This window comes from Cupressus sempervirens, chromosome 3, assembly GCF_028749045.1.
Source record: "Cupressus sempervirens isolate cs-2001-9-10 chromosome 3, ASM2874904v1, whole genome shotgun sequence".
In the NCBI taxonomy this organism is placed as follows: Eukaryota; Viridiplantae; Streptophyta; class Pinopsida; order Cupressales; family Cupressaceae; genus Cupressus; species Cupressus sempervirens.
Window position 1 is genome coordinate 674,055,196 of NC_143120.1, and position 72,089 is coordinate 674,127,284.

Sequence of the window (72,089 nt, forward strand, 5' to 3'; positions counted from 1 at the left end):
AATAATTTTTAAATCGATAAATATTAGTATTATGTAAAATTAAAATTGAATAAATAAAATTTAAGAAAACAAATAAATATTATATTTAATATTAAATGTGTAAAACTTTGTAAGATTCAAATCTATTTATAAATATAATTAATCTGCACAAATAATAATAAATCTAAACTTCAACCTTTTTTATATAAAAAAAAGTTTTTGAAACTCCAATAAAATGTACCATCAACTTGCTAAGTGGACAATGCCAAAAGGGACACATCAGTTAGAAACGATTGCATTTCAAGGTTTTAGTCGTGTCGGTAACCGTAAGGTATCATGTCGCGGTCATGTCCCACAACACAAGAAAGTCGAGGGAATTTTATACAGGTGCTCCTAGAGGCTAAGGAGCAAGAAAGTTACCGCAATATACAGGTGCTAATTGCAGCAAATAAAACTCTTGCAGATGATAACAACACTTTAAAAGCTCAAATCTCAATGCTGCAAGAAACACTTCTAGCCGGGAAGCTTGAATGGCAGAATATGAAGGATGAATGGAAAAACCTGAATGTGACATTGGAAACAAACAAGGTCACAGCAAATACCGAGTCATCTCATAATAAGGAGAAAACGATTCTTCACACTAGTTTGCCAGGAAAGGCAGATGGTGAAGAGAAGAGAAGGAGTTTTGCAGAAGTCACCAAAACTTGGGACAAAAACAGCAAACACCCTGATATGGCAAGAGAAGAGGCAAAGATTTGTGTGAACACGCAAGACAAAGAGGTCAAGGAAAGGCAGCTTAGGGCATCCAATATAATTATCAAGGGGATAAAAGACTATGGGGAAGGCGAACATACTCTTGACCTAACGAGGGATTTCCTACAAGATGTGTTGTTGTGGCAAGGACAAATCTGCCAAGCTTGGAGGGTTGGCAAACCACACGCTGAGAGAAATAGGCCAATCAAGGTAGTCATGCTCAACATTAGCGACAAACAAAATCTACTTAACAAAAAACAGCTCTTGTGGGGTTCTCGCTTCGTTTTAGAGGAGGATTTAACTATGAGACAGCAAGTAGAAAGAAGGATGGAAATGGAAAAAATCAGAATAGCTAGAAATGAAGGCAAAAGAGCTTGGATGTTCAAGGAAAAAGCAGTTATTGCTCATTTTGGCCACCGCTACAATGAAGGGTAGCAAGAAGGCAACAAAGGTGCAACAACAAACACCTTAACAGGCAGCGATACAACAATATCCATAATCACACCTAGCGATAATAACTCAACTTTGAGTCTTTCGCATCAAAATAAATAGCAATCAAGCTTAACCTAGGCGTCCTTAAGTTTAGTTTGTTGGAATTGCAGAGGTTATCCGTGGAGACATGGGCCTGGGTTAGGGCCTATTGCGGAAGGCAAAGACATTATTTGTCTCATAGAGACACATGAGCATGAGGGATGTAAGACCCCATTGTTTGAAGGCTACTGGAAGATGGCAGTGTGGAATGAGGCAGCGGGAAATGGTAAAGGTTATGGAGGTATAATGGTTCTAGTAAAAGAAAAAGAAGGTCGTGTCATTCAGCTGGAAAAGACTGATTCTAATAAACAATTTATATGGCTCAAAATCGTGGAAAATAACACTCTTCTCAGGATTGCAGCTTGTTACTTTGCTCCACAAGTATCTAAAATTTATAAAAAGTGTGGTTTAGATCACAATGACCCTTATGCTACGTTAAAGAAAGATGTTGCTATTTTTTCACAACGTGGGGATGTCCTTCTCGTTGGAGATCTCAATGCTAGGACAGAAAATTGGCAAGCAAGTATTTTCAGCTCCGAAGTAAATGATAACCCTATTTGGCTCACAGAAGAGAGAAATCATCCATGGGATAGAATATCCGAAGATGCTAAAGGCTGCAATCATTTTGGGGAAGAATTGATCACTTTATGTGGCACATTTGATCTAATAATCTGTAATGGTTTGGCTAGATGGGCTAAGTCGGGCAATTTCACTTGCAACACATACAACGGGGCAAGTGTGGTAGATTATGTAATTTGTTCCCAGCATTTGTATAACAATATTGAAGAAGTTGAAATTGGAGAGCACATTTGGGATCTCAAATCAGATCATAGACCACTGTAGGTAAATTTGTATTGGGCAAAGGATAGACGGATTGGGGCAAAAATTCAAGGCCTTCAACACCCACCTTCTCAGGGCAGAATTTTGTTAACTTCAGAAAATAGTAACACTTTCAGGGCTACTCTTGAGGAACTTTGTATGGGACACCCTATGTATAAACATGGTGTTAATAGTCATGATTTATCAAATCTGATTCACAAGGCTCTTTCAAAATGCAAGAGAGCAAAAAATAGAAAATTCGAAACTAATTGTTTTCCAGCCAATGCATGGTTTGATAAGGAATGCAAGAGGGCTAGGAGAAATCTAAGGGAGTCAAATAAAACTAACCTTGACATTAAGACCTACAAACAGATCCTAAAGAAGAAAAAAATCGATTTTATGTCCACAAGGAGAGAGGAGCTAATTTTCTTGGGCAGAAATAACCCCAAACGTTTTTGGAAAGAACTCCAACCAAGGAGGAAGCAAACTGAAAATAATATTACTGCCACCCAATGGTTTGATTATGCTAAGAAACTTTATGAACAAGAGGGTGGAGTGGGACAGCCACCTTTGGTCAATGATACCACAAATATTTTTACTGTGCAAGAGATAGAGACAGGGATTAAGAAGTTGGGTGGAGGCAAAGCAAAAGACCTTGTTGCGCTTCAAGCTGAATATTTGAAGTGGGGTATGAAAACTCTTGCAACACACATCACTGAAATCTTCAACAAAATCTGCCAGGAAGGGTTTCCGAAAGATTGGACAATCAACCTTGCAATACCACTTTTTAAGAGTGGTGATGTTAACAATCCCTCCAACTACAGGACTATAATGATCAATCCCCTCTTTGCTAAACTTTTTGGCAGTATGATAGAAACTAGGATCAGCAAATGGGCAGAGGAAAATCATAAACGTGCTAAAGGGCAAGCTGGTTTTAGGCCAAAGCACTCGACAGTGGATCACTGTGTCACTCTGAGACACATTATTGAAAAAGAGTGGGAGAAAAAGGAAGAGGTTTTTTGTTGCTTTGTTGACTTCAAAAAGGCTTTTGATACCGTTCCGAGAGACAAGCTTTGGTTGAGGATGGAAGAATTGGGGATTCCTAGGCATCTCAGAGCTGCTGCTCATAGGATGTACGAAGAGGTGAAAGTCAAAATCAAAACTTCAGATGGCATTTCAGAATGTTTTAGGAGCGATATCGGGGTCAAACAGGGCTGCCCTTTATCCCCTACTTTATTTGGTTTATATATTGACAAACTGGAAGAGTGGTTAAACACGCAAGAGCGTGAAGGCATTCAGCTAGGGAAATTTTTTATAAAGCTACTCCTATATGCGGACGACCTCATTTTAATTGCCAAATCTGCTTGTGGTTTGCAAGACCATCTATCTTCTCTTGAGCGCTTTTGTAGAATGGTGGGGATGCAGGTCAATATCAGCAAAACCAAGGTTATGATTTTCTCTAATAATAAAAAACAGCATCAACATGAATTTTATTACAATGGAAGTGTTCTCGAAGAAGTTGCGGAATATAAATACCTTGGCATCGATTTCAACAAAAAACTAAGCTGGTCTAGCTACAGGTATAAAAGGACATTAGGTGGATGGAAGGCTTTCTACACTCTTCAGAATAGGTGCCGTGAAGCGGAGTTGTGGGATTGGAAAACTATTCAAACCTTGTTCGGTCTTCTTGTGCTGCCAGTTGTTCTTTATGGGTGTGAATTATGGGCCAGCAACACTACTATAGCACAATGGAAACAAATCGAAGGAATCCAAAAGCGCTTGATTACAAGCAAGTTTAAAATTAAAAGCACTGTTCCATATGACATCATGCTAAGTGAAATGGGGGTTGTGCCTATTGAGGCACTTGCTATGGTTTGCCTTTTAAGCTATCTAAAAAGAATCGAAAAAATGGAAGAGGATAGATGGCCGAAAGTTGTATTTAGTGACACACTATGTAAGCGAAAAAGGACATGGATGCAACAAAACATCAAGTGGATGAGTAAATGGAATATTCATTTCAATATGTGCCCCACAAGTAATAAAGAAATAAAGGTCTTTGTTATGGAGAAATTCTACAAGAGAAATTGGGGAAGCGAGATTGGGAGGAAGAAACTATATTATATAAATGAGTTCAACCCCACTTGTGATCAACTCGAAAAAGTGTACATAGGAGCCAACATTTCTTGGAGAGCTAAAATTCTTATTGCTCAGCTAAGAACCAACTCTCACCAACTTCGTTGTGAGACCGGGCGTTGGAAGAGGCCAAAGGAGGCTTGGGAAGAGAGAATTTGTAGATTTTGCAATTCTGGGAAAGTGGAAACTGAACAGCACTTTATTCTAGAATGTGAGGCCTACAAGGATAGCAGGGATAAGTTTGCGGATACTATATGTGACAGTTCTTGGCATAACCTGTTCAACGAAGAGTACATTGAGCAATTGGGGGGGCTCATCATTAGTCTACACAAGAGGCGAACAACGCTACTTAAGTCTGCTTGAGTTGTCTTGCTGTCCTATAGGCTATTTTTGGCCTCGTGGACGTTAAAATTTTATCTATCTATCTATCAGGGTGCTTTTTGGTAAAAAATAAAATATCGGGCGTCAAGCTGCCTATTCAACAATTTCATGTCCTAGGGTGGCTTAAAAAAGGAAACATCGTTTTGTCATTACGAAGAAGAATTTGGAAAGACCACTTTCGTTGGTACTGAGAAGTGGAAGCACATTTCAGTGGGTAATGCGAACCAAAAATTTGAGGAAAGGTTATTTTTCCCGAATTCTGTGAAGAGGCTTGTCTCACGAGTTTGCACAGATGAGCAGAAGTAGAAGAATTAACAAGAACCGTGGTGAAAGCACATTTTATTCTGTAAGGAAACCCATTTGAAGAGGGGTTTTCTTTTTTCAGAGCTCTGTGAATGGGGTGGTCACATGAGTATGCAGAGACTGTAGAAGAATTAGCAAGAGCAGTTTTGGAAGCACATTTTAATGGGTACTGAGAACCAACCATTAGAGGAAGGGTTTTCTGTTTTCAGAATTCTGTGAAGAGGGTGGTCACATGAGCATGTACAGAGGAGCAGAAGTAGAGGAAGTAAAAGAGGAGCTGCGTTGTAGACGGTCAGATGGTAAACGATGGAGGTGCAGCGCCCCTGTCAGGAGTGGCCACACTCTCTGTGAGCACCACATTAAAATGATCGATGGTCGCCAAAAGAAGAAAAAAGATGAAAAGCTTACCGAAAAGATGGAGAGAGTAAAGGCCGTGTCTGGTTTGGCCCATGGCAAACGGCATTTCAAGGATGGAAATGCTGCTTTCCGATATGAACAAGAGGCTTGGGGAGCTGATGTGGATGAATATGTGGAAGCCAAAGCAGAAGAAGTGGACAGTTTCTCCCGGATTAAGTCCCTTACTCGAATGGTACTTTGGGTTCCTTGTTTTGATGTTTTCTTTTCTTGGGAAAGACTTAAAATATCTCTCTGACTCTGGCTTATGAGTCAAGTTTGCATAGTTCACAAGAGGAAAATAATAACTTTTTGATATTGATTACAAAGTTCGAGGAAAATATATTTTAGGGTAATAGTTAAATTTTTGTTATTAGTTTTTAAATCTGTGCCATTTTATAAAAAATATAATATATACACGCCTTGTTACTGGGCAGTGCTGGTAAATCCTGGTATACGTACATTTTGGGTATGGTACACTGGAAATGTCTAAATCCTAAACTAAAACGTAAATCTTATCAAGATGGACACTTAGTGTTTTTTTTTTTTCAAAATTCACTTTTCCCTTGCGATGATTTACATTTTAGATTTTAGTTTAGGATTTAGCCAATTCCGAATAGATGAATGTTAAATGTTGCTTGTAATTTGATTTTCCATTGTGTAATGTCATTTGTGTTGGTTGTTTCTAATTGTGGCCTTAATAGCTTACACGGTTTCCTGTAGATCTCTTGACACTATTTAGTAAGATTGAAGTAAAATGTATTGTAGAGTGATTCCATGCAGCTATTTAATTTTATTTTTTAATTATTTTTTAAAATAAGTGAGTTTATATTTATATATATTTTTAACTAAATAAAAAGGATAGTTTTAATTTATAATCTTATCTTATAATGCTGGTTTCTGTAATTGTGGACCTAATGGCATGTCTGATTCCATGTAAATTTTTTATTGGTACAAAAAACAAGTTTAGATTTTCTCATATATACTGGAGTTGTTACGTTTTGGAGTTTGAAATTTCAGTAAAAAAAATAAACAAGGGACCTGAAATACTGCAGCTTTGCATAATGAAAAATATGCTGTATGATTGTACATATTTCCTTTTCTTCTCCTTTATTTCTCCATTAATATTTTACTTTCAATCACGTGTCCCAGACCCTAAAACCCTTGTCTCTAATGGTGTTTGAGGTATTGCAGTATGTGGTAGATGTCCACTCGCACCCACCCCCCCCTCTTGCCTACCAAAATATTCAAATCTTTGAAATATATTTGAAATGTGTTTCAAAAATTAAAAAAACACCATAGGATGTATAATATCTGGGACAACTAGATGCTCCTCAGGGCAAGGCAAATTGCCATCATTGAAATTCATTCCTTTCCATCTTATAATCCTCATCCTAGATAAGTTGTGGAACACAGATTATTTGGTCTTTTACCAACTCTAAAAAAATGCTCCTTGAAAATTCAAGTATTGATTGCTAAAGAAAAAATAACTATAATAGTTTGGGGTGTTACCTTAAGGCCCAACAAGCATGATGATTCAGAAACTGAACTTTGAATGTAGAAATTATTTTTCGTTTTACCAAGCCTTTGAGAGCATGGGCACAATTCTTTAAAAAGCATAAATATATTACATAGAGGTGCTTTTTTGATGAAGAATAAAAAACTATAAGGTAGATTTAGAGGTTCAAGGAGGAAAGGTCCAAGAGGTTCTCCTTGCTTCTCCTTTAGGGCTCCTAGATATCATCTATTTTGAGTTTGTGGAGTGTTGTACGAGAAAAGTGTGAGTCTTGATTGTCAATGTTGTACTTGCAGATTGCTTTCCCATTCTTTGACATCTCCTTGGGAAGACATGAGATGCATGATGACCTCTATATTGTTATACTGGGGAAGAATTCCATGGTTTTGGATATACAAAGGCTTTATTCCCATTCAGAAATCACCCTAAGCTATTAAACTTGGAGCTGAAACTCAAATTGGAAGGAGAAGAGGTGGTGCTTCACAACATCAAGGATGGGGATCCAAGAGTTGTCATGGCCGCAAGCTGAAATATCAATTGATGACGAGCACTTCATCCATAGGTGAGAATTTTTTTTGTGGTGACATTGAATTTATTTGAGATTACCGTGGTAGGGAGTTTGATGTTGTGCTTCTAGGGTGCCGACAAAGTAGACAAATTCATCAGGATATAGAGAGATTACCGTGGTAGGGAGTTTGATGTTGTGCTTCTAGGGTGCCCACAAAGTAGAGAAATTAATCAGGATATAGAGAGAGAACATGTTGGAGAGATGTTTCTCATTTAGGAAGTAATGGTCACCATCAAGGGATATCAAGGGATGCTCATAACTTTGGGGAAGGGCTTCAAGTGAATTTTTTTTTTTATGACTCTTTATAAACCTACACATGTACTTCTATTTTTTGAAAGAAATTGTTTTACAACAACAAATGTTGGACTTATTATTCCCAAAAACATAAATAAGTCATGCAGATTTAGACAATAACTATTGAAATCTCTATGGAATCCAACAAAATAGTTATAGTTTGTGTTTGCAAATAGTCGATGCTAAATTAGAACTTACCAGTTACATTGATTTTTTATTGCTATCATAGTATCAAGAATGGACTCTCAGACTTATGGCAGACCTCAAATGGCTGCATTTTGGTGTACAAACCCTAATTCAAGTTGCAATGAAGAATTATTAGACTGTGATCTTTGATTTGTTTGGAAGAGAAATGGACTCTACTAGATCAACTATGTTCCCTCGGTTTGCTGCTATAGTTCTGTGACTTTATTTGCTAATAAAAATCACTAATAACCTGTGTCAGGGTTGTGTCCAGAACAGTTGCTGCTACAAGGGTTTTGTCCAGTACTATTCACGCAAAGTATAGAGTGAAAAAATAACAAAGTCATAAACTTGGAATGAATTATTTTCTCCCATCATCATCTCTGTCAAAAGCTTTGATCCCTCACAAAATCCTTCATTTTTTGGCAGTTAAAAATTAACATCACTCACCATGAAGATTTCACCTAGTAATAAAAACATGGGTAACTTAAAGTGGTTCCCACTTTAGTCCATAACGAATAATTAAATAAATTACTAATCACTTTTAGCGTTTTGGGCTATTAATTAATTTATTCATGTATTCCCTTACTATTCAGTTAGTTTTCTAGTCTTAAAGAAATAGGTGTCCAAACTTATAATTTAAGCTTTTCCCTTGTACTGAATTTTTCATTTTATGCCCTTATTAATCCTTTTAGCTCCATGTTGGGGACATCACAAGTCCTCTCACCCTGAGATTGCTTGCCCTAAGCAATCATCCTAATCAAATTTGATTAGGATCAAGTACACCATTTAATTCCTAGATCTCAAAGAAGTCTTACTTCATCTTCTTCAGATCTAAATTTGATTAGGATCAAGTACACCATTTAATTCCTAGATCTCAAAGAAGTCTTACTTCATCTTCTTCAGATCTTCATTCCTCTAGACTGATGTAAACATGATAAGACCTAGTACTATGAAGGACACGGGTATAATCCCAATGTAGATGTTCCTCAAACCAAACTACGCACCATAGTGACCTGTAAGTACCCTTGTGGGGGAAGAATTGAGTCAGCAAAAGTGTGAAACCACTAGTATGAGTTGGAACAATGTTTGTATATAACCCAACCCAACATGAGTATCTAGATCAGATGAATCTAGATCAGCAATGCTATCAAGTCTGATGACTACACCAAGGTCTGGTTCAAGGGCTGAATCCACTAAAGTTGTAAAATAGCAATGTAATTCTTTGGCTATCAATGAATTTTCTGAGTGTATACCTTTCCTAAGTCCCATTGCAAAGCATGAATTACCATAAGATATTTTATCGCTGCCAACGCCATGTATCAAGACATCCATGTCAAGAGGATAAGGAAATATGTTGCTGCTATCATTAATTGAATAATCTGATTTATCGCCTTGCACCCAATTGGTGTTTCATCATCAAGGTAAGTTTGCATACACTTGGCTTCCTTTACTTGTGGGTTAACATTTTTTGTAGCTCTCAACACATTATGTTTATCTTCATGAGTAAAGTGAAGCTCCACATTGTTGAAGTCTTGAGTGTGTCTTCCAAGAGACTAAACCATGGTACTCCCACAACTATTTTGGTATCCCCAATAACAACGACTTAGGACTCATCACTAAATGTATAATCATCTACTTGTATGCTCAACTTGGTTATTCTTCTTGTGCCACTGATTTTGCATCTATCTGCCAACATGAGCCGAGTCCAAAGAAGTTCTCATAGTACTGCTGTCCACCATACACACAATTCCCTGTCCTTTGACAATCCCGTTAAGTATGAATAAATGATTGTTGGAACTGTTGGATAGGGACATAAGGGTACATTTTACCTTGTCATCGGGCTAACTATCCTCATTGCTGTCCACATAAGACTTCACCTCAATAAGATATGCCTTATTCTTACCAAGGCACCTTTGACTGGGTTTCCAAGGTTATTTGCAATAAAAACAAAGATTTCTTCTTAACACATTACTTGACTCTTTTTCTCTCTTAAGAGGCATGGCTTTGTGAAGATTAGGAACCTTCAAATGTGATTCATCATCTGAATTTTGATTCCTAAAGCTCTTGTGGGGTTGAGGATAGGATGTGACTTCAAGATCAAGAGCTAACCCAATAGCATCATCCGATGTATTAAGCCTATGTGCCTTGATGAATCCCTTCAATTTTTCACCCAATCCTTCTACAAAGAATATTGTGACTCTTTTCTGTGGCATATCAAGAACCATTACAAAATATATGGCCATCTCGACAATGATAACAACAAAAGAAAAAACCAGAAAAAGGGCGTTAATTCTATTTTGCCATTGTCAGGTAGCATCGAGTGTCCTTCATCGTGACTTGCAAGTCCCTATACAGGTCTTGTGCGAGTTCCTCACAAAAGCTCATGAGTCTTTGTTTTGGAATCGCTAGGACTCAACTTGTGAGTCTACGGTGAGTCAACTCGGCAAGCCATGAGACTTGCAAGGTGTGACAAGTCCCATGAGTCCTCAAATTATGATTTTTATAATTAAAATAGAAGGCATGTTTATACAATAGTATTAAAATAAAAGTATTTTTTATTAGTAAAAATAAATAAATAAAATTAAAAATAAAAGCATATTTAAATACTTCAAGGGAATTAGGAACCATGAGGCCAATTTGAAAGGGTATATCAAGGAGATGTCTATCTTCATTTGGCATTCATCCTAGTTAATGCTTTGCATCTAATTTTCAGATTTGGACACTTGTATAATCCAGCCATGTCTAAAACCCTTGGCTTGTTTGAGGTTTGAGAGGATGCAAACCCTCCTGGATTCCTCAGTTTGGATGTAGGACATAACCCTTTTTTTTCATTTTGGGTGATTCCATACAAGGATCACAATTGTGCTGATTTATTGAGGATTTGAAGACATTTTTCAGTTTCCTTAAATTGTATATTCTGATCTTTGAATATTTGAAGAAAATTTCCAATGAGAAATTATTGGTTTGCAAGAATACTTTGCAATTGGCACTTGTATGGTTTTATTGTTTTTTTTTCAAAATTTCTTGCTTCTGCTGATCATTTTCAGCTAGATCTTAGGTGCAACATGAGGAGATTAATTTTCAACATCTATTTCTCTTTGAAACCCTAGTCACTAGATTACAAGTAATTTATGCATTTTTTTTTTCGGTGGTTGATTATTAACATTTTATTCTGGGTTTGAGTACTATATCTAGGAAGAGACTTTAATCATCATCTGCTATTGATTTTTCAAGTGGTTGCATGCACATTGGTTAGTGTTTACCAAACATTTATTTCAGATCGGTGGAATACTAATACTTACGGGTCAAATTGCATCAACCATACAACCTTTAGACACCATAGGAGCCATATGTCATCATTATATATTTTGTACCAGCACCAAGGAGGGTCTAATCAGATTTGGAAGAGCTATACCAGCATTTCTTGTTGCTACGCAGAAATTTTTACACAATTTTACTAACTGCTACAATTCTATGGTCCTGCCCGTGACCTACAATAATTCACACCAGGTATTTGAGGGTTTCAAGACAGAACAAGATTGTTCAAGGATGTCCACTTCTACAATTTGTGAGCGATCTTTTAATACTAAAATCAGAAAAATATATTGTTGCATTTATTGTAATAACTTTCAGCTCAGTGGATGAATAAAAACATATCCTTCAGGGTTGACAAGTCTATTGTCTGATGTGGATTGATGTTGAAATGATTATTTTAATTCAGATATGAGTGCTGGAATACCTAGGGTTTTTACAAGCAGTTCTAATTGATGATATAGATCAAATGATGTGCTGTATCAGCAACTGCGGATTTGCTAGAGTGTTTCTAGTTGACTTTTTCCAATTTTTATTTGCTGTTCTAGCTTGGCTTGATTTTCAAAACTTAAAAAAAAAGAAATACAAAATTTCATATAGCTGCACAAAATATTGCATGATTTTAGTTTGGAACATTACATGATCTTTGAGTAGAGTGCCATTCACCCTGCCTATGAAAAGATTAGGGGTGTTTATTCTCCTACAAAATGTGATTCTATTTAATGTGTATCATTTTATTTGTTTTCCATGTTTATATGTTGCAGACACTAGCTTTGCTGCTGCAGAATTTGACAAGAATAGACTTTATCCAGGACATTGTATCACTGAAAGTGCAAAGATGCAAAGAGGATCCTGGTGCAACATGGAAGGTTTTCGAATGCAATCCCTACATCATGGTTGAACCAGAAAACCCAGATATGTATTTTCCATTTCTAGACTACCTATGCAAATTGGCAGATGAAGACCATACAGTTGTGGGTAAGTGCTGAAAATAAAATGATTAAGCTTGTAGAATGAAAAAATATACATAATGTTCAATTCAGTTGAAGAACATCAAAACTATTATCTAATGCAAAAAGTTCTTTATAAAAGCAAGTTTTCAAGACCAAGCAAGGTCTACAATACTAGAGAAATTAGTTACGCCATAGATTGTTAAATAGTCTCTAAAAAGGGCCCTCTCTTAAAGAGGGTTGATAGTTTTGTGGTGCAAAACCCCAACTTGCATATGGAATGCCCTAGATTTGAGTCATAATTGATCCTTGGACACTAGCACAAATAAAAACTCAAACACTCAATCAAAATAGTATAGCACTGAATGATTAGAATGGACATGAAAGAGGAGGAAAAAGGATACCAATATATTTAATTATCTGTAACAAAAACGAAAATGGATATAATACCAACTATGGCAGGAGGTGAACCACGAGTCAGCATTGCATCATGGCTCTGATATTTGTAAAAAATTCTAAACCTCTTGGTTCATGAGAAATTGGTTTAACAAATGGGATGAGTTCTTCTATGATCTTATCGGAATCAAGCAATCCTACCATTTTAATAAATATGTCCTATAATTCTTCAATCTTGTAACAGTGATATTTGTGTCTAATATTCCTTCAACGTGTTCCCTTTGTTCTGCAGTAGCTTTAGTATCCATTCTTCATGCATGTTCTCTTGAAAAAGTTTCATTCTTTCTTGATAATAATGTGTATCACAACATTAAGGATGGAATTGATGACACATTTTTGAGGCAGAGCTACCAAATAAGCATTCCCATTTGTCTTCTTGGATATGCATGACCAATTTTCTTTGGTTTAAATTTATGATAATCTTGAAGGAAATATCTCTTTACGAAGGTAAACATCAATATGAATAGATTTCCACAATCCATTAGACTTTAAAGAAGGTAAAGTTAAAGAAGGTAAACATGATTTGTTTGCTTCCTTTTTTACCTTCGCTTTTTGATGTAAATCTGCACTTCTCTTATCATTCATGATTTATAGCTAGAGCTTGATTTCTTTGAATACACCATGCATGTACTCTTCAAAATTCTGATTAGTCTGACTAACCCATCACATTGTCTCCAAAAACTAACTAGAAAGTAGACTTACTTGTGGATGTTGATGTTTGTGTCGAAAGCAATCTCAGTTTGTGCTTAAACTAAGTTCTACTTCTTTGGAATCTCACTCACAAGGCACCAAAGTAAATCATCCAAACTTCTCACCCTCTCCTTATTAATTAGTAGGTGGTGGGCTGAACTATAGTGCAACTTGACTAAGGCTAGCTTGTCCTGCAATTTGAAGCAGAGCTCAGCTACATCTCTAGCAATAGGCTTCTCTTTGCCCTTTTGAAAATTTGCTCTTATCTGCAACATCATAAACTGGTATATTACTCCAACAAAAAGAACTGCCTTTCCCTCAAAATTTAGGATTGTTTGAATACCTTCGACAAATAACTTATACGTAAGAATTTGGCAAGCAGCTCTTTTAATATCTTGGGGGCAGAACTCAATCTTGTTTTTAAATTGGCTTTTCTGAGTATTTTGGAGATTATGCAACTGTAAGGTAGGATGCAACTTATTTCTTGTCACTGCTAATTTTTCTCTTCTTGGTTCACCTTCATCTATGCTCTCTATATCAAAATATCATACTATTTCTTGTAGCCATCTAATTAGCCATCTGATTAACAAATCAGAGTTCAAACTTCAAATCACCACAAAAGCTTGGATTCTTCTCCTTTACTTTTATTTTGTTTTTTGAACTAAAGCTTGTATCAGTCTTCAGATGGGGTATCCTGTTCTAACAAGGGCTCCCAAATCTTCTTGTTAATCTTTGAATTCATTCAGTTGGAATCTACCATCAATTCCTTGTAATCTTCCAAGCAATCCATCTTGGCCATTCCTAATTTTATTGTATCTTCTAGTTCTCCTTCCCTAGCTCAAGGTCATTTTATAGTGTTCTTTGATAGCAACTATTGTAGAATATTTATTTCTGCAAAAACTGATGCACAAAATCTATCCTTTATGCTGCCCTCCTACAACTACTCTTTGAGCTGGTATCTGCAGAGACAAAATACAACAGAATAGACTAGGAGAGGGGAAAGGTAACAGGGAATTAGAAAAAAAAAAGACAAACCCATGATATGCTGACTGCAAAGTAGAATCCCTTCAATCTTCATTAATCTTAGCAGAATAAAATGGATAATCTTTCTGTACAAGGGAAATCAAAGTTTACTGCAACAACTTTTTCTTTCATCTATTCAAAGTTTCAAACTATTCTGCCGAACTTCTGTTTTCTTTGTAGGAAAATATTTTTGGCTCTCTAGATAGTGTCCTCTATCCAAGTTACTGGCTAACAAAGTTCTCCTAAACCACCCAAGAAGTGGCAAGATCTCAATAAAAATTAGCAATATAGCAAATGCCATTTGACAGCAGCACTAGGTCTAGCCTGTAGTGTGAAACAGAAGTCATGTTCATATTTAATCATAGTATTACTTGTCTCTTTCTTAACCTTAGGTAACATGTTTCTCGTCCTTTCATTATCACTACTTTGCCTCAAACTTTTTCCCTAGAGATGATGCAGTAAGAGATACAATCCATGCATTGTCTTGTTCTCCATAGCATAACTATTTTATATAAACAATCTTACTCCCCAAAAGAGTCAGTTTCCACACTTCCACTCTTTTCTGTTTCCAACGAATCCATACAAAGTTGCACAGACAAAGATATGCATACGGTATTGGGTACATATATGGCCATTTCTTTAGACCTCCAATTTGGATACAGCTGAATGTGGTATTAATAAAAGCACACACACACATATTTAACACAATTTTCTAAGTTATTAGAGGAGATATTAATTACTTCAAAAGCAATATAGACACATAAATTCTACCTAAATAATTGTAAGTTAATTTAGCACTTTACAATAATTAAAAATAGACAAGTTCCATTAGAAGATAACCCCAAAAAAGGGTCGCTGAAATAGAATTCTTTTTCAATTGTCTTTCTTTGTTTGGTGCAGGTTTTTTACCAAATGTTTTAAAAAATTTACATTAATAAAGTTTTTAAAAAAAATATTAGGAAGATTTACATCAAATCTTTAAAAAAATCAAATCACATAGTATTCGGCACAGTTGGATAATCAAGTTTTTTAGGATACACATGGGTACAATATTTGATGTGTATCCATGTCATATTGGATACGAGGATACGTGCACATGAGGAGGACAGAAATTTCTGTCTAACTCTTTATCCATCTCGTTCTTGCCAATATATTAAAACACATTGTATATTTAGACAATGTTGTCAAAATAGAAAATATGTTATCTTAGAAGCAAGCATTCTTTAGATGTGCAACACAATTGCGTTAGATTTATATTAGGGAATTGACTTGTACTCATATAAATTTCTCTTACTTGAGTCAGTAATTTTTCACAGCTTGTCTCTATTTTGAAAGCTTCTAAAAACCTACCTTAAAAAACATGATAATGAATAGTCCTGGTTAATTGAAATGATATCGAGATGTTTTTCTTTGTTTTCCTTTTCCTTGAAACATCTTGTAGCTTTTTTTCTCATCTTCCATGATTCAATATCTGTAGTGGTCACTTCTTTCATTGTAACTCTCCTAGAAGAAAAGTCAGCTGTGATTGGTCTCACATTTGTAGTCTCCTTCTCAGTGTTTTCCACAAGCATCTTCTTCTTTATTAGATTTTTTATTGAAACTATTTCAGTTGGATTTACCTCATTTATCTTACTTACCATTGCAATCTCAAATATGTGTTGGACATCTACAAGACACTCTTTTGTAGTAACCCCTATTGGACAACTTTAGAAAATGGGTGATTCATCAAACATGTGCTGGGTGAAAAATAATCAATGACCGATGTAGATTCTGATCCCTAGGTGATAGCAGTAACACAATATAACGAACTTTTGCAAATCAAATTTACACCTCCAAACATCAATTCTAAACTCCCATAATGTTAGCATACATCTTCAAATCCAACATAAACTGCAGGTTTGAGTTATAAGTGGCAAGTGCCATATATATCAAATATGACTTGATTCTTGACTTCATACTATTATTCACCAAGGTTTGTATGAACCTCTTATTCACTGAAAGAAACCAAATATGAAATTATTTTTGATTCTTGAATAATGAGCTGTTGGATAAATTATGACAGCAGCAATAAACAAGGAAATACCTAGAAACTCCAGAGCTGTATTTTATTTGTGACAGCCAATATAATCAACATTAATGTTGGTTATAGCAGTAAGACACCCTCCTAAATTACTAATATAAGTTCTGTAAATGATTTGAAAATGCCTTTCAATCAGCCAATAAAATAAATATAACAGATTTGCTTGCAGTTATTAATCAATTCAAATTTCCACAAGCTGAAATATCTAATAAATCCTTGTAGCAAACTGAAAATGAGTTCAAATTACTATATCATGTTGAACATAACTTTAATCAATAAGTCCAAGTGCAATCCTTGATTAGAACCACTTTAAATCTAAATCCAACTATGGAAAACCAAGAGGGTTATAATTCTCTAGATCTCCAACACCAATAGTTTTCATCCTTAAATGCTTCAATCTCCAAAATGGAAGGAATAATGAAATGATAGAATCAGATGCTTTGATGTGAATCTTGATCTCTCTTTTCTAGATTATTTATTTTGGGCCTTTTATCTATTTATGTTTTTCTCTCTCCATTTATTAATAATATATTTTAAAACTACATCCAAAGGTCCTTTTTTGAAATACATTTGAATAAAATGTACACGATACCTTTCAAATATTACATAGAACTTAGTGTTGAAGATGATACCTGCGTAAGACATCTGCAATCTTTGTTATGTGCCATGCATGCCTGTTGGTGACGTCTTTATTTAGCTGATTTTTTAGTGTGTTTGGACTCTTATGATCAGTTTCCTCTCTTTATTATCCTATGGAAGATTGATGCAATACCTTTCAAATATTACATAGAACTTAGTGTTGAAGATTGTACCTGCGTAAGACATCTTCAATCTTTGTTATGTGCCATGTATGCCTCTGTTGTTGATGTCTTTATTTAGCTAATTTTTGCGTGTGTTTGGACTCTTATGATGATCAGTTTCCTCTCTCTATTATCCTCTAGAAGATTGATGTTTTTTGGCTATCAATTATTTGAACCGATAGCTCATTTTTGTTATCTTTATTTTTTTGGCTGTGTGGTTAGTCTTCATGCTCCATTCACATTGATGACCTGGCATCTAGCATTAAGTTTCCTCAACGCCATGCATTGTTGATGAGGCCTTGTCATATCTGACAAACATTTTGGAGACTTCCTCTATGTGTCTATTTTGTATTATTTAATATTCATTATGAGTTCATTGGTTTTATTCTCTACCTCCATCAACATTCCTAGAAGATGGATCATCTCACGTGAGAGATGGTTTAATTCTTGTAACCGAAAATCTGATGTTTCATATTCCTCTCACATTGAGATATTCTTAATATTGTGCTCTCTTTCATTATTCATTGGTATTTGGTAATAATACATGTATTGTAGGAATTGCTTGTAAGAGACGGTGTGGTGATTTTGAGTATTGGTGGATATCTAATCTCTTCAGTTTGGGATTACTATCAAAGAAATTCAATAGCTCTGAGGGAAGTCAAGTTTAATAATTGTTTTCATGTTAAGTTTAGATTATAGTATTTATGTGCATGTATAGTGACATATTGAGCCTTGATGTGTTGAAGTGAGAAGATAATGTGTTGTGCTAATAGATGATCATTTAGTGGTCTGTATTTATTATATGCATCGAAGGTAGACATTTTGTATTCAATTTTAACAATCTAATAAAGGACCTATATATTGGTGGGCTAGGTTTTCCACCCTTAGGAGGAGGGTTTTCCTAGGATAATTGTTTTGTGCTTTTTGTTGTTTCGCATTTGCATATATTATTTAGTATATTTTAATATTTTGGCTCGTTACTTTAATATGGTATTAGAGTAGGTTTGAGAATTTGATCGAGAACCAGAATTGTTTTGTATCAACTATCTCCTTTCTCTTCTTTAAATTGATTGTTTTCAGCCAGTAACAACAATGACCTATCTAAAATTAGGTCAATTGAATGGCTCTTCTAATTTCTCTTCTTTGAATCTGAGAGTTCTTATTCCACTTGAAGAGAATAACCTTCTGGATTATGTTAATTTTGATGCTGCGAAGCCATCTTAGGAACTTGAAAGAACTCAATGGAAAAACAATAAAATTATGGCTAAGAACTGTTGAGATTATGGGTGTTGCACATATTGCATCATATTGTTTTGTTTATATTGTATTATTTTATTTTATTATGTAATGTTGCACTAGGAGCACCTAGGTGGACGTGCAACACGAAGATTCCTATGGGCTTGATGTTTTGTATTGTAAAATTGTGATACTATTTGATATAATTATTTATTTTGGGGAAAATATTCAATGACCAATATTAAATGTGGGTCAATGGGGGGGTTTGGTAGCACATGGTTTATGTAATACCACTTGGTGGTTTTTTAGGAGCTTGCTATTATAAAAGCAACCACAAGGGTAGTTGTTGATGTGAGAAAGAGTTAGATGGGCAATAGATGGATTAGCCAAAAGGAACATTTATGGAGGTTGGAAGCATAGCATGGGATGTGTGGATTCATGCTTGTTCACATGGATTACTTAGTTATGGCTATGGCTTTGAAGGCTTCCATGGTTGTATTGCAATAGTGTTTTATTGAATAATACATGGTGATGGATATTTTTGGAAGCTAGGTTTTTTTTGTCAATGAGGATTTCCCAGGATATATCTTGTGTCACATTTTTTGTGGAAGGAAAGAAAGGGCAAGATATATTACTTTTGAAATTTGTTTATTGTAGATCTGAGAGTTTTGGGTTTGCTGTTATGATGGGTTGTCAATAGATTTTGGGCATGTGAAATTATTGGTCAGAAGGGTTTTTTTGCCAATGAGAGTTTCCCGGGATATATCTTATGTCACATTTTTGTGGGTGTGTTGTCTATTCTCTTGCATGTTAATTTTAAGTGCTTTTGTATTTCAAAGCTATTATGGGCTGTGGAAACGGTAATATTTTCAGTTGCAAGTTTCCTTACAAGTGGTATCAGAACTATAGTTTTGTTGTTGCAACCCTATATTGAATTGATGTAGTACCAAGTATTCGCTCACAACGTTACATGTAGTAGAAAGAAAACATAATAGAGAGAAATATAGATGCAACACATAATTTTTGAAACTCCATATTTTTCCATTCACCATCCTCCTTTCTACATTGTTCTATAGCTTTCTTAAATAACCAAAAACATTCTAAATTTGAAAAAACATAAAATTACCTTTTTTGGCAGATTTTTACAAATCTTGAAATTTGCCATTTTTGGTAATCTTCGAAATTAGCTCCTAGAAAGCTGCAAATAAAACTGGACTTTCCTTAAACTATATGACAACTAGACCTGCCAACTAATATTCAAATTTTGAAATACCCATTCGAAGTTATTATATAACACAAATTCGAAAAAAGGCACAAAGATTACGGAAATAGAGTTTTGGGTGTCTAAACGGATTTTCTGGGACTTAAAAATAAACTTTTTTGGAAACAATGGAGCAAAGCCTAATTGTTAGCCCACCAAACTCCTACGCAACCACTGTAAAAATTTGAAAGAAAACCTAGGTCCAAGTCAAAAGTTATGACTCCCGAAAGTTGATGCATCATTCTCCCCTTCATGAGAGAAACGTAGCTGGCTGGCTGTGAATTGTTGTAACTTTGTTGGATCTAACTACATCACTGCTCACTCAAAGAACCATATACTCTCTATTTTAGGTAACCCATCCCATTGTATCAAGTATCTATTATGTTGGCCATGCCTTGTGGAGGTGGTTTGGTTGTCAAAATTTTTGGCAATCTTTTCCTTCTTATTAGGAAGCTGGTGTTGCCAATCCACGTCCTGTTCATCCTCTGTCTTTGGAACATCTCCATGGAATGCATATAAATCAAAAGCATTAATTATAGGAAAGATGTCAAGATGTTTTGGTAGGCTAACCTCATAAGCATTATCATTGATCTTTTTGATGATTTTGTAAGGCCCAATCTTTTTATACTTCAATTTATGGTATGTGCCTGTGGGGAACTGTTCATGTCTCAAGTAAACCATCACCAAATCACCTTTAGGAAATATTTGTTGTCTTCAAGTAGCATTTGCAGCAATCTTGTAGCTTGCATTAGCGTCTTGTAATTTTTGTCTCACATCTTGTTGGAGCTGGTGAAGGTGTTCAACAAAAGCTACTCCATCATCATTAATTTTGTCACCCAATGGAAGTGAAACAAGATCTAGAGCATCTTGAGGGTTCCTATACAATCTAAAAAGGAGATTTTCCTGTTGATCTGTAAATAGAACTATTGTAGGCAAATTTTGCCTGGGGCAATGCCAAGTCCCACTGTTTGGGCTTCTCACCAACAATGCAGCGTAACAAGTTTCACAAGCTTCGATTGATGACCTTTGTTTGCCCATCTGTTTGAGGATGATAGGCGCTACTAAACTGTAACTTGGTTCCCAATTTTCTCCATAAAATCCTCTAAAAATGACTCAAGAACTTTGTATCTCTATCAAATGTAATGATCTTTGGAAGACCATGTAAACAGACAACTTCTGAGAAGAATAATTCTGCTATCCTAGTTGCATCATTGGTTTTTACATGCAATAAAATGAACCATCTTTGAAAATTGATCAACAACTACAAAAATAGAATCATTACCTCATTGAGTATGTGGAAGAACCAATACAAAATCCGTGCTTTAATCAGTCCATGGTTCAATGGGTAAGGGTAAAGGCATGGATTGTCCTATATTTTGTGAATGTCCTTTAGCCACTTGAGAGACTTTGCACCTTGCCACATATTTAGTAATGTCCTGCTTTATCCTGGGCCAATAATACTTATCTTCAACTAAGTTTATTGTCTTGCCCTTGCCAAAGTGTCTAGCTTGTCCACCACTGTGAAATTCCTTGATAATATTTTCCCGCACAGATCCACTTGGTATACATAGTTGTTTACCTTTAAAGAGGTACCCATCCTAGATAAAATAATCACCTCTCACATGGTCTGACTTACTAGGGCTTAAGCCTTTAATTGTTCTACAATTTTCCATAAATCATCATCAGTCTCATATAAAGCCTTAATAGCATCAAAACTAGTGATTTCCATGGTGATTAATAGTGTAGCACGCCTTCTCAAGGCATTAGCAACTTGGTTTTGTTTTCCATACTTACATTTTAGAACAAAGGTGTATCCCTGTAAAAAGGATACCCACTTGACATGTCAGCTGTTCAACTTCTTTTGAGTGTTAAGATATTTCAGGGCAATATGATCAGTAAATAACACAAACTCTTGTAGGACCAGATAGTGCCTCCAGTGCCTTAGTGCTTGAACAATTGCATAAAACTCCAGATCATAGGTAGAATAATTCTTTCTTTACTTAATATAATTTTTTACTAAAGAAAGCTACATGCTTACTTGCTTGGCTAAGAACAACGCCTATTTGAACATTAGAAGCATTACACTCAACTTCAAATACCTTGTCAAAATGTCGAAGTGCCAATATAGGTGCTTCAGTTACCTTTGTCTTAAAGAACTTAAAACTTTCCTCAGCACATCCGTTGTCCATGTGAATTCCCTTTCTTTGGTACAATCAGTTATGGGTGCTACAATACTGCTAAAATTTTGAATAATCTTTTGGTAGAAAGTTGCCAATCCATGAAAGCTTTGTACCCCTATTATGTTGGAAGGACTAGGCCATTCTAGGATTGCCTTGATATTTTTTGGATCCATCTGAACACTAGCTTTAGAAATGACAAAGCCTAAAAAGGTCAAACTAGTTTGCATAAATCTACGCTTCTTCAAATTTGCATAGAGTTTCTCTTTCCTTAGTACGCCCAAGATGATTCTTAGGTGTTGTAAGTGTTTTTCTTTTCCTTTTCTATAGATCAAGATATCATCAAAATAAACTACAACAAACTTACCAATGTAAGGTTATAACACAGTATTCATCAACCGCATAAATGTACTAGGTGCATTAGAAAGCCCAAATGGCATAACCATCCATTTATACAAACCATCTCTTTCCTTCAATGTTGTCTTCCGTTCATCTCCTCGAATGTGGATTGGGTGGTAGCCACTTTGGAGATCAATCTTGTTAAAGTACTTAGCCCTCACTAATTCGTCCATCATGTCCTCTATCCGAGGAATAGGAAATCGATACTTAATGGTAATCCTATTAATTGCTCTGTTGTCAGTACACATCCTCCATGTGCCATCCTTCTTTGGAGTCAACAGTGCCAGTACTGTACATGGGCTCATGCTTTCTTTGACCAAGCCTTTTTGCATTAGTTCTGTTACTTGTTTACTCAGCTCTGTATATTGCGTTGGATTCAACTGATAGGCTGCTTGATTAATTAGAGTTTTTCTAGGAATAAGATCAATATGATGTTGAATATTCCTTTTTGGTGGTAGACCATTAGGCAATTCATCAAACACAATGTCAGTGAATTCCTCCAATATCTTGATTTCATCAGGTGGCACCAAGTTTTCTTTTTCTCCTCTTTTTAGTATTAGTGCATAACAACATCTTGTTACTCTCATTTCTTTGACAACTTCTTTCACAGACAACATAGTTTCACTCTTCTTTTCATCCTTGAGTGGCAGAAGAATCACTTTTGAGCCATCCTTCCAAAATGTGTAATTATTTTTCCCCCCATCATGCATGACCTTCCTATCATGTTTCAATACAACAAGTCGAAGATTGTTGAGATTATGGGTGTTGCACACATTGAATAATATTACTTATATTGTATTGTTTTACTTTTATTATGTAATGTTGCACTTGGAGCACTTAGATGAATGTGCAACTTGAAGAGATTCCTATGGGATATGCTTGATGTGTTGTATTGAAACATTATGATCATATTTGATGTAATTATTTAATATTGGGGAGAAATATTAAATGCACAAATATTAAATGTGGGTTAATGGGGGGGTTTGGTAGCACATGGTTTATGTAATACCACTTGGTGTTTTGTGGGAGCTTGCTATTATAAAAGCAACCACAAGGGTAGTTGTTGATATGAGAGAGAGTAAGACAGACAATAGACAAATTAGCAAAAGGGAGCATTTGTGGAGGTTGAAAGTATCGCACGGGATGTGCGGATTCATGCTTGTTCACATGGATTATTTGGTTATGGCTATGGATTTGAAGACTTCCATGGTTGTATTGTAGTGGTGTTTTGTTGAATAATACATGGTGATGGATGCTTTTGGAGGTGATTTTTTCCTTCAATGAGGGGTTCTTGGGATATATTTTGTGTCACATTTTTTTGGGTATGTTGTCCATTCTCTTGCATGTGGATTTTAAGTGCTTATGTATTTTAGATCTATTATGGGTTATGTGGAAACAATAATATTTTTGGTTGCAAGTGTTCTTACAAGAAGATTATGATTGATTAAGGGTCATTTGATTCCCATTATCTCAAAAGTAAAATCATGGAAGGGGATGTTTTAAACTCTCAAAACTCTGTATGAATTCACCAATGCTAGTAGATCTCTTGCCCTATAGCGTCATTTGTTGCATGCGAAAATGGCTGGAGATGAATATGTAGTTACATACTTTATGAAAAATATAGAGGATAACTTAGTGCAATTGGTGAAGTATTTGCTGATAAGGACTTAGTTATGCTTGCAATGAATGGACTTGTTGGGCACAAAGAAGGCAAGCTAACCAGGGGGTGAATCAATTGTAATAATTTAGATGCTTAAAGCCTCTCAAACATAAACTGATTTGAATGATAAACAATTAATGTAGGATCCTCAACACATAACGCATGAGTACAAGATTTATTCTCGAGGAAACCCTTTAGGAAAATTCCCTGTCGGGATCTAACCCACAAGATGATGTACTCTGCTAAAAGTACTGCCCAGTTAAAAGCATGGAAAATAGAGAACAAAAGGTGCATATAAACCCAGAGGCTTACAACTAAATAATCAAGGCACACTATCCAGAGCACATTGCTCACATCCAATCTTAGATTTGATCCTCAGTCGGGTTCAGCGATCTTATTATAATTATTACATCAAGATGGACATGTAGTTCATTGTAACCAAATTGACAAACAACATTTTCTATGAGACTATGCCTATACAATTCTAGTGAAGCACAATATCTCTCCTCATATCAAGCTTGAATATATTTCAGACTCTCTCACATGCATACAATTACATGTTGATCTTTCATTTATACCAATTACAACCACTAGGTGGAATAGCAGATCTAGCATAATAAAAGATACAACAATGAAGCTCTACTACTAATGCAGTCCTTAGTAAGTTGATTAGGACCTCGGTAGGACCGAAATCTTCAAGCACGAACACATTACACAATCGCCAAAGCAATACCAAGCTTCAAAGCATGTTACTTCATTTGATCAGTCAGAACCTAAATGAGAGAATATCCATACTCTAGCAATTTGATCTCAATCAATGCATACCACCAACATAGTCATTATACAATCCAAGAACGCCAATGAGCAGCATGAATATCATTAGAAACCTTTGCAACATCTCTAACATGAAATCAAACTCATCTTTAGCACTAAAATTAGGAACAATTAAATTGTCAAAATCAAACAAGTCAAAAGATAGCGTGTTGTACTTAAAATTGTGAATAACAACTGCAAACATAAAGATAAGACACAGTAATAATTCCGACATCACAACCTCTGAATCATCAAAACAAGTTCATACCGAACCAAATACACAACCTCTGCACTTGGAACATTGTAGAGCAACATTGTAGTACCAATGACGAAAACTTTATTAAAACTCATTCAAACCACCATCCGAACCTCTATAAGTTTATAAGCATCAACTACAAACATTTTGAAAACTCAAACAAGAATATCACTTGTAGATCTTTATTGTGATATCTGAACCAATAATAATATCAGAACAATGCATTGTCTGCAACAACAAAAGAATATGTTGACATCAATGTAGTGTAACTTGGAGACTTGTACCCACGCCAAAGCCTTTAAGTACCTGCCCCCGAGACGTCCCTGCACTAGGTACTTGGAGTACCCAAGAACCCACACCTTTGCCATTTCGCAACCATGTTGCCACTGGGAAGGATACTTGGATTTCTATTTAAATTTTGAGTTTTGAATTCTACTATTGGATATGTACTATTTTGCTATGTTAAATGTTCAACAGTTCTGATTTGTTTTGCAATTTGGCTATGTTCAAGTATTTCAATTTGGTATGTTATACTGAAACATCATTTCCTAACTAGTATTTCAAGTTTTCTATGTATAATATACAGCATCCTGCCACCATCCCCACATCGTCCCCCCGCAGTCCCGAAATCGAGATCCTTTGACACCCCATCGTGGAAACTTGTCTTTGCGTACCAACGTCCCAACGTACCCCAGTTTTGGTGTTACACTGCATCAATGACAAAACATTAATGTCACCATAGAAACAGTCTCTCTAATCATCCAACAATCTCCTTCTTTGACATTGATGGCAACATATGTACTGAAAATCTGATTAATGCACAAAGTCAAAAATATATCCATTGGATCACTCTGAAAACCATCTCAACAATATCGTTCCCCATAACATCGTATTTTTCACACAATATTTCTCCCCCTTTAACATCAATGGCAAAGGGGCCAAGGATATCAAAAAGAAAAAGAAACAATTCTGATCTGACCTGAAAAGGCTGACTCATCATATGCATTTTTGAACCAATCAGGATTCGCTTCCCCAAAGGAGAAGTCCCCAACACATCGATACAAAAATAATTGATTTGTTAATGTACCTGATTGATGTCATTTCAAGCATCTTAGTTTTGGCGGGGATGGGATATGACCCTAAGTTTATCTTAGAGATACTCAAATGTATCTTTTGGTAATGACTTTATGAAAATATCCGCAATTTGCTCTTTAGTAGGACTATAATCCAATTTGACTTCCTTCTCATTCACTTTATCTCTCAAAAAGTGATAATTGAAATATGCTTTGTCCTCGATTATTGTAGCAGATTCTTTGAAATATCAATAGTACTTGAATTGTCAGAATATATCACTATAGGTTTATCAATGCATACCTTTAAATCTTTTATCATCTTCTTCATCCAAATACGTTATGTACAACTACTTGCACATCGACATACTCTGCTTGAACTGTAGATTGTGAGACACAATCCTGCTTCTTAGCAGTCCAAGAGATTAATGTTTCTCCAAAGAAGAAGGCAACACCACTGGTACTTTTTCTATCATCCACTTTTCCTGCCCAGTCTGCATTGGTATAAGCACTAAGTATAAATTTCTTCTTTATGTCAAACCATAAACCATAATCAATTGTTCCTTCCAAATATCTGAAGATCTTTTTTATAGTAGAAACATGTTATTCCTTCGGTTCAGTTTGATATCTAGCAACTATTCCAGCAACATTTGCAATATCAGGTCTAGATTGTATCAAGTAAAGCAATCCTCCAGTCATAGACCTGTATCTAGTCTGATTTGTACAAGGGGATTCATCATCTTTAGTCAATTTTCAACCAGTCACCATAGGAGTACCAATTGGTTTGGAGTCTTCCTTTCCAAACTTCTTCAATAACTCTCTAACATATTTAGTCCATGTAACAAAGATTACTTTATCCAGCTGAGTAGTTTACAATCCAAGAAATAACTTCATTTCACTAATCATAGACAATTCAAACTCTTCTTGCATTTCATTAGAAAATCCTTTACTTAACTCATCATTATCTCCAAAAATAATATCAACAAAAACTTCAACTATCAGAACATTGCCATCAGTTAATCTCAAGTATAAGTTACTATCTACAGTCCTTTTTGTAAAACCAATCTTCAACAAATACTTGTTCAATGTATCATACCAGATTCTCAAGTTTTCTTCAATCCATACAAATCTCTTTACAAACCATAATTCTTTCATCAATTAGAGTAAAACTATCAAGTTGTTCAATATAGACATCTTCCTCTAACTCACCATTTAAAAATGCTAACTTAATGTGCTTCTAATAAACTTTGAAATTTCTATAAGCAACATATGCAAGCAATAATCTAACTACCTAAATCCTTGCAAGAGGAGTAAAACTTTCATTGAAATCAATACCTTCCATTTGTGGACAAACTTTTAATGCTAGTCTTGCTAGTCAACTTGTTTCTGAATAGCCATTTAGTTCTGATCACATTCTTGTTCGAGGGTCTAGAATCCAAGTATTGTTCTTACGATTCTGATCCAATTCTTCTTCTATACCTTTTACCCAACTCTCATCTTTACAGAGGCTTTATCGATATCTTTAGGCTCAATCGTAGATATTATAGATGTTGGATCCCTAGCAATCTTACCTAGCATCAATTGTAACAATTTAGATGCATAAAACTTGTCAAGGACGAATTGATTTGAATGATACACTGCATACACCCTATGGGGCAGTAAAGAAAGACTAGAAAACCCTTTTAAATAGTGCATATTGATTGCCAATTTCAGCTCTAGGATCATATACACAAAATGTAACACTTAAGTATAAGTTGCATACTTTGAGCATGTTTGAGAGTGGTTTTAGCTTCATAGGAGTTGAGATAAAGATAATGGATTTTTAGGGTTTTTAAGAAAAACTAGACTTGGGAAATTTTAGGGATCAACACATTATTTTCAACATGATTTCTAGTGGAGCCTTGAGCCCTTGACTTATGCATGATCATTTTAGGATTGTTTCACATTGTATTGTTTATTAATTCTCTCTCTCTCTCTCTCTCTCTCTCTCTCTCTCTCTCTCGTTGCCTCTCTCCCCTTCCCTTCCTCCTTACCTACCTTATGACACCTTATTATATATTTTATGGTTCCTAAAGGGTCCAAAGAGGTCATAAGTTATCCTAGGACCCCTCAAGTGTTCCTAGAACACATTAATGTGTCCTATGACCCCTTAAGATCAACGTATGGTAAGGGTTCTTAAGGCATAGTAGGACACATTAATGTGTTGTAAGACCTCGTATGGTCCCTTACCATGTATTAGTGTATTGTAAGGGATTTTAAGGGGTTTGAAGGGGTCCTACAACACAATAATGTGTCTTAGAACCCCTTAAGACCCCTTACAACACCTTAGTGCCCATTTCCATACATTAGTGTATAGTAATGGGGGCTAAGGGTTGCAAGGGGTCATAGGACTCCTTAACAACTCATAAGAACCCTAATATTTAGAGCAAGCGGTGCTAACATGTCATAAAGGGTCGTAGGACACATTAATTTGTCCTAAATCGTCCTATGACACCATAGGCTCCCTTACAATACATTAGTACATGGTAAGGGGTTCTAAGGGGTCCTAGGACATTAATGTGGCCCAAGCTCCCTGAGGACCCCTTAATATGTATGGAAAGAGGTTTTAAGGGATCTTAAGGGGTCCTAAAAATACATTAATAATGTTTACAACCCCTTAAGGTCCTTTATGACTGATTAAGACCACTTACCACGTGTTATGGTATGATATATGACCCGAAAGGGTCATAAGGAGTCTATAAACACATTAATGTATTATAGGACCACTTAAGACCCCTTACCATCCAAAAATATGGTAAGGGTTCTTAATGGGTTGTAAGGGGTCTTAAGAAGTAATAGGACACATTAATGTGTTCTTGAACCCCTTATGACCCCTTAGTGGATACCTAAGTGTATGGTAATAGGTCCTAGGATCCCTTACGAGCCCTTTAGACCCTTTGGGAACCCTAAGATGTATGGTGAGGGGTCCTAAGGGGTTAGTAGGGGTCCTAGGACACATTAATGTATTCTGGAACCCTTATGACCCTTCAGATCCATTACCATACACAAGCACACATACATGTATCCTAGTATGTCATGTACCCTTTAATGTGTTCTAAGGGGTATTAATAGGTTCTAATGTGTCCTAATTGGTTCCAATGTGTTTGTAGTGGTTATAATGGGCCATAATAGGTTGTATGCCCAATTAGGATCCATTATGACCTCTTATGATACATTAGAATCACTTACATCATATTCATGTGTCCTATAGTGGTTAATATGTTATAAGGGGTCCTAGGACTATTTAAGACTCCTTGTAATAAATTGGGACCATTTAAGCCAAATAGGATTGATTATAACCATTTAGGACCCATTACGACCCCTTAGGACAAATTAGTGTGTCTTATGATGGTTAATGTGTTCTAAGGGGTTGAAATTGGTTCTTATGTGTTCAAATGCTTCCTAATGGGTCCTAAGGGGGTCATACTGGGCCATAAGGTGTCATATCACTTAGTTAACATTAGAACCCCTTATTGCACATTAGGACCCATCAGGACATATTATAGCCTATTAGTGTGTCTAAGCTCCTTATGACACATTAGGACCTATTAGGACATATTATAGTCCATTAGTGTGTCTTAAGCCCCTTGAGGTGGTCTAAGGGGTATGAATGGGTTCTAATGTGTTTTAATTGGTCTTAATGCATCTTAAGCAATCTTAACAGGTGTTGATGGTTCATTGAACTACTTAGGACCAGTTGTGACCCCTTATGAGGCATTAGGACACATTATTAATGGATTCTAATGTGTTTTAATTGCTCTTAATACTTCTTAAGCAATCTTAACGGGTCCTGAAGGGTCATTGAACCACTTAGGACTAGTTATGACCCCTCATGAGACATTAGGACCCCTTAGGACACATTAGTGTGTTCTATGATTGTTAATGTGTTACAAGGAGCTGTAATGCATTCTATTGTGTCCTAGTGAGTCCTAATGTGTGTCAATGAGACCTAATGGGCTCTAATGTGTCCTAATGTTTCCTAATGGGTCCCTAATGTGTCCTAATGGTCCCTTAGGACACATTAGGATCCATTAGGACACATGTGACCCCAAAAGTGTGTCCTACAATGTTTAATATGTGTCATAATGGGTCTTAGGAGGTTGTAATGAGTCCTAAGGGTGCCTAGAACCACTTAAGACCCACTAAAGCCCCTTATGAAAAATTAGGGCTGATTAGCACACATTAGAACTCTAAAGATCGTATGATAATTAATGTGTGATAAGGGGTCCTAATGTGTGTTTTTGGGAATGAATGGGTTGCAAAGGGTCACAATGGGTCCTAAGGTTCTTATGATGGCTTGGGACCCATTAAAACCCCTTAAGAAAAAATAAAATATATGAGGACACATTAGCAAACATTAGTTCCCTCCCTCTCCCTCCCTCCCACCCTATTAACATGGTTAAATAGACATGGCAATTACTAAACTAACAGTAGAATGTAATCAATACAAAGAGTAATGACCCTTAACGATCTTGCACAAGTTAAGGGCTTAAGTTTACAATCAATAGTTCAGATCATTTTCATAATAATGTGCTAATTTCTGAAATTTAAAGTCTGAAAATTCTTAAAAACCCTCAAAATCCAGATCCTTTATCTGGTTTCTTATGAAGTTGAAACCACTCTCAAACATCCTAAAAGTATATACATAAAATGTAACTTAAGTATAAGAAAGTACTTAAATGTTAAATTTTATGTATGATCCCAATGCTGAAATTGGCCAGGCAGGGCATGTTGGATTTTACTTGCAAATTTAGAAGAGCTTTTTATATGTAAATGTATTATTTTAATAGGAAATTTGCATAGTGTGCATGTACTATAGCCAAGCACACTTTAGGGTGATCGCACTATATTTTGAATTTCCCGAGCCTATGGCTTGAGCTATCCACCCCATAGTGTGATTGCCCCTATATTGCGATCCCACTATGCCTTGGATTGGGAGAAAAAAGTAGTATCTCTTTGGTACCACATCATTGTGCACTTAACCATCTACATTTTTAATTACTCATTCAAATAATAAAATCTTGTAATATCATACACAAAGAAACACATAGTATACTGTAGTTATTCTCATATCTAAAACATGGAGCATACACATAAAAAAACATAGTATACACACAAATATATGTAGACACAAAGCATACACTTTAAAACATATAGTATACACATGAATATATGCAGACAGACATCATACACATAAAAGCACAAAGCATACACACAAATATATGCAGTCCAGAGCATGCACATAAATACATGTGTTTTAGATCCCCTCTCTTAGACTATAATGTTAAATAATATGAGATCTTAGGGTTAAAAGACTAAAACTAACTCTTATCTCTGTGATATATATGCAGGTTATTATTGCTCTTCACAATACTTATATTGTGATCCAAGTATAGGAATGATCAGAATTAACTGCACACAATATCACCTGAGTGGTCTGCTATAAATAGCTGATAGCAATGAATTGAGTATGACCAATCTGATCGTAGATGCAAGAGATAGTAGTATTTATTGTATTGATATGTTTTCTCAAGCAACCCGATCAATATAAATAAGATGTCATAATCATGTCAACATAGAGATATGACTCTATGTGGCATTTGTCATGTAGGGTCATGCCCCTACGTGGACATGACTGTCCATAACAAGATTGGTTTATTGTTAATGCCCGATAAACTCAGGGCGGTATTTCATATGAATAATATCCTTTACTTGGGTGCAATACATATTATGCAAGCCCAATCACAACCTTGAACATACACTGCTATACAGTGATAGCAATTTATCGGAATAGTGGTGGATATCATCATTGATGAGATTGCATAGTATTGAGGGTTTGTTGATGAGATTTTATCACGGTAAGTATGAGACCCAATTTGGGCATTGCTACAGATTATTAAGGAGATCTTTATTCAGATCAGATTGTATCTATATTTGATATCAGTAATAACATCACATGTATTTATGTATGTATATGTGTGTGTGTGTGATCTATATATCTACTGATGTTAAATAATCAGATCCGACTGAAACTATTCTTCAACACTCCCTCTTATTGAGGGAGGAACTTATCAATCCTATAATAATGTTAGCATCAACAAGATATAGATTATTGGATCACTGGCACATACCAGGACAATAATATAGTCTATCAGATAATTAAACTTGATCACAAATAACATAATAAGAATCATGATCTCTGTCTCATTTTGGGACTAATGTGGTCTATCATAATTCTCTTATTGTCATGATTTTGGTAAATATGTTGGCAGACTGCTCATCAGTGCTGATATATTCCAAATTGATGACACCCTTATCTACCATATCTCTGATGCAGTGAACATATATCTCTATATGCTTGGATTTGTTATGGAAGACTGGATTCACTGAGAGTTTGATACAACTTTGATTATCACAATGTATAACTGTGGATTTTAGAGGCTTCCCAATTATCCCAACCAGTAACTTCCTCAACCATACTACTTCTCAAGCTCCCATTGATGTAGGTATATACTCTGCTTCAGTGGAACTTAGAATGACAAAAGATTGCTTCTTACTAAACTAGGATATCACTGCAAAACCAAGACTAAAACAACCTATAGTGCTCTTTCGATTATTAGAACATCCAGCCCAATCAGAATCTGAAAAACCATGGAGCTGTAACTCAACTTTGTCATATTTTAGACCAAGTCTAATAGTTCCTCGCAAGTATCTCAAAATGTGCTTTGCTGCCATGAGATGAATCTTCTTAGGTTCACACATAAACTGACTTAGAGCATTTGTAGCATAACAAATATCAGGACGTGTGTTCACCAAGTACATTGAGAATCCAAATATCTATTTGTAATATGTAGGATCAATGGCCTTAGACTCATGTGGACTCATGTGCTTTAGTTTTGAGTTTATGAAGATGTCTCCATAGGTGTGGATAATGGTTTGCAATCCATCATGCCAAATCTGTTCAATATGTCAATAGTTTACTTCCTTTCATCTTAAATTCAGATGTAAGGTTTTTCTTATTGGTAGTGGCCTAGCATCCCTTGCAGGATTCGCGACATGGCTTAACTGCCTCCTGTGTTCTATAAGACTATTGGTTGTATCGGGCATTAATAGGTCGATCTTTTGGTGCAACGACAACCTTGCCCTTTCTAACAATTGGTATTAGAGCTTGGTCACAGGTTTGAATCCTGCTGGCCACAGCGAGTGACGCTGGAAGGGGGATTGTTGGTAGTGGGCCAGCGTCCCTCATAGGATTTGCAACATGGTTTAATCACCTCCTGCGGTTCTATAAGACTATTGGTTGTATCAGGCATTAACATGTCGATCTTTTGGTGCAATGACAAGCTTGTCCTTTCTAACATTTCTTACATTTAACAATAAGGTGGTCTTCCCTTGTTATCAGAAGATCATCAACATAGAGAACCAGTATTAGCATATCTCCCTCTGATTTCTTGAAGTATATGTTAGGATCTGCTTCATTTCTTGAGTAACCTAATTTGACTAGGTAACTACCTATTCTCTCATACCATGCCCTGGGGGCTTGTTTAAGACCATATAGAGCTTTATTTAGTTTGCACACATGTGATTTCTTGTCATGGATAACAAACCCTTCCGGTTGTTCCAGGTACACTTCTTCATTAATGACTCCGTTTAGGAATGTTGTCTTTACATCCATCTGATGTACCTTCTAACCCTCAGATGCAACTATTACAATTATGGTTTTGATGATGTGTAATGGGCAACAAGAAATAATGTTTCATCATAATCAATTCCTTCCTTCTGTGAAAATCCTTTGGCCACAAATTTGGTCTTGTATTTTTCAATGCTGCCATCAGGTGCCTATTTGATTTTGAATAACCATCTTGAGGAGACAACTGATTTGTCTTTGGGTCTTGGTACAATATCCCAAACATCATTTTTCCAATATAGATTGATATTCCTCAATCATGGCGTCCTTCCAGGCTTGGGATTTTAGAGCTTCTTCAACATCATAGGGTTTAGAGTTAGTAAACTCATTTGTGTGAGTAACATAACACAAATCATTTCTTATCTTCTTGGTTTCTCTAAGGATTTCATTGAGGGCCACATTGTTTTCTTCAAATATTTTTCTTACCCACAAAGGCCTTTTCTTATTGAGTGAGTTATCCTTTTGTTGTGGGTCTATTATTTTCTGTACAACTCTCCCTCTCAATCATAGAATTTTCATTATCCTCAAGAATCAAATCATCATTAGGTTCTTTTATATCTTTAGAAGTTTTGGTATGCAATGTCTTCGTCAAACTTGACATCTCTATTGATTTCAATTGTCCTTGACCCTATCACATATACTCTGTAGGCTTTGGAAGAATCACTATATTTGACAAATATGCCTTTCTTTCTTGAGAGCTCTAGTTTAGTTCTTTTCTTGTTAGGAATATGAATATACACCAACCAAAGATTTGTAAGTGACTTAGATTAGGTTTGCTCCTTGAGAAGACTTCTTCAAGTGTTATGTTTTCTAGAATTGCACGAGGGTATTTGTTTTGAATATATACAGCAGTATTGGATGCTTCAGCCCAGAATGTTGTATGCATATTTTGATCATGCATCATAGTCTTAGTTGCTTTAATAATAGTTCTATTCTTCCTTTTTGCTACTCCATTCTGTTGAGGATTATATAGTACAGTATACTTACTCTTAATCCAAAGAGATATGCATAATTCTTTTATTTTTTTGGAGATGTATTCTCCTCTATTATCAAATCTTAGAATTTTAATCTTCTCAATTTGATTTTTAGCAAAGGCTTTGAATTCTTTGAATTTGAATAGAACTTCATTTGACTGTTTTAGTTTAAGGAAATATATCTAGGTTTTCCTAAAATAATCATCCACAAAGATGATGTAGTAAGAGTATCCTCCTAATGAAGGTACTAACATGGGTCTGCATAGGTCAGCATGCACGAGTTCAAGAATGCTCTTTGATTTGTGTTCACTATGAGGAAAATAAGTTTTAGGGTTCTTTCCTAATGCACACCCTTCACATATCCGTTCATGTTCAGGTTTAAGGTTAGGTAAGCCTTTTACAATTTTCTCTATAAAAGGTAGAGCTCAGAAATTTAGGTGCTCTAGTCTTCTATGCTGAATCTCATTTGTTTTCCCAATTTCATAGTTTAGGGCTAGATTTGAGGAATTCCAAAGTTTCTATAGACCCCCTTCTCTAAAAGTAATAGTAATCGCATTTTTAATGTTTGAATTTTTAGACCAGCATAGGACTTTATTTTCTTGAAAGGCAACTTGATACCCTTGATCTGCTAGACCAGCTACAGAGATAAGATTTCTCTTGATTCCAGGAACAAATAGGACATCTTTTAAGTGTAAGTTAACTCCAGAATTCAATTGTATTGAGTAGGTTTCGATTCCTTTCACAGGATAAGTCTAGTTGTCTCCTATTGTTACTTCTTCAGTTGAATATCCTTCAAGTGTTTCAAACTGATCTCTAAATCCAGTTATATGCCTAGAGGTTCCACTGTCCACTATTTTGGCATTTATATTCAACTGATTAGTGATTTTTCCGCTTTTTTGACTTAGGCCACGTTGATAGGATTTTTCTTCCTCTCAGGACAATACATGTGAGTATGTCCAAATTTGTCACATTTGTAACATTGAACTTTTCATAGGTCTCTTTTCTTATAGTTTGTATTTTTCTTTCCTATCTTCCTTTTGAATTTACCCTTATTATTTTATTTTGCATGTAATGCTTGAATCTCTTCCTCCTTAGAGACAATACCTCTTGAGATTAATTGAGACTCTTCTCGAGTGCAATCATTTTTGAGTTGATCAAATTTGGGTAGAGAGGGATGACTAATGCATTGGATAAAGGATTCCCATGATAATGGTAATCCTCTAAGGGCTATTAGAGATAGTTCCAAATCATCTACATTATTTCCAATAGTAGAGAGTTGGTTCCTTAATTCAGTTATTTTTGAGAAATACGCTGAAACCGTATCTCCTTTATCCATTTTGATGTTTTTGAGTTGCTGTTTTAATGGAAGCTATCTGCTTGCATTGTTTATTTCAAATGTATTTTGAATAGTTTTGAACACTTCATAATCAGTAGTTAGTTTTGCTATTGATTGGAGGAGTATGGTCTTTAACTCCATCAATGATTACTTTCTTAGCCTTATTGTTACGCCTTTTCCATGTTGTCTTTTCAGCTTCATCTTGAAGCATTTTCTTGTTTTCTTTTGTAAATGACTCCAATTCGAGTTCTTGAAGTATTGCTATGATTTGAATTTTCTAGGAAACAAGGTTAGAGGCACCTTCCAGTTTATCCTCAACTCTAATATTGTTTACCATGATTCATTTGTTCAAAAAAGTATTTCAGCAATGTTGAAGCAAATATCACCGTCGGTTTAATGCTTCTTCTACCAACTATGCTATGATACCATGTTAAGGAATATGAGATCTTATGGTAGAAAGACTGAAATTGACTTTTATCTCTGTGATTTATATGAAGTCCTATGGTAGAAAAACTGAAATTGACTTTTACCATGATTGATTTGTTCAAAAAAGTATTTCAGCGATCTTGAAGCAAATATCACTGTCGGTTAAATGCTTGTTCTACCAACTATGCTATGATACCATGTTAAGGAATATGAGATCTTATGGTAGAAAGACTGAAATTGACTTTTATCTCTGTGATGTATATGAAGGTTATTATTGCTCTTCACAATACTTATATTGTGATCTGAGTATGGGAATGATCAGAATTATCTGCACACAATATTGCCTGAGTGATCTGCTATAAATAGCTGATAGTAATGAACTGGAGTGTGACCAATCCGATCATAGATGCAAGAGATAGTAATATGTATTGTATTGATATGTTTTCAACCCAATCAATATAAATAAGATGTCATAAGTCATATCAATGTAGAGCCATGACTCTAAATGGCATGTGCCACATAGGGTCATGTCCCTACGTGGACATGACTGTCCATAACAAGATTGGTTTAGTGTTACTGCCTGATAAACTCAGGGTGGTATTTCATATGAATAATATCCTTTACTTGAGTGCAATTCATATTATGCAAGCCAGATAACAACCTTTAACATACACTGCTATATGGTGATAGTAATTTATCCGTATAGTGGTGGGTATCATCATTCATGATCATTTATGAGATTGCATAGTATTGAGGGTTTGTTGATGAGATTTTATCACAGTAAGTATGAGACCTGATTCGGGAATTGCTACAGAAAATTAAGGAGATCTTTATTCAGATCAGATCGTATCTGTATTTGATATCAGTAATAACATCACATGTGTGTGTATATAGATAGATAGATGGATAGATATATGTGATCTATATATCTACTGATTTCAAATAATCAGATCCGACTGAATCTATTTTTCAACATAGAATGCATCCATAGATTTATCCTAGTATTCAAACACATCAGGGCTTGGAGGAGGAAGCATGACAGGTTCGGCTGAAGCCATCACCACACTAAGCCCAAGATTGGACACTCACCCTTTGACCCCAATGGCAGGAACATTGGATATACACTTTAGGCGCTCTACCCAGTGGGGTGTTTGTATCTTCTTTCCTTATTCATGCATCATCCCTTTGAGTCAATAGTCAATCATCAGAGTTGGGAAAGGAGATTGAAATAGGGTATCTAAGATCGCTTTATTGCTCACATGAGCTGAGAAGGGTGCCTAACCCCACCTTGCTGCTCATAAGTTGTTTTAGAGCTAGAAAGTGGGCGCACCCCCATCTTGAACTGCTCATAAGCCATTAGAGCTTGAAAGTGGGCCTAACTCCATCTTGAAATTAACCCCACCCCATCTTACCGTTCATTGTCCATTTAATGCCAAAAAGTTGGCCTAACCCCATCTTTCTGCTTGTAAGTCATTTAGAGTCAGAAAGTGGGTCTAACCCCAATCTTGTTCCTCACAAGTCATCTAGAGTCAGAAAAGTGCCTAACCTTGCCTCTCCCATGAGCTAGGAAAGGGGCCTAACCGTGCTTAGTTGCTCGTTTTCACTTCAAAACATCAAATTCTTCCTTTTATGTCTGTGCAATCCTCATCTCTATATCTGCATATACTTCTTTTCCAAATCTATTTTAAAGTCTGTTCAAATCTGCGTGCATAAATACATTGATATGTTGGTGTATATCTTAAATACATTTGCGCAGCCATCTCTATTTTTCAGTCATTCATTTTTTAAATTTTTTTTTATTTTAGCCTTTATTTCTTCATTCTAGATATGCTCTGGAACTTGTTAAGGATTCAATGATATTTCTTTTTCGCAACTCACATTTCACACCACCCTCTATTCAGTCAACTCTACATAGTTTTTTTGTCTTCATGGAACCATCTCTTTTTACCAGCAATCACAACTGAAGAATAGGTCACACCTATTGATTTATGCAATCTTATTACAAAGCTGTATCTCCTAAAGGTATTGCTTTATCTTTTTATAAACTTTTTCGTTAGTATTTAATTTATGTTTTCACTCTTTAATATCTTAATGGAACCTTTCAAATGTAATCATTATTTAATAGAACCTTTTCATTATATCTTTGTTAATTTAATCAAACACATAATCTTTATAGTGTATACGATGTATTTGTTACTGATTTAATCAAAATGAATTGCTTCTCAACTTTAATCTTTGTAGCGCTTGCCAAGAAGTAATCGTAATTGCCTTGTAAAACATTGCATCTTAATCTGATTTTGGCTGTCTTCATAAAGAATCACATAACTTTCATCTCTTGTTTATTCTTTTTAATAATAATACTAATCAAAATGCCAACTTCCATTGCCGCATTGTCTTAATCTTTAAATTGTTGTTTATTAGATTCCTGCTCACTATCTTGAGCAAAGATCTCGATTTCATCACAGCCTTCTCATGATGATCTGTTATAAATCTCTTACAAGTCTTTTCTTGACTCTGTGATAAACAGGAAAGATATTCATTAGTTGCTTCAACTACTGTTTTCCCCCAGGCTGGCAGGAACGGTGCTCTGATACCATATGTAATGTCCCCTTCTTGATTCACCCCTAGAATTTGCCCACAAGGATGGCTGTTAATGCTGTTAACTGTTTAGCAGAATAAAATTGGATCTGTGTCTTTTATTGAGCACTGTATATATTTTAATCTCTGTTGACGTCCTTACATATTAATTCTGGAATTGGTTTTTCCTTCCTTGATCAACCTTCTTCTTCTCTGTGTGATATAGTACATATGCTTTTTAGCAGATTTGAATACTTTCTTCTTTGATTGTGTTCCTTTCTTGATCTCTTTGATCGTTCGATGCTCCTTATGCATACCAATTACTTGTTAATATTCTAGATTTCTGTAAATAATCCAATCTGATCGCTTCCATATAGAAATCAGGCTCTCACTTCCTTATAGAAATCAGGCTCTCACTTCCTTATCCCCATTTTTCATACCTTTACCCCACTATTTATAACTTTGTAATGGGAGAGACACAACGTTTTTATCATGTCCATTCTATTGCATGGCTTTTAATTTTTAAATAAAAATTTCTTTCTTTCGACTATTATTTATTTTTCTTATTTCAGCTAGGCCACTATGTTAAGGAATCTGAATCAGTGATAGAGAGAACTTTAGATAGTCTTTCAATTTCAGATTGTATCAGATTTTTATCACAGTTTTATATTCACTCCTGAAAAGTAATATCTAATTGTAATATCAGACTTATATATATATCTCAGACAGAGACTGATATTATACAACTATTACTGTCAATATGTATATTAACAGTGTGATGACTATGATAATTATCTCTGAATTACTGATCTGAAACTTACTTTTAATATCTTGAAATATTGAATTGAACGATTGCTGTGTATGATTATATTACCACCTTTATTGATAGATCATCACAGCAGTCTTGGATGTTTAATATATATCGGTATGGGGATTAAGTCCACGAAGGGACATGACTCCCACTGTGGCTTATGCCATGGGGAGTCGAGTCATGTCCCTTCGTGGCCTTAACCATATCAAATAATAAAGTCAGCAGTTCAACACTAATCGCTTAGTTAACATAGTTGATATTAAATTATGGAAATAGATATGACACCCAATAAAGGTAATAAGAATGTTATTATATAATATTTTATATAAGAGTATTTGTGATTATATATATCATAATTCACAAATACAAATATATATCAATTTAATAATAATGAAATACATGCTTCAATCCAAATGAAGCTACATTCTCAACACAATACAGATCCATTTCTTTTTTATTGTTGTTTGTTTTCCTTAGCCCTAGGTTGGCCAAGTACAGTTCCCTTTACTTTTTAAATTTTCCCGAGTCTCAGGCAGGGTATGATATCAGGCTGGATATGACAAGTTTAACAGTAATCATGTCAAGGAATTTGCCAGAAAACTAAATATCACTGACAGAAAACTAGCACCAAAGGAAAAAAGCTGGACTTGAACTACCTGGATGCATCTACTTTTCTTTATTTTCATGTTTGTTATGAATGAATTCATTTATTACATTCTTTAACTCTCCCCCTTAAGAAATAGCTGAAATTTGATGATCTCCTAGCATATCTCTACACATCAGAAAATGACTAACAACATTAAAAAAAGAGTACATTACGTAGAAGCTATTCTTTGAAAGCACTCCTTGGACCATTAAAAACTTCTTCAAGCTGCTTCCTATGTATAGTCTCTCAGCAGTCATCCAAGTTTCCAACATCATTGGACACTGGTTGCACATAAAAGTGTCTCATCACCCTCATAAATGTACAATGTTGAACTACTAGGTTTTGGATCTCCCTTGAACTATTTAAAATGATTCTTCACAAGAATGTCTAATAACCTCAATGTGGTATAGTTTTTCAGATCTAGAAGCACCATCTCTTTTGAGCATCTTACTCTCCTATATTGCAACCTTCACACTTTCTTCAAATTGTTGATCTTTTCAAAATAGAACAAATTATTCATCTTTAATGATGACATCATCACTATTAATACGTGGTGGCTCCTCAACAACTATATTAATTGATTCCTTGAGTTTCCCTTTGAGAAGGCACTCGCATGATTGCAGTACGATCTGTTTTAACTTTTCATACACTAGTAACACTCCATTTTGTTCTTACCTGGCATTCTCTTTTCCATCCTTTTCGTTGAGGATAATGGAAGCTCATACTGAGTACCTCCTTCTGAATCTCATATGGTTGCTTTCTTTTTTTCAAATAAGAGCTGTGAAATCACATCCAAGTCTTTGAAGGCATCTAATTGAGAGTAAAAATTAACATTGCTATATTTTGAAAGCAAACTATTTTAACAAGATAGCTTTAGCACCTGTAGATTCTACTACTGTGCCATTTATTATACTGCATACATTTTTGTTATTTAGGCGCATTTGTATTTTCACCTTCCATGTGTGAAAATTACGACCATTAAATTTATTAGGAGGTGTTTCCATTTTCAGAAACATTTGTGACTATAATAAAACCTTTATGAATGTATCACAGTTGAAGTATTTGCAGCAGCAACAATGGCTTTGGCGATCCTTTTGCACTTTGAACTCCATTTCTTCCTCTAGCAGCCAGAAAACATAGGTAGTTCTGCAATTTTATAGATATCCACCATAGGTCCACATAGCAGCACCCCCAAATGCACTTGCAGCATCTTTCTCCAGTTGATCTACACAATTGCTACTACAGCTGTATTATCTTTTGTAAGATTGACTGAAATGATTTTAACTGCAGTCAAGGTCTAAGACAAATTCACAAACAAACATTTTCAGCCTTACATTCTCTGCAACCTGTTAGGGAAGTAGAATAAAATCACATTTAAACTCGAAACTGATACCCTGGATTCGGAAATCTTTCCCAAGAGGGGATTTGACAAAGAACCAGTATTGTCTGAAAAATATATATAAATAAAATTCACAATAAAATTACAACAGTAACCAAATTACTACTCAACATCCAAAGCTAATTATTAATGTCTCAATCTTATTCAACCACACTTCAGCACAATAAATAGCAGATTAATAAGTGCAGAATCTGCATTGTAGCCACTGTCCAGAATGTTTCTATGGCAGTGCCAGTGAATCTCCTACGCTGAGTGTGTCAACCAACTCTCACCAATAGTCTTGTTAATCCTTCAACTCTCACCAAGATTAAATATGCTGGGTGTCTCAATCAACTCTCACCAATACTGCAGACTTGATGTGGGCGGTATGTCCCATGCTGAGTGCCATGTTGGCAAAGGTGGCCCCATCATAATAGATAAAATGTTCACCAAAGTACTATACAAAGGTTACGCTATGGGAAGGGACAAGGCAGCAGCAGAAAGGTACAGATAATGGATCAACTTATTTGCAGCACCCAAAGCTTTAAAGTTCCCACTAAACCTTCAACTTGTCATGAAGAATTCAAAAGATATTCTACAGAAGGAAGTGGAGGAGCACAACAAAGAAAAAAGAATATAACAGGAAGAACAACTGAATGACTTGCTGCATACTGTTATTCATTTAATGATACATATAAACAGATATAGCAACCATAACAGTAATACTATAATTATCAAATTTGCCAACAAACTAAATACGACTGATGAAAAATTAGGACGAAACAAAACTAACTTAACAATCAACAACTTGAATATATCTACTGGTCTTTATTTCCATGTTCATCATGAAAGAAATTCATTTTTTACTTGTTAACATAATCCCTTATAGAATTACTGAATTTTAATGATCTCCTAACATATCTCTACACAGTTTAAGCAAAACAAACAGTTCACTATGTGGAAGCTATCATTTGAATTTTGAGAATGGTTCTCGGACTAGTAAAACTTCTTCGGGCTTCTCTCCATGTATAGTTGCCCAGCTATCATTCATGTTCCTGATGACATAGGACACCAGTTGCACGGTAAGTGTTTCATTACCCTCATACTGGTATGATGCTGGACTTCCAAATTCTGGATATCCTCTAAACTATTGGACACCACTCTTCACACGTATGTCTCATAACTTCAATGAGGATCCAAAAGTACCTTGTACCATTCAACATCTATCTTCTATTGCAACCTTCCTTGCCTTCATAGTGTTGGCTTCTTCAAAATAGATCAAGTTCTTTATTTTCAATGTTGTCATTATTATCATCAACATCTTTTGTTTTCTTAACAATACTTACATTTATTGATTCTTTAACTTTTTCCCTTTGAGAATGTTGTACCTCTCTAGTCCAATGAGATTATAGGCTTTGTAAGAGATAATCACAATCTTCAAAAGCTTTTGTTTGTAGCATTTATAGAAATTAGGATTCGTTTGATTGAGATTAAAGACTAACATTTGATTTAAGGGCCTGAATCCATTGAAGATATAAATAGGACAATTCATTTGATGAAGGGTCCACGGCATGATCATGTGAAAATATTGAGTAAATCTGATTTTGAGTTTAATGTAGGAAAGAACATCACTCTTCATTATTTAGATAAGTGATTGGTGTTAATGTTAATTGTAGCTATGGTTGGATTTCTTTAGGCCAACATAGATATCATGTAATTATTATGATAATTCAATTATATTGATAATATAATTATTGATATAGAATTATTGTATTGACAATGTAATCACTATAAAAATTATAATTAATGGGGCCAACTTGAAGAGTGGTGTCCCATGGTGAAGGGTCACCACCAGTAAGCATAAAGGAAGATGAAATCCCCCTCTCTTGGCATTGAATCCTACAACAAATAGAAGAGTTGCTTGGGGGGGCTGGGGGGAGGGGACGATGATAACCATTTATCATATGTGGTTGGGAGGGAAAGGGTGATCTAAGTCATTTCTTGTGGTCAAATGAGCACACCAAAAAGGATGGTATTAGAGCAGATATATTCCTAAGCTTGTGCTAGGTGTCAATGTGATTGAATTGTTCTACTTGTGTTGGATGAGTCGAGCTCCTTCATGATGTGATGAAAGACAAGGGCTTCATTTTCAACACTTATTTGACGGAAAAGAACTATTATACATGGAAGACTCTTTTTTAAGTCCCTTGGCATATGGTGTTGCTAGAGAGAGTGACTCGTATAGTAATTTTAAGTAGATACTATTAGGTTATTCGTAAGGATAGTAATATATTTTCATGTCGATCATCGAAGTCGTAAGTCTCTAACCTTATGGTTGTGGCTTTATAGCAACATATTAATATTCTTCTCAAATCAAACTTATTATTGTTGTCAAGAAAGTTTTTGATTAAGAGCAAATAGGTTTTGAAGGGGCCCAAAAACACTTTACAAAGTAGCGTTTAGGAGGGACCTGGAACCCACACCAAAAGATTAGTGTTAAGGGCCTGAAAGAGGAACAAAGCATAGAGAAGATAAGCCATTGGGAAGGAAAGGGGAACAAGACAAGGAATGCCTCCCCACAACAACAAAGAGTAGCAGTCTAGAGGGAACCAACGAACTTCCCAATATTGACCAATTGATTCGACTTAGGAATTTTATTTGGATATTTTCTTATGAGATCTAAGGCTCATACCAAAAGGAGGAGGAGATTTCTTAGAGTTTCTCTGTTGATCGTAATCTATACTTCCTTAATATTAGCAGTCATTGTGCCAAGCAAGTCCACAGAACAATCAAAACTAGTAGCCATAGGAACACCCAACACATTACAGATAGGGCCCCAAGGAAAGACAACAACAATAGGCGCACCATCATAACAGTAGAAGCAGGGGTGACAAGCTCCTTAGGGATGGGAGGTAAAATAGAGACAACACCAAATGACGGGTCAACAAGGTTTCCATCAACAAGGATACCATTTGAGACAACATTAGAAGGGACAACACCATCAATAACTTTCGTAGGAGATGAGTGTGAAGCATTACTAGAACTTAGGTAGCACCATCTAGTTCCTTGAAATTTTCTTATCCCTCTTGTTGAGAAGAACTCTTAAAAATAGTATAATGTTGAGAAGAGGCACCCTTCCACCATGAAGAGGACTTCTTCGACTTAGCTTTTTCTAACACACATTTTGTTGCAACATGCCCAGTCTTAGAGATACCTTATACATCTGAAAGGAATTCCTTCATAGTCCAAATAATGACTCCAAGAACCCTTTGGAGACTTGAGCTTAATCTTTGTAGGCAGCGCCTTGGAAGTATCAATATCAACCAAATTACGAGTGGAGTGGAAAATATCATAAGACTTTGCATCCACCATTAGGAAATCTCCTAAGGAATTCCCCACTTCCTCAAGGAGTAGATCCACCCAAAGATGAAGAGGGATATTTGCATCTTGTAGAAGGATTCAGAAGAAGGGTTGAAGTCATGCCACAATTTCATCATCAAGGGGAAACGATTCTTCCTAGTAAAAAAAGTGCTTACAAACAATAGCCTATCTATCCACAATATTTTGAAACTTGGTAATAAAAAATCCTAGTTGAAGGGAAAATTTGGACTAAATCATAAATGAGAAGCTCAGAAGACTGGGCCAAAAATCCTTAAGTCAAAAAATTATTCTTGACAAAAGATTAAAAGCCACCTGATTTATCTCAACAATTTTCTCCTCTAACATAATAGTTATGGATCGACAAATTGGGAAAGGTACAATCTCAACACCCTTACCCCTACCAACAACAACTTTGTTTGTATAAGAGACCCCAATCGAAGAACAAGCCTATGATGGACCACCAATAAAACCCTTAGTGCCAACAACACTGCTAATAGAAAGCAAAATGTCTTTCCTAGTAGAAGAGTTGGAAGGAACAAACTTCCCATTACCTAAAGTGGAAAGGGAACTCAACGAAGACAACCACACCACCCCACCATTAGTACAATCAAGAAACACCATCAGAGAGGAGATGCCAAGCCCATCCATGAACACACAGGGATTCACAGGATGCACCTCCTTGGTCGAGGAAGGAGTAAAAATTGATGCTTGCCCAAGAGACTTGCTTGACACACAACCATCAAAACCAATGGGCAATGAAACACATCTGTAGTGACCTTAAAACCTTTAGCAATACATCCTCCAACATCAAAGGAGTGGGGCGCACCAGCATTCGCTAAAACTCTAAAAAGGAGCGTGCAAGAGAACACATTTAAAATATTTGCGTTGTGAAAGTTATCTTTGCCGACAGAGGTTATTATATTGGTTTGCAGTTAATATAGTGGATGTTGGTACACTATCATTTACCCAAAAGGAGGCCCTCATTCTATAACAAGTCTAAGCCTTAGTTTGACACTGGTAAGATTCAATGATCTATAAGAAAGGGATGTGATTTTTCCCTTAGGATACAAGAAGGAATTAGATAGGATGATTAATCTAGACTTTGAATTTGATAGTCGTAATAGTACCATTAAAAATATGGATTTGAATCCTAAGGACCTTGGAATTGACTTATGTAATATGAGTGATGTTGGTGGATTATCAGGGCGGGTGTCGAAGAATGGGCATCATCATGAATTTGATATTGGGAGTTGTAGAAAGCCTTTGCTTTTGGAGATCATTTAACATGAATAATTTGATATCAACACAAGGTTTAGAACCCAACAAGGGACTTGGGTCAAAGACATTAAATCCCTTTGGATGAGTTATTGAAGAATTCTAGCGCCATAGGGATTGAGGATCTTGAACATAGGATATTTGGAAAATCTTTCAAGTTTGTGGAGGAATGAGTTCTCCTTAGCGACATTTATTTTTTTGAGTTTAGGAGCATCTCTGATATAAACATCCAACTTCAAATATCAATTGTAGTGACATTGATGAACATCTATTAGGAGGCAAACTTTTCTCTTATATAGATAAACATGTTGTGAGTGGCATGGTTAATATTTGGGTACCACTCTTCATATTCTTTAAAACAAATGAAACTTCACTTGAATTTTGGCAAAGCAAGAAGTTTATTGTTAAAACTTGTATAGTTGACAATGATTATAAGATTTGTGATGGATGTTAATATTTGTCGAGGCTGATTATATTATTGGGCATATTAAGTGATTTCATTTTGTGGAGGTAAACTGACACTAACTATAGTTTGGAAAATTATATCATTGGATGTACTGAATATTGATTATTAATGCTTTGTTACTAATAAGGATGTATATAATTGGTCATTCTTTCCAACAATTTTTGTCGTGAGTTCATTGGTTCATTTGAATATTTTTTAATACAATCTTTGTCGTGAATGGTAAATGCAATATTAAATGGTATTATGAAGTGTTACTATCTAGTGTATGAAGTTTGAAATGATTTTTTGGGAGAGTTTATTGTGACAAGAGATTGTTATTTTTAATGTCTTTGTGATTCTTTTTGATACACAAGAGATCATAGACAATTTATATAGAATTGTTTGACAATATGAGAGTGAGACTCTTATTATTGTGTGAATAGATTTTGTATATACATGTTATATGACTCAAAAGGATGTCATACAAGTGCATGTGGCAACACTGTGAGTGCTCTAGTGCATAGGGGGAGAGAGGGAACTAACATTGGAGGAGATGATGTTTGAGGATTTTTGGGTCAAAGACGAAGTTGTCAAGGAAGACTCTTGTTATCTAATTTTCAGGAGGATTAGCCCAAGTTCAGTTGAAGGCCCTATTGCTCAAGGAGCTCAACTATTAGATGTAGGGTGTTATCCTTTGACAACAAGATATAAGTATTTTATGAATATACCTTTGAATATTGATCATGAATTTTATGTAGATAATTCATGTGATAACATAGAGAATAGTGAATAATGTATGCTTCTAGCATTAGGCAAGACATAGTTTGACTCTATTATTAATCTCTCTAAAATGCTTCTAGGACAGATTGAGAAGCATGATGAGATATTGTATTCACATAGTTAAATTTTGAGAAATCATGACATGAGGTAAGAGCTTCAAATTTAGTCCTCTACAAGATCAACAAGCTCATAAAGAAGTGTGGCTTCAAAAGCTCCTTGTTGGTCATTGGAGTAAATTTTAACTCATTGAACAAATAGTCATGTGCCTCTGATGAGGAGGCCTATTAGAGTAGATTCAACTCTAATACATCTCATAGTAAAATTGCTTATCTAAACTAAAGAGGAGTTGTAAGGAATCAAGAAATGATTCTTAGTTCTGGATACAATTTGGATCTCGACGAACTAGACCTCAGTCCAACCCTTTGACTAAATATTTGCAGTATGATTTGAGCAAAGTGATTTGGAATTAGGTCAAGAAGGGAATCCTAAACACTCGGCAACAATAGCGGATCAAGTTAATTTTCCCGTCTTTGGAGGCAGTTTAAACCTAGTTGTATTCTTGGAGCAAGATATTCCATGATTGGGACCATGTGAGAAGGGTATATTTCCATGTCAGAGGGAATTGGAAGACAATTTCCCTCATTTGACATTCAAGGATCTTGGTCATATTGGTTCAAAGGGAGTGGACCATGTTGAGATGGTTTCTCTAGTGGTCAACGGTCAAAGTACTATGATTCATGAGATTGAGTCTCATGTATGTAGCCTAGAAGACCTTTATATTGAAACCTAGTCATGATATTCCTAGATAGATGGATGCTTGGTGAGCTTGGGCTTCACTAGGAGTGATGCAAACTCCAACCTTTAATTTTTATGACAGGTCAAAGTATGTGGAGATCAGATTTAATTGTATTAGAGACAACGTGCAAAGGACCCACCTTATGGGAGTAGTCATGGGGTATATCACTACATAACATAGATATTGTGAAGGATTTCTCCCAAGCTAAGAGGGGGTTTTAATTATAGATATGGCTAGATTCCTTTAGGATGACATAGATATCATATAATTTTTGTGATAATATAATTAATGGGACCAACTTGAAGAGTGATGTCCCTTGGTAAAGGGGCACCACCAATACTTAGGCTCATTCAACAACAATGAATAACATAAGTTGTTATTTTTAGATCAGATTTAATAACAAGTAAAAAAATACACATAGAACAATGTACATGGATATGTATATCCCTGGAAAACCCTTTTACTTGAGGAAGAAAAACCCAACGATTCTTTTCTAACATATCAAATACAATGGTGAATAAATTGTAGTTGAGAAACATGCCAAGAAAGCATAAATACAATGGCTTGAGTTGCGAATCTGCTAAAGAGTTGCAAAGATATCTATATTAATAGAATGAGGAGAGTCTATCTGCTTTTATTCAAATCGAGGAGTAACTTCCACTTGAGTCAATCCAATTATTTTATTATATTTGGTTATAATTAAGATGACTTGTCATCAAGCCGACTGGGTAAATACTTCTTGACACTAAAATATCAACATAACCAAATTCACATGAAACCAAAAACAAAATGACACAAATTTACCTTGGAAACCCCATTGTGGGAAAAAAATGCAAACCCATGTTTATTCGGCTTCAAGGAGAGATACTTCAAAAACCTCTTTCTTTGTTGAAACATTCGCTCTCCCTAAATCACTAAATCGTGCTAATAAAAAATTGTCCTAGCCTCGACACATGGCTTCCATTTATAAGTTTTGGCTCCAAGAACACTCATGCTAAACTCCTATATTAGACAATAGTTGTATATTTAGATGGCAACCCTATATCTAGACATCTTTCATGAATTATGCATACTACAAGAAAACTATGAATTTTATCTAAACTTACGGAAAAATAAATTAAGTTTGAATTTCCTCATGCACACTAAAAAAAGACAAAACATGTAAAACACCTTTTAACCTTTAGAAATCAACACTCCCTCTTAACAAGGAAGGTGTTGTACACAACTCCCAACTTATCCCTAAACTATAGAAATTTGCCCCCATCAAGGCCTTGGTCAAGATGTATGCAACATGCTCATTTGTAGGAGTATATTGCAACTTCACTACCCCTTTCTACACAAAATTAAGTCCTATGACTACAATTCTCCCTTCTATACACAATCTTTGATGTACTAGTACTTGGTCTCAATGTTCTTTGACTAGTTTGATACAAATTTGTTGTTGGATCTGCTCTTAATCATTCAAAAGTTTATGAAGCTAGATAGCCTCACATGTAACCATACTAGCATATAATTAGCCTCTTCAAAACTTACTGCAACTACCTTTTGTTTCCTATTGTGCCAAGAGATTGCTTCTGATTGCAAATTGAAATTTCCCCTTGTGGTGTTTTTCTTGTCATTTTTACTATTTGCCCAATCCTAATGCGTGAACACCTGGAGCTTCACTCCATCTTGCTAAATATACCTTAGACCATAATCAATTGTACCTCAAAGCTCCTTAAAATATGCTTCGCAGTTGCCTAGTGCATTTGCTTAGACTCTAGCATTGACTAACTAATTGAGTTTGATATGAAACAAATATCTAGCTTGGTGTTGACTAGATACATAAGAGAGCCAATCAATTGGTTGTATAAAGTAGGGTCCATTGCCTTTGATATGAAAGCATCAATCTTCTTCTTGTTGGTTCAAGTACCTTAGCCCATAATCAATTGTACCTCAAAGATACCTCAAAATATGCTTTGCAACTGTCTAGTGCATTTGCTTAGACTCTTTCACTAGCTAACTAATTGAGTTTGATATGAAACAAATATCTAGCTTGGTATTGATTAGATACATAAGAGAGCCAATCAATTGTTTTTATAAAGTAGGGTTTGTTGCCTTTGATACGAAAGCATCAATCTTCTTCTTTTTGGTTCAAGTGGTGTGGACTTGGGCTTATAATCCTCCATCTTGTATCCCTTCAAGGTGTCAATTGTGTACTTTCCTTGTCTAAGGGAAATCACTCTCTTTCTCGAATAACACAAAACCCATAAAATAATGCATCAACCCGAAGTTCTTCATCTTGAACTCTCTTGTAAGATCCTTCTTGCATTGTTCTTTGAGCTCCTTGGATCCTATGAGGAGCAAATCATTGACATGCAACATCAATACGAGGCCTGTCCTTCACCTGAACATAGTATAGGTTTGGATTTGCCTCACTCTTGGTGAAACCCAAGCTTTGTAGGCAATTGTCCTTGGGAGCCTACTTGAACCCATACAATGTTCTCCTCAACTTCGTACATGGAAATCCCTCCCAAGAACATTAAAATATTTCAGTTACTCCATTGAGGAAGCTCATCTTTAAATCCTTATGGTAAATCCCTCAACCCGTTTGCACTGTTATGGAAATGATAGCCTTGTGTAATGTCCCCTACTTTGAGGTTGGGAATTTTCAATGTTCAATGCACATTATTTGGCATCTAAATTTTAGTTTATTATAAGAAACAATGAATAATTCATAATATAATTAATAATTAACACATTTAAGCTGATAAAACATAAATTAAGAGGGAACATACTCTAGATAGATCGAAGCACCAAGTGAACATCAACTCTGGCCTCAAGACTAGAAGCAAGCCCTCTCTGTACATTTGTCCCCAACATGTGGTATAGGTAGCTATACTTCCCAATCACATGGTACCAACAGGCTCACTCCCATTGTGCTGAAGGAGATAATGAATCAACCACAATGACTTAAGACAATCACCCATGGCTAACACACATGTCGATCGAGTATGATACCAACATCTACACGATCATGAAGACAATGCAGTACACCAGGTCACTGGTCAGACCCACTATAGGATAACTATGTAGGGACTCTAGTGGAGTGTAGGTCACTTGGCATCGGGAAGCCCACGCTATATGTGGTATGGCTCAACTCCCCTCGGGAGGCCACATATCTGGGATGGATCAACTCCAACAGGAGGCTACATATCGTGCCCTCACAACAATTGCTAAAGATTGTAGATGTACAAACACCACACCCTCACACTAGTGCAACAAAGATGTACATGTGCTCACTTATCATTTTATTACCCATTTATTAATTTGGTTATCACCACGTTACCTAGTAGACCACTTCTGGGCCAAGGTACATGAGAGAAGCCACTCTACGTCCCTCTATAATACTCATGCTCATCACATGAAGAGGCCCATGGGCAATGCAAATTCCCAACCCAACCCCCAAATGAACAATCTCTCAATCGACCTATATCCAAGAGTTTGGGTCTTGCAAGATCCTATCATACGCATGTGTAAGTGCTCATGTGTGGGCACAACCAACTTCACAAATATAATCACATAGTACCAATGCAAGGGTTGGATATGAGAAATGCAACAAAAGATACAAGTATAACAACTCACTCAACTTGCTTATATCTAGGAGTATGGATGTGACACGAATCCCAATAATGCAATAAAACACCAAGTATCATGCCAAAATTCAAACTTCTTAGATAATAAGAAAACTAAAATTCTAACTCTAGAAAATGATCACAAAACCAAGGGTCTGATAAAATTTACAAAGTAGGCTCAGAAACCCCCTCTGGCAAATCCAGTGAAATTCCAAGTCCACAAAAATATGAAGTGACTTTGGGTCAGGAAATAAAATACCCTAGAGCGTCCTATAACCATTATGATTCAACAATCCTAATCATTGAGGCATGAGCAACAAAATCAAATCTCTAATTAAGCCAAACAAAGATGAGCAAAGATCAGAAGGCACACAAAATTAATGAGACGATGCAAAAAATACACAAAAATCAAACATGAAATAATTCAATGAAATTAAAACCCGCTAGTCTAAATCCCCACCCAACATCACACTTTATAAAATCTTGGATCCAAACACTTCACGAAAATCCAATAGCATGGAAAATTTACAAACTCACATGTTGAAAAAGTAAAATGGTCATGCCCATCTAGCTAGATGATAGGATTGCATAAAAATAGAGTGGAACATTAGTTCTCTACTACCTAACATTTAGAAATTGAAAGAACATATTAAAAAAGGCTATAAACAATAAAACCAAAAATCCCTATCTTGTAGCCAGCCCAAAGGGGAAAACAAGAAATACCATCATAGAATAATGGGGCCGCCATATTGAATGAAGCCATTGGCATAGCGAAGCAATCCCAATATGAGTCCAATGAGACCGATCTCTTGAAGATCCGCCAAGCCAAACTCCCACAACGAACATAACACTGGTTTCTCACAAGAGGGTTTTCAGAAATTTCCTCCAAACCCATGAAATAACAAATTGAGGAGTATAGAAACTCACTTTTTGCCTAATATAAGCTTTTTATCAAGTGACTAATAAATTAGAATATTAAAATAACTTAATAAATTACTTGACCATTGTCGCAAATTAAATCAGGCAATTCCAATTAAATTGCAATTCAATTATGACAAATTAGTCGACAAATAAAATAAAATAAATAAATTGAATAAAATCCGTCTAACTTATTAAATGAACATTTAATAACCATTTTCTGTGCCATTATGGATTCCTAAATGCACATACACACTTATAGATCTAGACACATATGCTCAATGAATTTGGATTTACCAATTACTAGAGAGTTAAAAATAATCAACATATTTTTTGCATATTTTGAACCTGAGTCCTTTTTGCATATTTTTTGGTTTTGCAAGCGTGCTCAGAATTATTGGCACCGGATTCATGATTTTTTCAAGCCTTTCAGTCCTGAACCTTTTTCATGGCACATGATCCTGCTCGGTGATTCCCCCAGATTTCCTCGGAAGTTTTCCCAGATTTGGCATACTTTCAGGATGGAAATTTTGTTTTCTCTATGGAAAGATAGGAATGCAGTTTTATTCACTCATAGTTTTTTGGATGTTAACATTGCAATGTACACTAAGACATGCATTTGTAACAATGTCATTATGCAGATACAGGTGCAAGCTAATAAAGTTGCCCTGGAGGTTGCCCACTTACAGGAATTGTTAAATCACTGGGGCAATGCTCCTTGTACCATTGCTAGAGTGCCTTCGGATGCCTCGGCTAATGCCTCCTCGTCTTGCGGTCGCCGTTCCAGACGCCAGTCCTCTGGCCGCCATTCACACACGCAACGCTCCCAGGGTCCCCGCCACCGCTCTCCTAGCGGTGGTCATGGCGGTTGGAGGTGTCGCTCCGCTTCCCCACCACGTGGTGGTTCTGGTTGGTCCCCGACTCCCCCCACTCCCCTGGGAGGGCTTCTGGCCGGTCTTCGGCTCCTCCCCCTAGACAAGCACACTCTGGCAAGTTTCCCCGGTTGGCCTTGGCAATTTCTCCTCCGCGGCCAGACAAGAAGGATGTGGAGACTGCAAATACCCCAGATCCTGCAGATGTTGTTGACGGCTGGATTGTTCATAGTCTGCCTCACAATCCCACTGATGCGTGGGGATTTCCTGATAAAGATGATCCTCCTCCCTCTGCTGGTACTGCCTTGGCAGCATGAGGTTGTTTAAAATGTTTTTTTTTGATGAATAGTTTATAGTTTCTGGCTGCGGCCATGTTGTTTATTCCGGCTTCAGCCGATTGAACTCATTCACGGGGTGATCCTGTATCCCCTGGCCCTTTTTTGTGAATTGTAATCTTAGTAAATTTTATTAATTGAAAAGGACTATTCATCAAAAAAAAAAAAATCAACATAAAGGTATATCACCTATAGGGGCGATATTGGCTCAAGATGAAAGGCCAGATGACCAACTCTATGTGCCACTACCAGGGATATAAGTCTTGCATCATAAAAGGACACGATTAAGTGTAGATACACACTATATAATAGCCGAAGCAACATTATGCAAAATAACGTAATAAAGCATCTAATTAATCTTATATAAATAACCCATCTAAACAAGTCTATTGAAAGGAACAAGGTAGATATTTGTAGCACATAATTCCACAAATCTAATAAGAATAGCTCATTTCCAATTTTTCTAAGCATTTAATAATGAAATTAATAACATAATACTCAATAATATAAAATGAATGATATACATGAATCTCAAATAGTCATCCTGAAGAAACATCACAAATCTCAAATATAAAATGTACTAATTAACATCATGAAACACTAAGATATAGATATGACCAAAATACCATAAGTCAATATGGTCAAACACATTAGTCAACACTGTTGTAGGAACCCAATTAGCTGCAATAAACTGATAACACACATGCAATCATTGTTCACATCTCAAGGGTACTCAGAACAGCATCATGATACCATATGAATCCAGGTAACCACTGACACAAACCTCAGTGAAACCATCAAATACATCATAATCTCATAAACTAGGCATAAGCATAATGAATCCTGCTAATACAATAATATAAAGAAATCACCCCAAGTATTTAGACCACTCATGGGTCTTAAAAAGATTACTCACAAATCATAAACATCAAAGTTGCATCCTTCTGGGTGACTTACAAAAATCAAATGGCAGAGGCACTAAATAATCATGAAAAAAATTAACATGAGTCACCGTATCACTCCTACTACTATAAGTATCAAAGTGAGGCATACTAGCTTGTTGAGGGGCAATGGCACGAATAATGTCCAAGGACAAAGGACTACCCATGTCACATGTAGGCACATTGAATTTGGTTTAAGGAATTAATTTTTTGCTACAAGGAAGAGACAGTTTGAGAAAGATTAATGATGGTGGAATCATTAGAAGTAATAGATGGCATTGACACTTTGGATACACTAGGCAAGGTGTATGAATTTGCAAGAATAGAAGGTGCTATGGGTGGAACACTTGGAACCACAGTAGTAGGAGGATTAGGATAAATGCAAGGAACACTTATTTATTAAGGTTTTGATGCACGCAATGAAGTAGGTAAACACTAACAGGAAGAGAAGGAATAGGCTTGCATTAGTAGGATTTGATGGTTGAATAGATGTAGTCACAATAGGTAGAACATAAGTAGGATTGCTAGATATAGGAGTGGGAATAGGAAATCGGAAAAAGGTCTCAATTACTCCACATTTCTTTTTTGTGGGGGATGACCTTATACCTTAAAGGGAAGTTAAAGAGATTGATCTTTTCAATTCCAACTCTAAGATTATTAGATCAAGTAGATTAATGCAATCCAAATGATGGAGCACTAATGCAGACAAAGATACAATGATTATAAAACTAGAGAAAGAATACAAGATCCTAAAATCCCTAACGTAGCAAAAACCTATGCTTTGCAATTAAAGATTGATGGATCTAGATGTAGACACCTAAAATCCTTTAGAAAATAAAGTATTTTTATTTTCTGAAAAAAGTCCTTGATGACATCATCATTAATTAATTAATTAATTAATTTATTTTTATGCCATTAAATCCCTTTATCTTAATTAAAAATATTTAATTAAGGAATCCCTCCCAAAAATGTTTAAGTCTTATTTAAACATTATTTCCTTATTTATTAATTATTTAATTAATAAATTGACCAAAAATTCTAAAATAAATAAATAATTTATTTTTTGCCCAAAACTTGGCCAATTTCCTTAAGACCACTAACCTCTTCCAAAATCTTCTAATCCTTCTTTAATTTCGATTAAAGGCTAATCCCATCATTTCTTACCCCTAATCCCAACTCAAAATATTTAATTAAGATTAAATATTAATCCTCATGTTTATTAAAAATATGTTAATAAATATTTCTCAACCCAAACCCTTGAAATAAAACTTTATTTATTTCCTAAAAACCTTATTTATCCTCATCCTAAAAAGTTCTAGACTCTTCTAGAAAGTCTTCATCCTCGTCCAAAGCCTAGACTCTTCTAGAAGATGTCAATCTTTATCTTTGACCCTAATCTTAATCCCCCGCCCTCCCCCTGCCCCCCACCCTACAACTTTGTCACATTCCCTAAACATGGGTTAAGACTTGCTAACATAAGCCAAAGCCAACAAATATCTCCTCCTTCACCCACCCTCATTAAATGCCATCCACTTGCCCATCTCTAACAAGCCTAATCTAATCTTAACCCAAGCTTAATCCAAGCCTTAATCATTTGCACATTCCTAAGTCAAGCTTAAGATTTTCTTAATCCAACCCAAGTCAAATATCTCAACTCTCTCAGAAATATCCCAACCATAAAACTTTATGAAGCCCATAAAGCCATAAATGACTCTTACAAGCCCATTCATTGCTCTTACAAGCCATTATGAGGGTCTTTATGAGCTTTGAGCCTCCTTTGTTGACCCGTCAACCTCTCTTGCTCTAACCAATGACCCTGTGACATGTGTCACTCCTTGATTGGTTGTAAGGAAGCACAATCCATGTGCTCTCCTCTCATTCAATTTAAACCTTCCATAAGCTTTCTCCCATCCTTGCATCTTAGCCCTTTATGCCTCAAGCCCTTTGCCTATTTAAGGAATCCTCTCCCAAGCCATTTTAACACAATCTAGAAAGTAAAGCCATAATGCCATTTTGAGAAGCCATTTTTACATCAAATCCATTCACTAAAATTTATCAAAAATCCTCCATTGAAGCCCATTTGAGCATTTGAGCATACATACATAATCAAGCCATCTTAGCTATTAGACACACCTCTACATCAAGTGATCATCCTCATTGAGAGAGCCTATCCATGGCTCATATTCTCATTTGAAGACTTCACTTTGTCTCTCGTGAAGTTATGTTAAATTAGTATGCAAATGCTTTTGATTGTTTTAATTTAGTGTTTCTAACATATTAAAGTAACATATACACTAAAAAGGAAATTGGCTGAAATGAATAAAGAAAATAAATGACTACCTTAAAAAGTCAATGGAAGATTGGATCTGAATTTCTATCCTTTGTATTGCTCCCAATAGGAAGCAGACACGGTTCCACATGTGAAACTACAAGATCTACAAGACCCATAAATTGGTTGGCTCCAACACAGAGTCGATTTTTGAGAACAATGTTAATCTAGGATAGGGTCTATTTGCAGGGATGGAGACATAGTGTATCCCTATCCTTCTATCCTCGATAATAAAATTGATTTTGGATCTATAAAGTTTGCCGAAATGGGTATCAAAATCTTCGCTCTATTATGGTTTCCAAGATCTATAACTTGCAAGAAAAATGGTTTTTTTTGTTGTTGATGGGGGTGGGGGTGGGGAGGAGGGAGAGGGGTTGGGGGAAGGGGGTGTTGTTTGCCTTGGTCAAAGGCTAGTATATGATTTAACTTTGAAATTGAAATGATAATAGTAATTGTAATACTAAAAATGTAAAGTAAATGAACAAATTCACCTTACAAGTGTAGGATTTCTAAATCAGATGCAAAAAGCCCACTTTACGAATTGATTAGGTCAAGAGGATGTGACTATAGAATAAGGATGAATGTTGGAACCCTCTCTTGATGACAAGCTCTACTATAACCAATCGAAGAAGCTAGATCTTGAAAGGTTGTGGCATGAGCATGGAAGATAGACAATGAAGTCCTCAAACAAACTCTTTTAGAACTCCTTGAAAGAACCTTGAATGCAAGAGATCTCTTCTCCAATGGGTTGCAAAATGATCTCCTTCAACATGTTTGAAGATAGCTTGAATTTTATCAATTGTTGATAAATATTTGTGTGCTTGATGTTGTGGAATGAGGGATGGACCTTAAGGTGTATGGAATGATGTCAAATAAAGAAATTGAGTGTGCTTATAAAGGATTTAGAATAAAGTCTCTCGTCAGCTATCCAAGCAAGGAAATGATTCCTCAAATCAACCTCGACAAAAGGGTCGAGAAGGGGACCAAAATAGGTCCAAGTACATTGATGCACTACCATAGATGATGTACTACATCCTAATCCTCAGGCCCAAAAAACTCTAGGATTCCTCTAGGGTCCAAGAATAGGTGTTGGTTGTGAGAGATTTGGTGTTTGATTTGTAACTATTGAAGTTGATGAAAGCTCAACCCACAGCTCCCAAGAATCACCTACATGCAAACACCTGTCACAGAAAGAGAGAAGCAAAAGCTATGGAGACTGAAATCGCCAAATCCATAGATGAGACATTCTAGATGAGCAAAAAGAGAGATTGCTATTGTTAAAAGTGAATTCTCAATTCTCAATGAATGTTTACAATGAGAGACCATCCTTATAAAGGAGATCGAAACCCTAAAAAGGTCTAACCTAAGTTGCATCATAATAATTAATAAAATAATTAATTATTAGATACCTAAAGTTTAGCTTAAGTAGACTAGAGTTAATTAGAAAATATCTAACAATTCTAACATCCCCCCATTAAGATAAACTTAGAGAGTAGCAAAAAATTTAGAAACTACTACTAAAAGTATATTTGAGTCCTAGCAAACAAGCTTTGATGAGGTAGCCAAGCACAACCAAATCTTTGAAAAAAGGAGAAATAAAGAAAACTACATGGGAAAAACCCTACTCCACAAAAAGATGGAAAAGATGCTAAAAAGAACTAGTGAAGGATTGAAGAAGCCTCCAAACTAGGGAATGTCCCAAAAGATAGGAACAAAAGATGATCATAAAGAACATTATTGAAGCATGTAGAAGTTGCAAAGCTTTGTCAAAAAGTAATTGTTGATTTGAAGAACTTCCACTGAAATAGAACCTAACTAGGTAGAGAAGACTATAATCTACATTGAATTAGGAGGCACACAAAGGAGAAAACAATGGAACTCGAAGATACAGATGGCATGAAACACCAAAGCCTGAAGAGTTGATCAATCGAACCAAGGAAGCATGAGAAACAACAAAAAACCCCCCTTAATGATACAAGGGTGAGGTGACAGGTAACTTGAAAGGTGGGTTAAAAGAATTGCACGTCAAAGAACCACGATCAAGATGCACAAAAGAGTACATATGTGTGTATTGAGGGGATCAATCACAGACACGCCATGAGGCTAATGTCATAGAAGGGACACTCATTGGACAAAGGAAGATGGCAAACAAAGGGAAAACATCAACCCCCCATGACACTTTAATCATGAGTAGTGCATGTACAATAAGGCACAAGACATAATGAATCCCAAGAATACAATAATTTGCATGAGTGTCATTAGATGGCAAATAACTAAACTCAAAGATACAGATGGCATGAAACACCAAAGCTTGAAGAGCTGATAACTCGAACGAAAGAAGCATGAATAACAACAGAAGAACATATTAAAAAAAGTCATGCCAAATTCAGCCACATACAAGGCCATATGTGGGCCCACAAACATGCAATCTCTTTGTCCAGTGAGTGTCCCTTCTATGACATTAGCCTCATGACGTGTTTGAGATTGATCACCTTAGTACACACATATGTACTCTTTTGTGCATCTTGATCGTGGTTCCTTGACATGCAATTCTTTTGGCCCACTTTTTCTATTACCTGCCAACTCACCCTTGTCATCATTAGGGAGGTTTTTTTGTTTCTCATGCTTCCTTGGTTAGGTTGATCAACTCTTCACTCTTTGGTGTTTCATGCCATTTGTATCTTCGAGTTCAGTTGTATGCCTTTGCTTTGCCTTCTGATTCAAGCAATGTCATTTGAGGACACTCATGCAGATTATTGTATTCTTGGGATTCATTATGTCTTGTGCCTTATTGTACATGCACTACTCATGATTAAAGTACTATGGGGGGTTGATGTTTTGCCTTTTTTTGTCATCTTCTTTTATCTAGTGAGTGTCCCTTTCGTGACATTCACTGGACAAAGGAGATTGCATGTTTGTGGGCCAACCTATGGCCTTGTATGTGGTCAGATTTGGTGTGAAGGATTTGAGCAATACAAATCCACAAAGCTCGACGAATACCTGCATATAAAAACTTGTCATAGAGAAGAAAAAGACAAGAGGAGGCAATGGTTTGCTTTGAAAATTATGGAAGTTTATTTTCAGAAAAAGAAAATATACGAGATACTTACAAATGATCTATCCTTATAGTAGGAGGTCAAAACCCAAAAAGGGTAACCTAAAAGGGAAAAGCCATTATAATTAATTACTAATTAATTATTAAATGTGAATGCAAAAAGTGCATAAAGAAAAATTTTAAAAAGGGAGAAAAAGTAATTTAATAAATGAAATGAAATTAACATTTTCTCTAACACCCCTTTTGAAGACGAGCAATAATGTAGAAAGAGTAAGGAAACTACAATGCAATGTTGAAAGCAAACTTGGGTCCCGACAACAAGGTCTGATAAGGTACCCAATCACAATCAAATCTCTATGAAATGGAGAAATGGAGAAAACTCAGTGGGAAAAACTCTACTCCAAAAAGAGATAGTTGAAAACCTAGTGAAGAATTATAGAAGCCTCCAACTAGAGGAATGTTCTAGAAAATAGGAACAAAGAGTGATCGTGGAGAAACATCATCGAAGCATGAAGAAGTTGCAAAATCTGTCAAAAAGAAATTGTTGATATGTAAAACCTCCTCTAAAATAGAACCTGACCAAGTAGGGAAGACTATAATCTGCATCAAATTAGGAGGTAAACAAAGGAAAACAACTGAACTCGAAGACATAGATGGTATGAAACACCAGAGCCTAAAGAGCCGATCAATCAAACCAAGGAAGCATAAGAAACAATAGAAGAACGCCCCCTAATTTAGACAAGGGTGAGGTGACAGGAAACTGAGAAAGTGAGCCAATAACTCTTGCAAAACAGAAAGAACCAAGAACATTGAGAGTGAGGAAGAGGTACAAACACCTATAAAGACATATGTCATTGACACATCATGGGGTTAATGTTGTGAAAGGGACACTCACTTGACAAAAAAAAGATGGCATTAAAAGGAAAATCCCCCCACGACACTTTATAATGTAGTGCAAGTACAATAAGTCAATGATGAAAAAGATCCTGAAATGCAAGGAGTGCCACTTTATCTCAGTGTGTATGCATAAACATGCTTACAAATGATATCAACAATGATCAAAAAGGGCAAAGAGCTGTTACAACAAATAGTACAGCCCAAAAGAAGAAATATCGTGCCACGAAAACGATCCTCGGACTTGAAATACCCAAGATATCCACCATAGTGCAATAAAACAAAAAACATAATAGAAAGAGCTTAGAGTAGAATCTAGAAGACAAATCAACATTACTGAAAAGAGTATTGAACGTGCAAAAATGGATTTGAGATGCTCAAGATATGCCCTCCGAAGTGAAAAATAGAACACTTAGCTTTGACTGCCCAAACAGGCAACCAAACTACATCAAAACCCAAAAATTCATATGTTATTGTCTCTATCTTGGAAGCAGCTTTCTAGCGCTTTTTTTGAATTATAAAAAGACCCCCATATGCTCAAGATATGATGAAAAAACTGACCGGGCCCCTAGAAATGCATCAAAAAATAATTTATTAAAAAAAAAAAAAACCACCCCAGAGCAAAGTGGAGGAGCGGAGGGCGGAGCTGCTGTGATGGTGGTGGGTGAGAGGCGCCGCTGGCGGTGGTGGCTGGTTGAGCAATGACAGTCATTGGAAACTGTTACGGTCAGCGGGACCATTGGTGGTTACCGCTACCACTAGTAACAAAATGATGTAGATATACCTAGGAAACCTAATGCTAGGAAAAGCTGCAAACACACTTTAATTCAACTTCAAAAGCAAGAATTGATACAACAAATTACAAGATTGTTCCAACAATTATGCAAGGATATTTCAACTTCACAATCCTTTCTCCGCCAAAATGCTCACTCTAATTGAATCACTAAATCTTGCTAATTAAAAATGACCTAATCTCAACATATGAACTCCATTTATAGGTTTTGACTCCAAGAACACAATGAGTCATGTATTTAGACTATAGATTAAAATCTCTTCGAGAAGTGGTTGATATCTATGCTTCTCATGAGAACTTTTGCAAAACAAGAAAACTTTAGGTTTTCTCTCAAGAAATTGATGCCGAGAAGCCCTTCAATTCTCTGCGATAAATCACGAACTTCTCATGATAAATAAACAACTTCTCACAAGCACCACCAGGCAACTTCTACATTTATTGAAATTTTACAATTTTGAGTGTTTGGAAGAGAAGAGAAGTGTTTTGGTGGAGAGAAGAGTGGATTTGAAGTCGACTAGTGTTTACTAGAGCTACTGGGAAGGGGAAGAGGAAGATGTAAACTAGTTTCATATTGTAGTTGACATTTGTATTTGTTTATAATTTTACAAAGACAATTTGCTATCTTTAGTTTGCTTTAGAGTTCAGAGTCTCTGACTATGGTTGTCAGTCATCGACATTCCACAAGTTGATTCGATTTTGTTACATATTGCATTTATATATCTAGATCAACTTGTTTGGTTTGTTACATATTGGATTTAAATATATCTAGATTAGGAGGAGATTTTGAACTATGATTTAGACAACTATTCTATATTCTGACATCTTACATGAATTATGCATACTATAAAATAAGTACAACTTCTTAAATTTAGGGAAAAATAAGTTTGAACTTCCTCGTGTTTACTTTAAAAAAAGATTCAACATGCAAGCACCTTTCAAGCTACATGAACCAACATCTTATTCTTGTTTAACATTCTCTTTCCCATCCTTTTCTTTGAGTATAATGCAAGTTCATGTTGAATATCTTAACGAAAAAGTAATCTCAATTTCAATCTTACCTAACATTCTCTTTCATGTCCTTTTATTAGAGTATAATACAAGCTCTTGTAGAGTATCTAAAGGGCAAATCAACCTTTATTTCAAGAAAATTTCCATTGTGTAAGGTAGTTCCCCATGCATCTACTTAGCTTATTTTGATTGCTCAAGTCTTCAAGCAAGAATTTGTGGAATTAACGCTGTGAATATTAAATATTGTTATTTATTTTTGATTGGTTGTCTTAAATGATATTCTTAAATCAAATTTGGAGTAAGTTGGAGGCAAATAGAAAGAAGGAAAAAGTTGTGCAATTATGTTACTTCTTTTATTTTAATATGCAATTTCTACTTATTTCTAGTTTCTTGTTAATCATTCCACTAAGATAGTAGGGGAAGTTTCCAATTTATAGGTCATTATTTCCGATAAGTAGTTGCTTGCTTAGCTCCAATTCTATTATGCAATGATTACTACTTTTAAGTGTATTTTTTTGCTCAAATTAAGGAGTTTAACTATTTCCATGCAAAGTTTTAATCTTGGGAAAGGATAAAAGGAAATCTTTCACTACTAATGTGGAGTAGCTATAGTTTAAGAATTGAAATTAACCTTGTGTCCCCATGCGGTTGCTTAAAAGGAAATTTAGTTTAATTTTAAATAGTGGGGGTGTTCTACGCAAAAATGATAAATTGAAATCTTGTCTTAGTTTTGTAGAGAAGATTTAAAAATGACTTAAATAAGTAGTAGTCACTTATTGAGAAAAATTAAGAAAAGTTCACACATGGCTCCACATATTGGTTTATTTCTTTTTTATTTGCTTAATTTTCTCTAAATATTATCTACAAATTTTATTACTAATTCTATGTTAACATGTTATTTATGATGGCTGCTAATAAATAAGCTACAAATTTTGATAATCATGGAGTCGCCAGCTCTACAAATTGATTTTTAAAAATTGAACAACAGTTGCTAGCCAAAATAAGCTAACCGCATGTCTCCATGTAGTTGCTTATAGACATTTTTTTGTTTAAAGTTAAAAGTAGCTAGAGCTTTCCATGAAAATTTTGAATTTGAGAGAAAGGAAAAGCTAGTACTTGCTTAAAATCACAAAATAATCCAATGTCTCCATGTTGTTACCAAGTGTTTGAGTAGAATCTTTTCGTACAATTATGAAGTGGCAATTGTTTAAAATCTCAATAAACCTCATGTCCCTATGTGGCTGCTTATGGACAATTTTTGCTAAAATTTAAGCAGATGTTGTGTTTCAGAAAACATAGTTTGGAATATTTTCCTATTATAATGGAGCAACAACTGCTAATAATATCAAAATAAGCTTTATAGAAAAGGAGGCACTGATAATAAGCAACAACTGCTTATTGAAAAAATGACAGATGTCTTCATCATAGTTTTTCCTCTTCTTTTTTATGGGTCTAAATTTTCTCTTCCAAACTTAATTTGTAACAAATATTTATTTGAAAATTTCATTTCAAGGAAGTTAAAAAGTAGGCAAAAAATTTGTTTCGATGGGGCTACCAGCTTCACAATTTTGGCTAAAAACACCACTATATTTTCAGTCATCCCCGTCCTGGAAACGTCTCAGAGACTTGGGGACACCTAGGGGACTATGACTTCTACTTCTAGAACAAATTAGACTTTGACTCTCAAAGTACACAAATTTGGCACATGAATTCTGTTGATTCTTATATTTTAAGGTTCTATAAAGTATAAGTACATGCTTTATCCATGTTTTTATATAAATATTTTAAGTTTCTCTATATATTTGAATTTTCCCTATTTTTATATAGTTGTCCCTATATGTTGTTCCCTACCGTCCCAAAAACTCGTCTTGTTGTCCCATGTCGTCCTTGTCCCAGAAACTTGAGGGAAAATAGGCTAAAAATATAGAGTCGTTGTTGGTAGCCAAAATAAGTTGGAGAGCTACCCTAGGTTTTGAAAAAAAGGGGCTGAAAATAAGCAAACACTACTTATTGGAAATGATAGATGTCTTCACTCCTTTTATTCTTCTTCTATTTGTCTAAATTTTCTTTGAGCAAATTTTGCATCCATGGAATCGTAGAAGCTACTAGAGACTAAGGGCAGGTCCCCATGCAACTGTTATGCTTATTTTAGCTAGCAGCCGCCACTCAACATTTTTAGGAGCATTTTGTTGGGTTATTGGCCTCATTTTTGCTGATTTTCATTGTTTTTTTCTTAGCAGTTATCCAAAATAGAGAGTTTAAATGAAATTTAAATAAGAAATACTATAGATATATATTTTGAGGAAAAATACGAGGCAACAAAGGAGAGGGAAAAAGTTTCGTAGAGCCACACACCACCTTTCTCAATAAGTAGCAGTTGCTTCCAGCCCCCCACTTTTTTTTTTCGATTTTTTCCCATATTCCCATGTGTCTACTTAACTTTAATTTATGCTTTATTTTAAGTAACCAAAGTGTTCTCCTACATATTTTACATGACAGAAAAGGGATAAAATAGAATCTTCACCTATTTTGGTGGAGCAACCACCAAAAAAAGGTGGGCTAGAAATAAGCAGCCACTTTTAATTGGAAAAAATAATATGTGGCTCCATAATTTGCTTGCCTTCCTTTTATTTATCTCCACAATTTTCTCCAGATCATTTTTCATTAATAATTTTTTATTTTAAAACAATGTTTGAGGTAACTGCTAAGAAAATAGACAGCCAATATTCGGAAGCATGGGGCCACCAGCTCCACAAATGACAACTAAAAATATGGAGCAGTGGTTGCTAGCTAAAATAAGCTTAGGTTAGGGTCTCATGGGCACTCGCTTCCTTAAAAGTAGAGTGGGTGCTGCTGAGATTTTTTAGGCATATTTAAAAAAGGAAGGGTCCTATGGATTTATATGCGAATCTGCTTTAAAAATTAGCTCCTAAATTCAAGGAAGATGATTGTCTTATAAATTTTGAAAATAAAAAAAAGTATATTTCTTCATAAATTTGTTTAGTGGAATTATTTCATTTTTGGTGGAAAAATAAGAGTAGGATTGACAAATGGCAGAAATCTTCCCTAAGTTGGTGGGGCTAAATCGAGCCCCACTGCATTTTCACCCGCTTAAATTCAGAGGGCTAAAAATTTGGGGCTCCTATTTTGTAGTAAAGATTCCAATTAAAGCTTTAGCCCCCTCTAAAATATTACCATGGAGCCAACTGCTCCACAAAAATAGAGCCCAAGCCCCTCCCATGGGACTTTTGCCTTACAACATGTTCTCGTGCTACTGCTAGGCTTATCTTGGCTAGCAACAACCGCTCAAAATTTTTAGAAGTAATATGTGGAGCGTATTTGTAAGCATTACTTTTAAAAATATTTTTGAATTAAAAATTAATATTATTTGCAGTTTATACCCCACATTTCTCCCATAGCTTGTTTTCAATACTTAAACAGTAGCTGCTCCACTTATGTTGGAAAGATTCCAATTTTTCCCTTTTTTGAGAATAAAAATTTACATGGGAACACTTTTGCTGCTTAAATTTAAGCAGAAATGACACTTAAGCAAAAGCACGGGAACATGAGGTTAGCAGCAACATGGGGACCTACCTTTAATTTTATATTTTAAACACTAGCTGCTCCATAAATTAGGGATATATTCTAAATTATCATTTTCCAACAATTGAAAAATGGTATGGGAACACTTAGACTACTTAAATTTAAGTATAAACTGCACTTAAGCAGCTGCATGAGAATATAGGATAAGTAAAGAATGGTTAACCAACATATTTGTCTCTTCGACGCATGGGAGTGAACCCCTGTGAAGTCTGGAAAGAGATTCCATCAGCTACTTGACAAGTTTCCCTCACAATATACAACGCTTGAATTGCAAATGACATATTTGGTGTTGCAGAGAAAGGGAGCACCGGAGAAGGTGGTCGCATCGAGTACTTATTCAGGAGTTCTTCTTTGTAGGAAATTGAGAGTCGTGCAGTATTTGAACCAGTTGAGGGTATTTATGTAATGGGATATTCCAGGAAGCTTCCACCGCCCAAGCAATATGGGGTGGAATGAGAGTGTGCATACATCTCACCTTGTCACAGTTTGTGAAAGGGAAAGATCACCAACACCTCTTAGCATTGGAAGGTGCTGCTCTTCCCATTGCCCATCTGTTGCCTACCGACCATCACTCTACGATCACCTAATGGAAAATGTTACATTCAATCACAGTTTGGTTGGTCTTTTGCCTTTTGTAATACTTATAACCTCAAAGCAATTAAAAAGCTTCGATTTTATTTTGTTGTACAACTTTGAAACTCTACAAAATGCGTTAACCTTATTATACATGCATGCCAATGTTCCCTAGTATAATTTTACAGTTGGTTTTTGATTGCCTGGAAACTGCCACCATTACAATTTTGTGGAAGGTGGCCAAGCTTGAGATATGTTTTGAAGCGGGGAGCGTCAATGAAAGGAATTTTGTTGCGCTCAAATTATCGTTATGTTGGTATGATTTCCAAGACTAGCGGTATAATTTAATCGTCTTTCAGTTTACTTTAGTTCTTGTTAGTTGTTGCCTTTGGCAGAAAACTAATGGAACCATTAAATTTCATATTAGTTACATAAATTTAAAAATTTGAAGATATATTAATGTTTGCAAAAGCTATATTAATTTGCATTTTTTAAAAAATTGAAAAATATAATTTTTTGAAAACTGTATTGTCCCATGATAAAAAAAGCAATGTAAAAATTCAATTTTCTCTAACAAAAATACAAATATTTTCTAACAACTCTATTAATAAATGCATTAATTACAACTTTATCTTTTCCACACTTGTGATAAGTGGATTAACTTTTAGAAAAACACTTGTGATAAGTGGATTAACTTTTAGAAAAACAATCATTTTTATCTTCCACCTCACAAATAAATGTCTAATCAATATTAATTATCCTTATCTATTTTCCTTACCAAGTTCAAATATAGATATTTTAATCAAATATATAGTTAAATGTTTTATATTTCTTATTTTAAATACATATATTATTTAAGATAGTTCATGAAGAAGAAGTCATATGAATTTATAGAGTTAAATATTTTATATTTCTTATTTTAAATATATTTCTTATTAGTTTTAGATTGATGTTTATTTTTGTAATTTGTAAAATGTTATTTCTTTAAGTTTACACTATATTTTACTAGTTCAAATATAGAGTTAAATTTTTTTTATTTCTTATTTTATATATATTTCTTATTAGTTTTACATTGATGTTTATTTTTTACAATTGCAAAATGTTATTTTTTAAAAGTTTACACTATGTTTTACTAGCTACTATTTTACAATTTTGCTCAAATTTTTATAATGCCATTAATACTACCTCTCGAACTTACTACATATTTTGGTACTTTGATTTATGTAATCAACAATTTTTTTTTTTTGATTTAAGTCGTTGAAAATTTTTATTGTCAACAAGTTTTTGCTAAAAATTGTAACTAACTTAATTTCCCCTTCATGCAATACTACTTTAGTCAACCATAAAAACATGAAGGCGATAACTTTGGCGCATGCACCCCTTGTTTAAAGATGAATTTGCACAAGATTGTTGAATTCTATAGTTTGAGTGCATGAAACATCATAGGTACCTATGAGCACAAGAGCCCCTCGAAAAAATCAAATTGGTTTGGCAACGATTTATTCCCCTACAAAGTATGAATTTTCTTTTTCTTGAAGGAAAAAAATATGGTGTCAATTTTCTTTCATATTAGGTATACATAGTCTATAGCAATTAAAGTGTCTTTTTGGATTAAAGTGTGTGTACTTAATGATACATCATAAAGATGTAAAAGAGTTGTATGAATATAATGGAGAGAATTATAGAGTACACAAAGTTCAAGGAAGACAGAAGATTAAATAGGAATTAAATTAGTAGGTGCATGTTTATGTATTTGCAACGATAAGTCAATAAGTATTTAAAAATATATTTTTATGTAAATAAAATAAATTGTAATTGATTTTTAATATAAATGATCACCCATGTGACAATTTGGTCATGTTAATGTCTTTCATTTTACATTCTAAGATAAATATTGTTGTCATTTTGTCCTCTAAATGATTTAATATTTCATCAATATAATATAAGTATAAATTACTAATATTTACAAAAAAAACTCATGTGGAAGTTTCTAAATTCATATGTTTTATAAAATAATATAAAATTTTAGAAAAGAATTATAAATTAGCATATACTTCAATTTAAGAAATTTGTAGTGCCTACCCTCGTTCACATCTTTTCTGGACATATTGTTGCTATTATTATCAGACTATGGTGGACTAGTTTTATGTTGATGGATTAGTGGTATTGCTTTGAGACTATCAGACATGTTATGGATTCAGAGATTATGTGATGAGATCATTTAGACTTTACATTTCATGTATACATGATGATCATTATATTGTTTCCAACTATGGTTGATGATTACTTGATGTTTATTATCATATGTATTTTATTATGGATACTTACCCCATACTTGCATGTGTATGGTGTGTGTGTTTTCATATTGTATGGCGTTTCTGATGTGGTTAAGGAAGGGAGTCGTAGTCATCTGCTTAGTCGGGATCTACACGATGCACCACTTCCTGCCGTTGTCTGTTTAGCTTAGCATTATATATATTGTATGTACATGCATGGTTTTTTTGCAGGTTGCAGGTATCGGGTATCGACTTCCCTGAATTGTCAGGATGAGCGTACCCTATTATACTATCTCAATGATAAGAGAAGGGAGATAAATTCTCAAGTCCAAATCCCAAACGTTTAAGCCAATTGTCCTAGTGAGGTAGGACAAGTATCTGGATATTTTACCCACCGAATGTGTCAGATGATATAATTCATGATTTTTAACTCTTTAGACTGATTTTGAGTGATTTGCTCTATGATGGGTTTTCATATTTTATCTTGGAGGTCTATGGTGAATTTTCTATTAATTAAGTCTTAATAAATAGATTTAATTAATAAATTAATTATTTAAGAAAATTAATATGAAATATCATGTTATTTGATATTTTGATTGTAATTAATTAAATGTGAATTATTGAGGGAAAATGAATTAAATAAAAGAAAACTAGAAATTAAAATTAATAATAATAAAAAAATAATAATAAAGTAATAAATAAATAATAATAATAAAAGTTATAAAAGTTAAAATGAAAGTTATAAATATTTAAATAGAAATTATATAAAAAGTGAATTGGAGTTATAAGCTTGCATGGGAGTTAGCGCACTTCTCTATTTCTCATGTGTCAACAACACGAGGGTTAGTGCATCAATTAAGCACATGGTGTCTACAACCTTATGGCTCATCTTCAAGGTTGGAAAAGACCCATGCTTAGTTGGTGACACTTTCTAGCTGTTTCTAGAAGCATTCTAGATGTTTCTTGAAAGCTCTTTATATTCAGGCATTCATAGAAGCTTAGACACAGTGTTGGGAGTGCAATTGGAGCATTGGAGGACTCGAGAATTCTGAAGAAGGGAGGAGCTTGCTCTGCAGATTTTCTGAAGAAGAGCGATTTAGCATCAGAATCCGGGTAGATTCTTGTGATTTTATTTATGCTATTTTTGCATCACGCATTCCTTGTCTTCTTCGTGTCTTCCATATGTCTTCTGAGAAGTTTCATATTTTTATGCATTCTCAATATGGGTAAATTAATTTATTTGAGAATTTTATATGCATAGATTTGAAAGATCACAGGGCTAGGGTTTAAATTTATAGCCAAATCCATTAGAAAATTAATTGAGTGAATCTATAATGCAAATATTTTAATTCTTAAATTGTAGATATAATCTTTGTGGAAAAAAAAAATATACATGTCTATATATTCAGATCTGCATACATATATATATATATATATATATATATATATATATATATATATATATATATATATTTATATATATGCATATGTATTAATTTATTATGAATCTAATATAAAATTCGAATTCACACACACACACACACACACACACACACACACACACACACACACACACACACACACACACACACATAATGCACCAAATTGAACGATTGATAAATCGCAGTGGGCAACTTAATAAATCGCATTGCGATTTCATATTGCATGGAAAAAATGTATATATTAAAATGCCGTAGGCACGATTTGTACCCCACGCCTGCGGAAGGCAGAGGCTTGCCGGCGCAGGTCTGCGACGATAGGGGTACTATGTACCCGCTGTCGGCGTAGTGCTTGCGACCGCAGGTACTGCGTACCGCAGCAAGAGAAAGGGGGGTTAACTAATAATATTGTTATACCAAAAACATTTATGTTAAAACGTTTAAAACAGACGATATACATGAAATCGATTCTCATTGTTATTTTCATATGATGTAAGGTGTCAATCGAAATTGTTAAATCGATTTTATGAAACGTAATATATATATATATATATATATATATATATATATATATATATATATATATATATATATATATATATATATGTAATATGTAATATGTAAATATGTTATTAATAAATTTAAGTTAATATTATTTGATAAATGATTTATATTGAAGGTTTATTTTCACAATGGTGACTCTTTAATAATTTTCAACTATTAAGATTTAATTGTTTAAGTTATTCAATAAATAGTTGATAGTTTGGTGGGGAATGTATCAAACAAATATTATAATTGGAAAATGGATTTTTTTCTATTAAGAGAAAACTTTTATTTATCCAAAACAAT

At 35.1% G+C, this 72,089-nt stretch overlaps 1 protein-coding gene across 3 annotated transcripts; it reads left to right on the plus strand.

Annotated features, from left to right (window-relative positions):
- The first annotated feature begins 4,732 nt into the window (after positions 1–4,732).
- Positions 4,733–54,375, plus strand: LOC149568524 (uncharacterized). 3 transcript variants are annotated; one of them, XM_089821423.1, is made up of 3 exons: positions 4,733–5,488; positions 11,981–12,146; positions 39,029–39,345. In XM_089821423.1, the coding sequence occupies exons 1-3, from the start codon at positions 5,132–5,134 to the stop codon at positions 39,127–39,129; spliced, it is 624 nt and encodes a 207-aa protein (XP_089677549.1). In that variant the 5' UTR covers positions 4,733–5,131; the 3' UTR covers positions 39,130–39,345. The 3 variants fall into 3 exon arrangements, with proteins under 3 accessions (XP_089677549.1, XP_089677548.1, XP_089677551.1); XM_089821422.1 differs by having other exon boundaries at positions 4,736–5,488; positions 11,933–12,146; XM_089821425.1 differs by lacking the exon at positions 39,029–39,345 and adding an exon at positions 53,764–54,375 and having other exon boundaries at positions 4,738–5,488; positions 11,933–12,146.
- Positions 54,376–72,089: the final 17,714 nt, after the last annotated feature.

Coding starts and splice junctions, on each gene's coding strand:
- LOC149568524 (XM_089821422.1), top strand. CDS start 5,132: ATGAGCATGTACAGAGGAGCAGAAGTAGAGGAAGTAAAAGAGGAGCTG. Junction 5,489..11,932: donor TTAAGTCCCTTACTCGAATG/GTACTTTGGGTT, acceptor TATATGTTGCAG/ACACTAGCTTTGCTGCTGCA. Junction 12,147..39,028: donor TGAAGACCATACAGTTGTGG/GTAAGTGCTGAA, acceptor TGTGATAAACAG/GAAAGATATTCATTAGTTGC.